At 34.9% G+C, this 60,948-nt stretch overlaps 1 protein-coding gene across 1 annotated transcript; it reads right to left on the bottom strand.

Moving 5' to 3' along the window:
* Positions 1-1,523: 1,523 nt before the first annotated feature.
* On the bottom strand, positions 1,524-27,269 carry LOC111502277 (retinol-binding protein pinta). Its single transcript, XM_074183393.1, has 7 exons — positions 27,064-27,269; positions 23,667-23,827; positions 20,662-20,815; positions 13,937-14,180; positions 11,914-12,024; positions 4,674-4,776; positions 1,524-1,766 (listed from the first exon to the last, which is right to left on the bottom strand). Exons 1-7 carry the CDS (start codon positions 27,093-27,095, stop codon positions 1,618-1,620), a joined length of 954 nt encoding a protein of 317 aa, XP_074039494.1. The 5' UTR covers positions 27,096-27,269; the 3' UTR covers positions 1,524-1,617.
* Between the last annotated feature and the right edge of the window lie 33,679 nt (positions 27,270-60,948).

Here is a 60,948-nt window from a genome sequence, read left to right as displayed (position 1 = left end):
ATATTTTTTCCTTAACTCAAAACTTCAGGTTTTCAACTTTAAAATTGGCGAATTCCATAAAATCTTCAAACCCCTTTTTTTCCCTCTTGAATGAGAAAATTCTTGATCATCTTTCTTGATGATTATTTACGCCATACAAAAAACCTACCTGCATATTTGAAGAATCTAGGTTCATTAGCTTCGGCTATACGTTAATTTAAGATTGCCAGTCAATCAATAAGTACCCAATACTTATCGTTATATCATGATCAAATTAACACAACATTTTTTTTTACTTGTAACATGTATGTTATTCTTATTGATAAGCTGCAATTCTGTAAAGTTTTATCAAAATCCGTTCAGTCGTTTAGGCGTCAAAGAGCCACAAAGATACACACATACATACATTTTTCCATCCTCACAAACTCTCACATTTATAATATTAGTATAGAAGATTTTAAAATTTCATGGGCGTTACTGTGAGTCAAAATGAGGTTGTTTGATCAATTTATTTGTAACTACGTTTGAACTGAAATTTTTTGTTACACGACTTAAATTAGTCGCTCTGGTCATTTTCAATATGTCTCACCAATTGTTTCAGTTTCAATAGCATATGTCGTGAATATATTTGCTATTTTGAAATATTAAATAATATTTTCATCTGTGAAGCTGATTGTCTATATAGTAGAACCATTGTTGGTCTTTCGAAATAATAACTTTGATTCCAAGTTTTTTGAGTATAGATGTGAAAACCCTGCATTTCTTTCTCATTTCATTCTGGAAAAAGTTGCTGCACCTTACCGGCGGTACTCGAAAGATTGTATAAAAATGAGGAACTAGAAATCCCAGGAGGAATCAATGTCCCCTAAAAATATACCACTTTCAGTTCAAACGAGATTCCTTTGGCTGGGATTAAACAAATCAACGAAACTACATAACGTTGTTCCATCGATGGGTAAGTTTAACTCATTCATGACGTAAAGTCGTAATTTTATGAATGAATTCAGTCTTCATCTTGGTATGTTATCCAGATTAGTGCTGAAGAAGCAACAAGGCAAGTGTCTCACTACGAAACATCAGATATCCGCCATTGAGGAAAACAGTGTTCCCTTTGAGTGAAATGCTACCTCCTTCATATACTGTATCGTGTAGCAAGCTTGTAAATAATATCTGAGTCAGAAACATTACAGATTACAGAGTATAAACTGAATAGGAAATCATGTGTTTTTGTATAATTCAATGTTTATTTGAAAGTAGTTCTTTCCAAAGTATTTTTCTTTCATATTCAATGTTTATATGAAAGTAATTGTTTCGAAAGGTCTTTTTCCAGTTTGTGTTTGTAAGGTACTTCTATTCATGATTCCCACATTTTTGTATGGAGTTCATTCTGGAATTATCCACTTTCTTTCTTTCTCTGAATGAAGTCCATGATTTTTGAATGAAAAAATTAATCTGAGTTGTAGTGAGAAATGTTAATGCAATCTAATGAGTTGAAAGAGTTGATCCGTTTCAAGATCATTCGAGTCAAATAAACGTAGACAGAATCGATATTTTTTTAAATTTATACAATTCTATATCAGAATGAACAAAAGCAAAAAAACGTCAAACCAAAATATCATCCTCATGAATGACTGATCATTAGTCCATTTCCAGTTTTTTGAAGTTCCCATGGAAACCAAGGATTTCGTCATTGACAAGTGGTGAAGGTCTCAGTTTTTCATTGGTTTTCATTTGTGATAGGGAGTCGAATCGATTTCCAAATTCTATCAATTTCTTCTTCCATAATTCTGAAAATGTAATTACGAAGAATGCAGTGTGAGCAAGTACAGTCCGTATCAAATGAGATTTTCTTCCAAATCTTCAATTAAATAATATCCTACTGAGTACTTCAGTTTTGACAACGTTTGGGAAAAGAGTGACAAAATGTGAATCATGTGATTACTATTTTCTTGTCCTTTCCATCTCTATCGAAACAGAAAATAACGGCGAAGTCATACTTTGAAAAGTCATCAATGAAATCTTATATGATGTGGACGTTACTGGTCATATTGTCTATCCATTCCAATAATCCAGTTCGAGAAGGCAGTAATAGTAAATTGAAAATCATTTCAGTAGAAAAATGTTTGAGATTATAATTCAAAACATACCATTTTTTAATTCTTATATAGTTCAAGAAAATAGAAATTCAATCACAACTCATAAATATATGGAACGCATTTACAGAAAAAAAATACTAAATTGAAATAATATGTAATGGACATATTTCAATTCCAAATATCAAATAACCATCATGATGCATGTTATAACTCACTATGGGCATATAACATGCATATAATTTGTCAACTTTACCTCTTGCAGATAATAATCAGTATTCCAACTATTTCAATGATAACAAAATATCTATGTCTATGTAAGAATGTGATTTGAGAAAGAACTTTTTGAGTTATCTCAACTATCAATTAGTTTAACATGGAAAATAAACTTGTGATGTACTGTTTGGAACCTCTGGTGTAGTAATGAATATCACTGAAGTTTTTTCCCATCACCAAATCATTATTTTTTTTTACACCTCGACACGTGTTTCGATCACCAAGTGATCACCTTCAAGAAGAAGTTCAACCTTCCTCTTGAAGATGATCACTTGGTGATCGAAACACGTGTCGGGGTGTTAAAAATAACGATTTGGTGTTGGGAAAAACTCCAGTTATATTCATGAAAAAGAAAGTTTTTGAATTTCTACTACTTCATCTCGATACAGAAAAATGTGGGAATCTTCCAAAAAAAGGAAAGGAGTAATCAATTTTAAAAGAAGTAACTGTATACATAGATGTGTAGATCATGCAAAGTAGTAACTTTCATGTTCCAGAACTCTTGTTTAAATTTTCCTACAACTATTTCCAACATACTGAGCAGAACAATTTGGTTGTGAATGAGAAATATTATAAACGCCTGATTTATGGGAAATTGGTACTTTATCTTCAGTATTGACTATCATTATGAAAATAGGATCCATATGATCGGGACTATCCTGTTTCGAAGAATAATACCAAATATTATATGACTCTGACTTTGGTGTTCCCACTGATGATATAGCTCGTTTTTAAAAAGCAACGAATTGGACGTAGTCTGAAGAATAATAATTTGAGTAAATTCATTGAAAACAATTAGGATAAAACCCCAGTGTTAGAAAGATCAGGAGTATATAAGTTGACTCATCGTTCTTATTCTGAATTTTGCATTGGCCGAACTGGAAGAACTTTCTCCAAGAGGATAAAAGACCATAGATAGAGTTTTTTGAATGAAAAGATCAATTCAACATTTGTGAACCATCTTTTCATAGAGTGACACGCCTTCAATATGTATCATGACGTATTGCATTTGAAAGAGGAAGTTCCAAAACTGAATCTATTGGAATGCTTAGTAATCGATAGATTTTTAAATCGGGATAATTTCCCAATGCTCAAATAGATTTGAATTGTACTCCTTCATTGAATTCAGTTTGCAATGAGGAAATTTGTTATTAGGAACATCTTAAAAGTGTGTGATATGATGTCTCAGGTGAAAATTGTATTCATTATCCTTCAGTTTCATGAGTTGTTCCTAGAAAGGTAAATAATTCAGTTAATAAATTTATCATGTAAAAATGTATCTGGTAGGTATAATCACTATGATTCAAATGACTATAAAAGCCACATAAAAACACATAATTTGCTGAACAGTACACGTATTGTGCGCCCGAAGATGCTATTGTATAGAGAAACACGTGTCACTATTTTGTAAACTTCCAAGTGAAAATCTCACATTGAAGTGTTTTTTGAAATGTTTTAACGAATTATTACATTTCCACACTGCAAGTGCGTTTGGAAATCAACGTCTGTGATAACAATTTATACCCACAATCATTTTCCTCTGATTACTAACTGTATTGATTTCTTTCATTAATTTGCGAAGTGATTGATTTTACAAACAACTCCACGAATTAGCTCTAACTGTAGCTATTGATCAGAAAGTAGAAATGATTTGAATCCGAATAAAGTAACGAGTACATGAGGTACACTACACGTATAACGAAGTGAATATTTCAGAATATCTAATAACTATCTGATGTACTTTCTGATAAAATAGATCCTCATTTGAGGACGCAAGGTTCTTATTGGGAAGGTGAAAACCTCTCGATTGAAGCAAGAAAATATCGAACGTCGAATTTGAGTGACGACCACCGGACAATGAAATGAAACTGATGAACAGGTGACTGTTTCGAATGTTTTTGAATATATCAGTTTAAAGTCAAGACAACAATATATTTTCATCAGGAATAAGTCTGTGCAAATTAATAGAACTGAAATTTAACAGACAAGTGTGAGTAGATTTTCAAAAATGTTATTCAGTTGATCAACTTGATTTCACTCATATCTACTTTGAATTTTTTCAATGTATAAACATCTACCTAACCTTTTCGATTTTTCACCTCAGTTCTGAATTAACTCCAGCGGAAACTTTGAAGACAAGTCCTTTCGAATATAGTGAATTTATATACATATATGATCTCAAAATTTTGTTATCTTCATTTGGAAATGTACTAACCGTATCTGCAATTTCTATTACGGAAGTGTAACACTCTTCAAAATCACAAAAAAGAAAGATTCAAATATTAGGAGATGATTCAAATATCAAGTTTTCATTTTCATACCCACCATTTAATTCGAAGAGTGACAGTTCCAAACCACCAAAATCCTTGGGTAGCGATTGAACCGGTATGATTTCTTTAATGATGGAACAGTCTTCATGGAAAAATAACTGAAAAATAATAATCGGAAATAGTACAACTGTAATATTAGAAAATTTTTTGAAACATATCTTCATTTCTTATATGATTTCGAAAATGAATCACAAACTCATACTCAAATGGTGCGATATTGAAATTCGATAGAAGTTTGATTTGTAAGGAAGATCCAAATGATTCAATAGTATGATTTTGGAAAAGATCAGTTTTTGTATCAAAATGAAGAAGTGAAAACCAGAATTTTTTTTACTAATATCCGAATAATATTGTAGATAATGGTAGTCATTATCTAGCATTTCTCTATATACAACTGTGAAAATTGTGAATATAGTTTTTTTTTCTCAGTGTTTTGGCTCACATTATAATACAGTTATTGCTAATTGAAGCTCTCTACAATAATCATTCGATTTATTTATCATTTTATTTATCAAGGATCTTATAACATTATATAAAAATCTAGTGGCACCTCATTTTCAAAGTGATTCTGCGTGAACCTATTCATCTGAGAAACGTATATATTCATCATCTATACATGAGACAAACTTACTTTTTCAGTGTAGGTGTTTTATGTGTTCAAACATCATACATCAATCAATTTTTTTTTAAGACGATATAACACCAGAACTAATGAATTATGTTATGTTCTTCACCTGAAGATAACAATAGACAATGAAGTCAACTTATCTGGGACCAGTTATCAAAAATACATTACCACTATATATTATAACTCTCTAATCTGTGAAAAAATTTAAACTTTCACATACAAACATAACCACTGTTAAAAATGTAATTATTACAAAAATAATGTATCTATTTATTCATTTATTCAACGGGTAACCCCCAATTTCAATACAATATACTTAACTATTCTAGTACCTATATATCTGATTATTCGACCTATATAGAAAAATTAAAATGAATTGTGATTAAGAATAGTCTTATAAATCTCTACCACCTGGAGTATAACGTATCTGAGAGTGCTCTGAGAGATGTGAAACATATCTGTTTCGGACTCATTAGCATTTGATTTGTTCTCTAGGGAACATGCTGACATGCTGGCAGCATGTTCCCATGCTGACAAAGGAGAGTTGGGCAATTACTTACGTTGTCCAATAATATAATTTATGAAGAAATATTATATCTGCATGTGCCCATCTTGTACTGAGTTTGAGCAAGCTAATAGTAGAGCGAATTTCAAAGAGCGAATGAATCCTAGATGGCATATCCATTTTGAAGGCAACATATTTGAGAAATTTGTCCTGAACTTACTCAGTATTATAACTGTAGTTGAAGAAAGTTGAAGACCAGATAGAAGTGCAATACCCAATCATTGATCTTACCAATGGAAAGTATGGTATTTCAATAAAAGAAATGTTGGTGGAATCTTTTGTTGATCTGCATATGAATCCTAACGTTTTCATCGCTTTGTTGGATATGTGTTCATACTGTGAATGAATCCATCATAACACTCAGATCTCGTATATAGGGTGTTCCTTAAACACATGCTAATATTTGAGGAGGTAACTCTTAGACCCATTTTAAGAAAAAAACTTACTATGGACGTATGTCCTAAACGCCTTAACTTTTGAGATACAGGGTGGCAAAGTTTTCAAAAGTAATCAGTTTTTTAATAATAACTGAGATAATTTTGTAGACATCTTTGGTATATTTGCTAGATATGTTCCATGCCTTAAGGCGCATTTTCTGATGTACACAAATTTGTATTTTTTCAAACAGTGGCATCCCTACGGGTTTCGCATTGAATATTTTTCGGGAAAAAGTACTACGCCAATGCTTTCTTTTCAAAATAAAATCATTTTCAAAATCCTCATTTATTTTTGAGAAAATTTGATGTCCTGGTATTTCTTTGTCCGACGCATGATTTTCACTCAAAAAAATAAAAATCGACAGAAAGCAAATTAAGAAATTAGATCAATTCTAAAATGAATGAGAATCTGAAAATTGCTTCATAGCGCATTACCAATTCCCTAATAATATTTGAAAACATATTCTGCAAAAAAATAAATTTTTCACAAAAACGAGTTTTATTTTATTTTGTGACAGTAAGTCTAAACGAATAGCACAAATTTGTTAATTAGTAATAATACCAAAACTGATTATAAAAATTGTTGGAAGTGACCACCTGCACTTAGTATGCAAGCTTCCGCCCTTCTACGCATGGAATTACGCACCCGTTCAAATATTCCCGGCGTATTTCGTATAGTTTCACACGAGGCAACTATTCGCTCTCTTAAATCTTCTAAAGTATTAACGGGAGTTTTATACACAAGAGTTTTAAGGTGACCCCATAAAAAAAATCTAAACTGTTGAGATCGGGGGATCTTGCTGGCCATTGCTGAGGTCCTCCGCGACCTATCCAACGATTAGGATAAACTGTATTTAAATGGTTTCGGACAATTACACTGAAATGAGCAGGGGCGCCATCGTGCATGTACCATATTCGATTCCTTAACGCAAGTGACACATCATCCAATAACCCAGGTAAGTCTTCTTCGAGAAAGTGTAAATAAGAACGACCATCAAGGCGCCCTGGTAGAAAAAATGGGCCTATTAGATGATCACCTATAATTCCTGCCCATACATTACTGGAATTGAAAATGGGTTTCGGTTATTGCATGGGGATTTTCTTCAGCCCACACATGATTGTTATGGAAATTTTGAATGGTATTCCGAGAAAAATTTGCTTCATCTGTGAACAAAATTTGTGTCTCAAACTGCGGATTTAGTGCAATACTTTGTAGATACCACTGACTGAAGTTCACACGCTATGGAAAATCTCTGGGGAGTAATGCCTGCACTTTTGAAATATGGTGAACACCAAACCAAAATACGCCAAACAATTTGATGACAAATATCCAGAGTTCTAGCGATCTTCCTCGTACTCGTCTCAGGATGTTCCTCAATTTCTTGCAGCATCGCTTCCTCAATTTCAGGAGTTCTTACTACACGAGGTCTACCTTCCGGAGTCCCTTTCTTGAAACTACCAGTTTCCCCAAGTCGATAGGTTCGGCTATCTGGAAAGGCACGATTAGGATGTCTTTCCTGATAAATGCGCCTGGCTTCTGTTGCATTACCATCGGCAAGGCCAAATACGTAATGCATTTGCGCCATTTCCAATAACACTTCAAAATCAATCAAAACGCGCTGTGACAGTTTTTAACACCAACACCTTACTTTAAACCAACATCAATATTAGCTACTGACGTTTGTACATACAGAGAATTCATTTTTTATTGCTATGGTGGCTACGCTGTTTTTTCTGCTTTCAATCTTTAAAAGAAATCACATATCGACAAACTCCATATTTCCAAGAGGTGCAGTAAATAAATTCTGCTACACGTCATTTATTCCAGGATAACTAAATTTATGTTATCAAAAATTATTAAGCGCTGCTGCGTTATGACATAATTTTACTTGAGAACAAACAAATACCTTTTAGATCCTCAATTATTTTGCAACAAATCTGATCTCTTAGTTTGCTTTCAGTCGATGCACGATACCGCATCAGATTTTTAAGGAATTTATCCTTTAGTAAAGCGATTTTTAATTTGTTGGCGAAGAAAACCCAACAAATCAAATGTGTTCATAAATATATGGAGATTTTAGAAATAATTTTTAATTCAAGATAAAGCAGTGGCGTAGTATTTTTTTCGCCAAAAATATACATTTCAAAACTCGTACGTACGCCACTGGCAGAGAAAATTAAGAAAATTGTACATCAGAAAATGCGCCTTGAGGCATGGAACATATGTACTAAATATGCCAAAGAAGTCTACAAAATTATCTCAGTTATTATTAAAAAACTGATTATTTTTGAAAACTTTGCCACCCTGTATCTCAAAAGTTAAGGCGTTTAGGACATACGTCCATAGGACATTTTTTCCTTAAAATGGGTCTAAGAATTACCTCCTTAAATATTAGCATGTGTAGATTGTATACGTTCCAACTTTTTCTCTGCAATAGCAATACCAGCCGTATGGAAGTTGAATGACTTTGAAAAGGAAATACTTCTACATTTCGTTACACTGACATCCATGTGATTCATTTAACACCAATCTGAGAAAGATTTAAGGTCCAATTGAATTTCCGCCCAATCCTGCTATCACCCTGAACATTTTTAGATCGTCAGCAAACATCAGTATTACGAATGAATAATTCTTTCTTTGATATTATCAACTTAGGTATTGAAGACCAAAGATCCTAAGTGACTGCCTTGTGGTATTCCTGGGGTAACAGATATCTCATGAGAAATAAATCCTTTAATTTTAAAAAACTGTGATCTATCACAAAGATAACTCAAGAACCAGTCCAACAAACTCACAAAAAAGCCAGTTGGCTTTAATTTTCACAAAGAAGTTCATGGTTCACGATGTCAAATGTTTTTAAGAAATTGGTATGAATTACGTACACTCGATCATTTTTAGAACATTAAAAAAAAAAATAGGTATACAACAGGAGATTTTCGTTGGTAGATATGCCACTAAATCTATGCTGTTCGTTGTTAATCACTTGTTTTGAAGGAATCTTCATATTATCACAAACGATGTGTTCAAGTAATTTAGGTATTGTACTCAATATGCTGAGCGATCAAATATTATTCCTGTCTGCTTTGTTACCAGACTTCAAAATTGGCGTTATATAACTTGATTTCCAAATGAGAGGGAATTTTGCGGAACTAAGTGAAGGTGTAAATAATAAGAACAGTGATTCAGCTAGTGTTAATCTACAGGTTTTCAGTAGCATCGGTGAAAAGCCATGTGGTTCTGGACCCTTGTATGGATCTAATTCTGATGATTTCCATAGGATAATTTCTACGGAATCTGTACATTTATTGATATCGAATGTTTTCCCATAACCTAATAATGGTATTCCATTGTCTATATGTGGTCTGTAAACTGATTTGAACTGGACTGCAAATGCATTAACAATGTCATTTCTATTCCATGTTAGGAATCACTCGTTAAAAGGTAAGACCTCGCTAGTCCTCAGCTCGCACAAGTTTCTCAACTTCTGAGAGTTGTCGTTCATATAGGGGCGACAGCTGATTACCGAAAAAACATATTTTAAACAGATTTAAAGAGATTCATCCCCACAGTACATAGTATCAGGAAAGACATAAATTTCCCGTTTGAGAATTCCAAAAGTATTTAATGTTTAATGTCACCTCATCATCAATTATTTTAATGTAATTATCATTGCAAATTTTTGACGCCAGTTTGCATCGGGCTCTGAGATATGAAAATATTTGCTAGTCATCGCAAAAATTATAAAAAATGTTTGTGGCCGCATTTATATCTGTTATGTTTCTCATATGATATTCCCAATCAATATTAGCTGAATAATAATCCAATCCAATATAAATGACTTTCTCAAAATCAAAAGTAGAACTATTTATACTCTAATTCCTCAAGATTGTACACTGTGGATGAAGTAATTGTAACTGCTATGTGATGAGCATCGCATGGCAACAAGTAGTCATTACACGAATCTACAATACATATGAGTGGGCCCTTCACAAAAATCAGATCTACCATTACACCCGTTATCGTTATTCTGTTGTACTATAATATGTCTGTTCATTGATATTTTGGTCATTATATTCTTATAGTCTGCTTGATGCCCTCGACAGAAGAAAATTGAATCTGCTAGCAGATGACCTTGTTCATTTGACAAGGTCCACGTCGGAAGGGGCAGCTTGTAATATCCTCCAAAGTACGATGAACGTTGTTCACAGTTGGTGCCTGAGGGAGCAGATGTCTGTCAACCACAGTTAAATTCTGGTAATCCCCTTCAACAGGTGCAACTGTAATAAAACTAGAGCTTTGTGATTTTGAACATGTTGACTACTTTTACAATCAACCAAAATTCCCTTTTATTGATAAGAAGAGAAACACTGAAAAAAAAATTTCTGATGAAGAATTCAAAACACTAAACGTCATGAGTCTATTCAAAATCCAATTCAATTGCCGGATGAATTACCTAGTCTTCGCAGTAAATTGACAGGAATAACAAAGAAAAAGCATGATTATTTGATGAAAAGTTTGGAATTGGTCCCTAAATAATTTCTTTCTTTTTATAATAACCTTCCGATTTGCAAAAAGAAAGATGGAGTTAGTTCTGATGAGGAGGATTCTCAATAAATTTTCTTCAATACAGTTCCTATTTTTTTAATTTTCCAAAAATAATGTATTCTTGTAGAATTTTTCACGTATTAATAATGTTACTGATATAAAATTAAACTGGTTTTGCATTATAAGAGGTCTGTTTTTATATTTACCTGTGTTTATAAACAGAGGTGAGAAGTAGTAAGTCCAAAAGTAGATTGCATGTAAATGTAATAAATAATGATTTTTTTAATATGTAATTTCACAAAAAGGATTTGAAGCTGTATATTAAATCTATTTTGTAAAATTTAATATTAAAATACTGAAAATAAAGGAGAATTAGTTGCATCGTTCAAAATAATTAATGATTATATTGAATTAATGATAAGAATTTTCAAAAAGGCCCATCAATTTAATTGATATACCATAAGAACACCGTGACACATTGTGAAAAAAGTATTCAAAAGTGAAAGTGAATTGTCATTTGCAGTTGTTTTCTCCATTATTCAATATTTTCATTTATGGACATACAATCATTCACCTGTCTGCTACAGATATAGACTTGGGAACTATGCGACTGTATGTCAAGCGAAAATTCACGCTATTTAATTGTGTGCGGAGACAATGGAAGAATCCAACCTCATACACATGTCAATGAAAATATTCTCGGACAGTCAAGCGGCGTCTAAAATGGTAGCGAATTGCCAAGAGCGACTCTCCTCAATAGAAAGATTCAACAAATTGTCTCTGTTCAAGATTCCTGGTCATACTGGTTCGGAAGTCAATGAGCCTGCTGACTCCCTTGCGAAGAAGGGTGCTGCAAGCAGCATTATCAAGATGGCAAGAAGATTTATGGACTTCTGGCAGAATCTTCCAGGATTGGCCCACTCCAAGGCATTTATTCACCCTAGAAGCTTGATAACAAACAGCTGGTGGACTACATTCTCATCAGTCTTTGAATAAAACTCATGTTGATATTTTATTATTTGTACATTGATCAATTTCATCAATACAATTTCTACTTACCCTAGAAGCAAGCTTTATCTTCACAAGTGATTTGAGCAAATTCAATATCCTGTATGCAAATGGAGGACAATTTACGAAATGAAACTGTTTTATTCTGCTGCTGTAGACTTTCTGAAAAAATTATAGTTTACATGATTTGTTAAAAACCTAAAGGGGATTAAAATGCGATAAGAGTCTTAAGAGGATATTTGTCACAGTTTTAACTATTTTCTCGATCTCTAAATTACATAAGATGTTTGAAAACTATAATATATTTCATCTGCAAAGTTCAATGGGTTACTTTTTGTAACAGGAATGATAACTTCATATTTTCGAAAGCACAATATGAGGGATACCAAGGAGTACAGTGAGTAGAAAGTAGGATCAAAATAAATTAAGTCGAATAGAAAACACTAATAATGCAGTCATATTGTTACTATTCATTTGAAGTGAAAAACATTTGAGAACTAAGGATTGAATTTGAACCTTATGTTTATTGGAAGAAAAATATGGTCATTCATAAATGCTTTTTTATTATTTTGTTTTGTTCTCAGAGGTTTGATTATAGAATTACTTGCTGTTCCCAAAACAGAAATAGGATAGTGAAATGTGAATGAATGAGACTGAAATATATATTTTTTGAAGATTTTGAAAGTATGAAATTTCAAATTTTGTGGAAAATTCCAATGTGAAAAGATATGTTTCCCTAATTTTTTCAATGTGTTAATTTCATGACAATTCCTAATCAATTCATGAACCCGAAAATTTTGTTGTTTTTGTATATTCAATAGAATTTTCATCAAACATCATCGAGTCATTTTAATTATCAATTAGTCTCAAGAAAATATACATATATGACCATTAATGGATATTAAGTCTCAATTTATGTTCATTAAGCCAAATGAGAATTTCATCCAAATCATCAGTAGCAGTACTATCAGGAAATGATTCAATGAGACCATTCAATTTCGAATTGGGTAGTGGATTGATACAAATGAGAGAGAAACAGGACCAAGAATGGATTCTTGGAGTACATCAAAATTTATATTTTGAAGAGAGCTTTTTTGATCACTTATAAAAACATGTTATTTTCTACCATGCAAATAATTTTGAAACCATTCAAAAAGATTATCTCTGATTCCAGTATTGAATAATTTTTTCAACAATATGCTATGGTCAACTGAATCAAGAGCTCTCCACAAATCGAGGAATAAGAGACAACATTTTCTATTTTCATCTCTGTGTCGCTAGATCTGCGAAAACCGTATTGACCTTTAGGCATATCAAAAGTCATTATTTTCCATATATTCATAAGCACCGTATGTATCAGTTTCTTTAAGATTTTTGCTAAAAGTGGAAGCACAGAAATTGGTCGATAATTGTTCATTTTTTGACACTTTTATATATGGGAAATGATATAGAGTAATTTTGGCGATACTTCAGTTTTGACTGCTTTTACAATTTTTACAGAAATTTCAACAAATCCACATGCTCGGTTAGAAATGAGTTTATCGATAATATATTGTATTTCAGATATATAAATAGGTTCAAAAAACATAGATGAAACAATTAAAAAGTCATTAGATATTTTTGTTTTTCAAAAGTTAGTATTTGTTGGTTCAATACCTATTTTAACGAAGTGATGGTTACCTGTTTCACAGATTTCAAGCGGATTGTCAATATTCATACCGTACATATTCAATTACATAATTTTCCCATTCTTATTAGTTGAATTATTCATGAAATTCAAGAAATTTTGATGATTCACCCAAGGTGAACGATGTGTAACACACAAAATAGAGTTGGGTGACTTGATTTTTGAAGTTATGAATGTCAGTAGATCTTCTTTATTTCGATTTGAAATTCAAATCTGTTCGTTATGAAAATGTTCACATCACCTCCTCTTCGCTTTCTACTGGAGAATACTGACGAAAATCTTTGAAAATTCTAGAACTCCTCTTTTTTTTATGGTCAGCCAAGTTTCTGATATTTATAGATCTTGAATATACTTACAATACAGAACTCTTTCATCATTATCACGCACCTCTAAGATCGTAACAAATTTCTTCACATGAATTGGAGTAATTTTTGCAAATTGTGTAAAACTCATCTTCTGCATGTCGCTAATAATAATATCCGTGGTACAAATATCTTCATTTATCCTGACTTCCAAAACGTTGAAACAATACCCCATCCAAGAATAAAAGTCGTTGTTGCTTGTATCTATTACTTTTACAAATGTTATTCTCTCTTCCTTAATTGTCCTCTTTGGTAGGGGAAGAAAGTACCTGGAAGATGTCAGTAACCATCAAAATTACTGATCTGACACTCATGTGAGTAGATGGTATACCAAAATATGAACCACCAATAGATAATTCAGAAATCTGAGATAGAAATATATCCTGAAAACATCACGTATACAAAACTGATGATAACCATATGTAGCATACATACCAGCATGACATACTCGAAATACATATAGTTTAGAAAACTAAAAAATACGCTTTTGAAGAACATCGAACTAAAACGGTAAATTTTTTTAATAAGCTTAAAAGAATGACTACCGAAAAATACTAGTATTATTGTGACAAAAAGCGACGGGCGCTTGTTATACAAAAAATATGGCATAAAGCGCACACGCTTTTTTCTTAATAAAACTAGTATTTTTCGTTCGTTATTGTTTTAAGCTTATTATAAAAATATTTTTATCTTTTTAACTCGATGTTCTTTAAAAGCGTGTTTTTTAGTTTTTTAAACTATATTTATTTTTCGTTGTTTACTTTCATATGCTATAAAAGCGTGTTTATAGTCTATACAGGGTGTAACTGAATAAGTGTGAAACATTTGAGGAGGTGATTCCTCATTGTAAAAAAGATAGGATCTTTCATATAAAGAATATTCATAGGATACATTCCCTTAAAGGCACTGCAAAGCACTGAAAAAGTTACGATATTGAATTCAACCTGACGTTTTATACTACTAGAAAGACACTTAGCCAGTAATTTATTTGGTTTGCCCCTTGGTTGTAAGGGGTGGAAAACGCAACCCCTAAAATTTATTTCCAATGTAACTTTTTGTCTTATCATTTGTTTACGATTCAAAAATTTATTTTCCATATCCTGTTTCATTAGAAACAAAAAATTTCTCTTGGATTTTTTGCCCAAAATAAACCGGTTCGCAGCAAAAAATTATTTTACGAACAACTACAGACATACATCGTCTTAAATTCGAACTGGATTTATTGTTATTTTGTAGTTAGTACCTGCATTAAACGATTGAAGGGTAATAAACAAAACTAATTTATTAATAACAGAACACACGAAATATAGAAATCATAGTAAATGTTCGATATATCTACCTTCAGATATTACGCATGCGTCTAGACGTCAGCACATTGAGCCACGTATTCGCTCAAATATTCCTGGAGTCTCTCTGATTATCCTGCACCCATAGATGATGCGGTTTCTTAGGTCCTCTACATCGCGAACAGAAGTACGATAAATCAAATGCTGTAAATGGACCCAAATAAATAGATATATGATGGAATCGGCCGATACTTGATGAAAATCCATAACTAACGTATTCCAAAAACACTTTATTGTGAGATTTTCACTAAATTGTTTTACAAAAACGCAACACGTGTTTCGCCATACAATGGCTTCATCTGGCGTGTCTTTCAACTAATTCTACACATTCAATACTAAATATATATATAGTTTATGGAGAGTACCTGAAATCAAAGTACCTGTAAACGAAGTACCTGAATTTTAAGTAGCTGATATTTTACCTGAGTTTCTAACGAATTAAATTACCTGCACTTATGTTCCATTTTCACATTTGAAAAAATATATTCAGTAACGGAGAGTTATTGAGTTCTAATTGATCATTCAGTAAATTACCCGAATTCCTGAATCTATTGATTTCTAAACATTCTAGATGATTAAGTTTCAAACTCTTCTCTTCTAAATGTAACACCTCGTACTCATGATTGAACTCGTGTCCTTCTGCTAAAAGATGGTTTGCTAATGTGGAATTGGTCTTTCTATTTACAAAGCTACTCCTATGTTCTTTAATTCGTTGGAAAAATGTTCTTCCTGTTTGTCCAAAACTGTATATTGGGCAAACAGGAAGAGTTGTTCCTTTAAAATTCGAAATACCGTCATATGGTCAACATTTAGCTGGAAAGCAATCTTTCTAGTACTTGTAGAAGGTTGTTCTCCAATCAAATTAAGTACTGCTTCCTCAAGCTGTGCTGTTCGTACTTCTCGATGGCGACCACAATTCTGCGTTATTTTGTCGAATGAACCATATTCTCGTAATCGTTGATGAAGTCGAGCAAATATTCTATGTGAAGGATGCTGCCGTTGAGGCCGTTCAGCATATCTTCTAGAAGCTTCTAACCCATTCCCCTGCGACAGACTGTAAACATAATGCATATCAGCCATTTCCTCATTTGTGTATGCCATTATAATAACAAGTGAATTACTAAAGTAACAAATTAAGGACCGAACAACAAGACACAATTTGTATTAATTTATTTTCGAAAATTCACAAACTCACAGTGTCATACCAATTCAATTGTCACTATCGCTAATAACGACCTACTAGATAGATTAGTTTCTTATTTCCGCATTTATGATGATGTATCTCTGTAGTTGTTCATAAAATAATTTTTTGCTGCGAACTGGTTCATTTTGGGCAAAAAACCCACAAGACATTTTTTGTTAAGATGAAACAGGCTATTGAAAATAAATGTTTGAATGGTAAACAAATAATAATACAAATAATAATATAAGCGTGGTAATTAAAATACACATACATAGAAATTTGGGAATTTAGGAATATTCAAATGTACCATTCGTTTAATATATACAAATTATTTTCGAAACAAATATCCTGCAAAAAATTTCGATTGTATTATTTTTTAGATATTTTCTTATGATTCAGACTCGCTTTTCAATTCCTCATGAATTTTTTCCTACCATTTATCAGGAAGAAATTCCAAATATTGACGGCCTTCGAACCCGAATAAAAACAGTGACACTGAAATCCTTGGTCGCGAAAGCTTTAACCATTTTCACACGCTTTATATTAGCTTCACCTGTATGAATGTTTGTTCGTCAGTTTGCTTGTAACTCCCAAGCTCGGGATCTATATTTGACAGAATTATCGACATTATTATTTGATATTCGCGGGCAGATGGCGCTGAACGTAACCGAAAATATCAATGGTCATTTTTCACAACAATATACGGCTGATTGATCCCAAAGTTTGAATGAAATAAATATAGTTTGAAGAGACTGAAAAACACACTCTTATAGCATACGAAACTGAAAAATGAAAAATAAATATAATTCAACAAACTACAAAACATGCTTTCAAAGAACATAGAACTGAAAAGTGAAAAATATTTTTTCAAATAAGCCTAAAACAATAACGAACGGAAAATACTAGTATTATTGTGGAAAAAGCGTGGGCGCTTTGTTCGATATTTTTTGGGCAGTTGGAGTATTTCTGGTTCTACATCAAAATTTGGCGAATTTTTCAATATTCTAGAGTTAACTCTATCAGAAATCGTTCCTGACTCTGATGAAATAATATGTGGAGGCGACGTTAATATCGATCTCTTGTGTATTACTGGAAATAATACAGAAACCTTTTTAGACTGCATTGATAGCTTCAATTTAAAACAATCAGTTGATACGTCAACAAGAATCACTGATGTTACTTCAACTTTACTTGACGTTATTATAGTATCCAATGAAGCAACAGTTAATCACTACGGCTGCGAACTGGTTCATTTTGGGCAAAAAACCCACGAGACATTTTTTGTTAAAATGAAACAGGCTATTGAAAATAAATGTTTGAATGGTAAACAAATAATAATACAAATAATAATATAAGCGTGTTAATTAAAATACACATACATAGAAATTTGGGAATTTAGGAATATTCAAATGTACCATTCGTTTAATATATACAAATTATTTTCGAAACAAATATCCTGCAAAAAATTTCGATTGTATTATTTTTTAGATATTTTCTTATGATTTAGACTCGCTTTTCAATTCCTCATGATTTTTTTCCTACCATTTATCAGGAAGGCAAATTTTCTTTATTTATAGCGTGTAGGAATCACCGGTAAGACCTCAAGTTAAGACCTCGTTAATCCTTAGCTCGCACAAGTTTCTCAACTTCTGAGAGTTGTCGTTCGTATGGGGGCGACAGCTGATTAACGGAAAAACAGATTTTTTTAAACAGATTTATCTATTGAATGAACACGGGTTTCGCATTTTTCTCGATATGAGTACGAATTATTTTGTTTATTCATCTGAATGATGAATAAACACTTTTTTCCCGAATTTTTTTGTAAATCTGCGCAGTCATCGGAAATAAACTCATGAATAATGAATATCTGAAGAAGTAAGCCACTCGCGCCGGCGAAACGTCAGGAAGAAATTCCAAATATTGACGGCCTTCGAACCCGAATAAAAACAGTGACACTGAAATCCTTGGCCGCGAAAGCTTTAACCATTTTCACACGCTTTATATTAGCTTCACCTGTATGAATGTTTGTTCGTCAGTTTGCTTGTAACTCCCAAGCTCGGGATCTATATTTGACAGAATTATCGACATTATTATTTGATATTCGCGGGCAGATGGCGCTGAACGTAACCGAAAATATCAATGGTCATTTTTCTCAACAATATACGGCTGATTGATCCCAAAGTTTAAATGAAATAAATATAGTTTGAAGAGACTGAAAAACACACTCTTATAGCATACGAAACTGAAAAATGAAAAATGAATATAGTTCAACAAACTAGAAAACATGCTTTCAAAGAACATAGAACTGAAAAGTGAAAAATATTTTTTCAAATAAGCTTAAAACAATAACGAACGGAAAATACTAGTATTATTGTAAAAAAAGCGTGGGCGCTTTGTGCGATATTTTTTGGGCAGTTGGAGTATTTCTGGTTCTACATCAAAATTTGGCGAATTTTTCAATATTCTAGAGTTAACTCTATCAGAAATCGTTCCTGACTCTGATGAAATAATATGTGGAGGCGACGTTAATATCGATCTCTTGTGTATTACTGGAAATAATACAGAAACCTTTTTAGACTGCATTGATAGCTTCAATTTAAAACAATCAGTTGATACGTCAACAAGAATCACTGATGTTACTTCAACTTTACTTGACGTTATTATAGTATCCAATGAAGCAACAGTTAATCTCTACGGCACTCAGGACACATCTCATATTTCTGATCATAATTTAGTGTTCGGTGCAATTCATCATGAAAATTATAGAAATGACGAACAGTTTTTTACATATAGAAATTTTAAGCGAATCGACAGAAATCATTTGCTGCAGCTGCTGTTAGTATCACCCTTTGATGACATTTTGTTTTTTCAGGATGTTAATGACAAGATTAAATATTTTACTGATTTGATGCTACTCATATTTGATACTGTTGCGCCAGTAAAAAAAGTAAAAGTGAGGAAGGTTCAACAACCATAGCTCTCTGATAATGTAAAACTGTAGGTCTGAGGGATAAAGCTCATAAAAAATTCAAAAAAAACTAAGAACGTTACTGATTGGAACTATTATAAATTGCTAAGAAACCAAACCAATATCATGATAAGAAATGAGAAAAAAACATATCTCAATCAGGTTATAAGTGATACCCATAATAGTAAATTATTATGGAATAAACTTAAAAAAACATATATTCTCTTAAAAAAAATAACTCGCCAGAATCAATAAATGTTTTTTGACTAATTCCGACGAACATTTTATATCAAGTAATAAGTTATTGAATTATTATAACAGTAATTCAAAAAATAATATATCTACTGACGAATTTCGCTTTGAGCCGGTAACAGAAAATGTTGTTTACAAAAGAAGAGCCATAGTTTCAGATGAAATTAATATAGATATGCTACTTCTTTGCTGTCCTATAATACTACCATATCTCACTAATATAATAAATTCATGTTTGCAAAATAATATATTTCCTGAAATGTGGGAGATTTCTAAAATACTGACTCTTCCTAAAATATTAAAATCCAAATAGTCTTAACGATCTGCGCCCCATTAGTCTGCTACCTACTTGTTCAAAAGATTTCGTAGCGATGTTCACACTTTAAATTTGAGGTTTGAAGGGTTACTTTTTCCTCCCCCTCTTCGAACTACTCTATATCGATGATCCTTCAGTTACGATATATATAGTTTGTATAACAATATTCTACAAAAATATAAAGTTAGTAAAGTTTCTTAATTTTAGTGCTGTAACAAAAAATATCTCATCGCTGCTCAATCAGAAAGCCATTGATTTCATAGATTTTATACTTCTGAAAATTTTCAGTAATAACATTCAACATGTTTTCTCTCCCTCTTCCCTCTCTCTTCTTTTTTTTTTTTTTTCTCTTCTTCTTTCTTTGTTTTTTCTCTTGTTTAGTTTTCTTTTCTCCAAGGCTAGAACTAAGATCAACAGTACCCTTCCGGTACATTTTGTTTCTAGCCTTATTTGCGTTTTTTTTATCTTTTTTATAGATTGAATATGTAATTTATATGTAATAAGGAACTACAAATAAATATTATTATCATTATTATTATTACTTACTCATGTGAGATAATTATAAAAATAAATGGAAAATACCAAATAAATATTCCCAATGTACTCATGCACTTCTCAATGAAATCAATTGAAATAGATCATACCACCAATTATTATAATTGTTGATTTTCAAAAGTGTACTTACAAAATATCTGCGTATTTCAATGTATTCTTGGAGTCCATTATTCCGTAAATTTCCGGAACCAAAGTTCTCATAGTGTAGTGCATGTCGATTCGTTCCTTACAAATTTCGATACTGAATTTATTCAATAAGACAATATTCATCAGCTGATGTTCACCTGAAAATCGATCATTATGAACTGATGAATAGATCAACCAATTGTTGATATTTAATTGAATCTCAAACAAAGCCTGTGCCAAATATATCTTGAATCAGCTTCGTTCAAGGAGTTCATATGAGATTCTGTGGTAGTTGAAAAAATGTTGATTATTGATCACTATAATAATAATAATAATAATAATAATAATAATAGCCTTTATTATCCAACAGTTTTCCATTTACAGGACAATATTAAAGAATAACAAAACATAAAATGGTGTGTATGAGTAAATTAATAATAATATTTAGTAGATTAAAGAAAAGAAGACCAAGCTATTAGGAGATCATAATTCTCAAACAGTGAAACAGAAATTCGCGAAACAAAACTAAAGATTTACTGCAAAAACAGTTGACCTGGCAATACTGAAGTCAACGCTCTTAGCTTGTGATTTTTTTTCAGCTGCAGGGAATTGATTAGCAATATTTCAAAAATATGATTTTCTTGCCCAAAACACTGTAGCAACAAATAATCATTCTCGTACTATGATAATTATCATTACGTAACAAGCCAACCGTCGCCATTTTTTTGAATGTTTAATTTTTCTCTGATTTTTCAAATATAGCCACCCACTAAGAATTTTGGAGTAGATGAGATATTGTTTTGATCAGTGACAAATTGTGGTAATTTTCATCTAAAGGCACGTCTTTATTAACCATGTTGGCATTCAAATAATTGCATATCTTTAAAAAAAGAATGATTAAGAAAGAAAGTGAACTTTCTGATTTTTCGAAAAATATAAAATTTTCAAAATCCTGCAAAGGGAAAGCAACAATCCTGCTAGTAACTTGAAAAATCATTGAAAATATTTTTGAGTTTTCAACGGTAGTTTTCGTAACATATTAGCTATTTATAATATGAGTGTCAAAAGTAAGGTTTCATTTTGTGAGTGAAAAAGTTTGCGAAACGAGCCTAGCAAGTTGAACAATTTCAGGAACAAAATAAAACTTTGTATAGCTGTCCTGTTTTCATAATAAAATAGATACATTTATTATTTCTATTAAAACACATTTTTACATCTCATGTTATCGCAATTGCTGTGAAGTGGCCGTGTCAGGTAACGCCGAATCACCTGGTTACCAAAAAACAGTATTGTTTTCGATTCACGCGTTTGATTTAAAGTCACATTTGAAGTTCTTGCTGGTGTTTAATATCTTGCATAATGAAGAACAATAGTGAGGAATTATGTGTTCTTGATGATATTGAAGAGGATGCGAAAAGAGCTTCATTTGAATTGTTACAAAAATATTCAGCTCAGCAGTACAAATTCGCATATTCTAATTTTCATAGCTGGTGTAGACTGGAAAACGTCGAAGAAAATTTCAGCGAAATCGTCTTCTTAGGCTATCTAGAAGAGAAATAAAAAAAATGGAACTCTTCAACTTTGTGGAGCAAGTTTTCAATGATAAAGTCGAGTGCGCTCGCTGAAAATGGTGTTAATACAAGCAAATATTTCAAGGTAATATCATGAAAGTTATGAGCCCATAAAATCAAAAACTCTTACGTTTGAACAAGTCCAGAGGTTTATGAATGAAGCACCGGATAAAAAATAATTGATGATTGAAGATGCTACTATTTTTGGAATATATGGAGCCTGTCAGCGTGAAGAGCTATACCATTTATCAATAGAAGATATTAAATTATTGAATAAATCAGTAATTGTTCAAAATCCAAATACAAAAACGAAAATAGGTCGTTCTTTCTGCATTGTCGAAAAAACTTTGACTATTTTCATAAATACGTTGCATTACGCCTTCCTGTTATCAATCATCAAGGTTTTTTTCTAGAATACTCAAGTTATAAATGCAGTGTCAACCATATTTCTATAAACACGTTTGGGAAAATGCCCTCTACCATTGCTGAATTTCTGAACCTCCCGGAACCACAAGAATATACAGGTCACTTTTTCAGAAGGTGTTTTACTTCTTTGTTAGCAGAATTAGGAGCGAATACAACGCATATTAAGAAGCACGGAGAATGTAAGTCTACAACAGCAGCTGAGGGTTCCGTCGATCAATCTATTTCTTATAAAGAGGCTATTGCTGAAATAATTATCCCAGCAGCTGGCTCCAGCGTTACAGCATCGTTACATAATCAAATGTTAATGTCTATGAAATTGTCAACTCAGCTAGTTCAAATACAATTTAAGAATCTTCAACATCGCAAGATATCGATATCAGGAGTTGTTCTAATTGTACTTTTTATATTAATGTTCATAAATAATAAATATAATGTAATTGATGTATATTCCTAACACGGTTACAGAAGCTGGGATGATTCTGCAACCGTGTTAGGAATCACACGTTAAAAGGTAAGACCTCGTTAGTCCTTAGCTTGCACAAGTTTCTCAACTTCTGAGAGTTGCCATTCATATGGGAGCGACAGCTGATTAACGGAAAAACAGATTTTAATACATTTTTAACAGAATTTGATTTTATCTATATCTGTTGTTCATGATGAAACTTTCTTGAAAACTGTATAATTATGTTTTGTTTATTGCTATTCGGTCAAAAACAATCGTGTTAAAATACTTTTAACAATAATAGTGTTAAAGATATTTTCAACACGCTACTTTGTAAATATTATTTTGTAATACTCTTAACAACCATTGAAAATGCCACTTTCCATGACAGTCGTACAAAAGCAATGTTTTTCATCAGAGATACCGCTTGTGTTGTTTTCTGTTATCCTTACACTTCGCCACTCCGTACTGATTACTGCATGTGAGTCGGAAACAAGTAAATGCGGTTTACCGCTTTTGAGTGCTTCTATCGCAACCTTTTTCTGTTTCGATTCATATCAAACTACTCACCAGGAAGCTCAGGTAGGTGTGGTTGTGATTTCAACCAATCCTTCAATATCCCAACATATTCTACGAGTTCTTTCTTCGTTCTTCCCAAAGAATCTAACGCAACTTTCAGTGCGGCCTCCCTATCTGCTTTTAGCCAGTTCTCCAAATCAACCATCATGTCACTGGAAGAGAAATGTACGCCATATATACAGTAAATGTAACTAGAAATCACATATCATTCAGAGTATGTAAAGTTTAAGTAAACGATATAGTGCCCCTTACCTTCCAGCAGTTCCCCTTTAATGAAATGGTTAGGGAGCTAACTAATTTTGTTATTCAATAATCATTTCTGCTTATATACGAATCACAATAACTATATTATATATATATATATATATATATATATATATATATATATATATATATATATATATATATATATATATATATATATATATATATATATATATATATATATATATATATATAACAGAATAATTAGTGACTGGATTAACTGTTAACTGTAACTGGGCTGTTACAAAGAAAACTCTAAGTAGTCGCATCACTTCCCATAAGAGCGACTGTAGACGGAATGTTAATTCTTGTGCATTAACAGAACATGTTAATTCGGAGGATCATAAAATGAATTTTGAAAATCCAAATATTTTAGATAGAGAAACCAATACAACGAAAAGAATATTTTTGGAAATGATACATATTAATAACGAAGAACATTCAATGAATAAACGAACTGATATTGATAGTCTTAGCAAAATTTACACGTACCTACTGAAATATGATAAAGAAAATAAAAAATCTAGTAATTCGAGTATCATTCAGAATTTTCCCACTTGACATTGTCAGCCAAAATTTTTATCAACTGTCATTTATTAATGTTTTTCTATCTGTTTTTGAACCATTTTATATTTTATTCTCACGTTAGTAAGTTCTCCATATTTATATATTTTTTAAAAGATATATAATCTTATTATTGTAGTTGTCCTGACGAAGGTGTGAAATATACCGAAAGCTTGACATATATATATATATATATATATATATATATATATATATATATATATATATATATATATATATATATATATATATATATATATATATATATATATATATATATATATTATATATATATATATATATATATATATACATATATAAATATTTCTTTTATATAGATGAGTGGGAAAGAAGGGATTCAAATAACAGAGTGATGATATTTTTGAATACTACTTACTCGCACCTGAATAGGTGTGAACCACCTATTCAGGTGGTTCACACCTATTGGAGGGTCGGTGGAGGGTCGAATAGATCCACTCACTTGTGACCTAACCTAACCTAACTACTTACTCACATATCTATACAATCGATCGCTTCAAAAACACTTCACTAACTTTCTTCGAAGGCTTCTGATATTTCCTTTTCCATATTCTCCGTTTCACTATTACTGTCGCCATTTAAATCAATAATGAATTCATTTTCACCATTGATATGGAAGTGTCCAATAGTCTTTTTCAACTAAAATTACTTAATTAATCCTTTTCTGTCAGTATTCTTCGGTAATATTGAATACTTCTTCAACTAGCTCTATCACTTTCTTATCAAATTTTGGAAAATTATTTATACACCTGATGCTTTGTTTCAATTTTCCCCAAATCAGCTCGATGGGATAGAAAACACAGAAATAGGGGGGACGTCTCAATATGATGTGTCCATACTTTTCAGCAATACTCTTGAGGGCATACACTTTTTCAAATGTTTTTGTCTTTAAAACTTCAAGTAGTTGGTTTTTGGTAAAGTTATCTTCAGAATACAAATTGTTATCCATTAAAAAACTTTGCATTTTAACTTTCCTCGAATTTTTATTCGGTACTTTGATGAGCTGTCGCGAATGATAGGAAGCGTTGTCCAAATTTGGGATCAATGTGTTTTCAAACCATTCCTCAAAAATATTAGCTTCCATGTTCTTATGATAGTCAACATTGCAGCCCTCAAGTTTTTCTCCACATAATTTCAAAGAATTCGGAACCAATCCTTCACTTCCTCCGCAATGCACAATGATTAGTCGCGATCCTTTGTTTGCAAGCATGTTAGGCGTACACATTCTCAAACCATCAGTCCACCCTTTCGTAACTGTGTCGTGAGTGACATACCAAGTTTCGTCCAAATAGAAAATTTGCCGTTGTTCTTGTCTATATTTAGTTATTTGTTCTAAGTATTTGTTACGCATTTCCACTATTCTTCTGCTTTCCATAACTGCTTGACGTTTGTTTATTATTTTGAATCTAAATCTCAGTTTCTTCATCCAATTCTGAAGAGTTTTGTCACAGCAGCTCCCATTATGGCCGGAAGTATTCAATTTCTTCCTTATGATTTCAATTGTAGGAAGCTCATTGCTTTTGTAACAGTCGTATATTGTTTTTTTAATAATTTTATTAGATGAATATCTGAAGGTTTTGGTAATCCCGCATCAAATCGCGTCTTGCGTTCATAGGATTTATTTTTGACTATTTTACGTACAGTAGAGAAGGGATTTTCGGTCAAATCTGTTGTTGCTTGTAATAGTTTTATTTTTCGAAACCAAAGTTGATATGTAGATTCTTATATACATTGAAAAATACTCTCTGTGTTTCAATATTCAAATGCATCCGAATCTTATTCACTGGTATCTCTTTCTCGCATTGTTCACTAGCGCTATTGGAATCACTTCACAGGAAAAAGTCTGCGTTGTTATCACACTCGTTATTACTATTAGCACTTGTCCAAGGAGGGCACATTTTAAACAAATAACAAAAAATTTTGAATAATCATAACTTCACCAATATCGAATTTCAACACTCAAATCGCGATTAGTTCCTGAACTGAACATTGACAACACGACTCTTCCAACCATCCTCACATTCTATTGGTCACTGTAACATGACTTCAGATTTAATTTCATGACTTTTCAGCCAATCATAAAACTCGGTTAGTAAAAATTATTCAATACGAACCGCCAATTCTTCAGTCCACGTGGACTAATTCGTAGCGGCATTAGTTCTTTGTATTGGTTTTTTGGCCTTTGAGTTCGCCGGAGCTTTAAAAATTACTATATCGGTTACTTCGACTATACCTGAGCAGTCAGTTCTCACTAGTGATTACATAAGGTACAATAAAGTTAAAGTTGAAGTTTTCATTATGTTATTCACTACGAAAAAGCCAGTTGATAGTTTTGGAAATGAAGTTTGTGAAGTTTTTGTGTAGTTTTTGAAATTACTATAGATTTTAATCAAGTAACAGTCAATCAGAAAATTACTCTTGTTCGATATTTGAAAAATATCGTTTTCTTTCAATGTAATCTCCTCCACTTCACAAAGACATCCCAATACTTTTATAATACATGTGTTTGTTTCCCACTTACACTGCAGCTAAATATGAAACTTCACTAAGCATACGCTGCCAATGATTTTCCGCACATAACTGCTTTTATTTTCTATATACTTGAAAAAGTAATCTTAAACCAATATGTTCTGGAGATAAACTCGATGAACTTGACCACCTGGTACAAATTTCACGTTAATGAAACATTGAATAGTAGTGAACAAGTGATTCAAGTTCATATGATAAATAAACTGGAATGAAATAAGAGTTATTATAAACAACCTCGTCTTGTTTATTATTTTCGGAGATAACAAACTGCAGTTTATTTTAATGTTACACTTAATTGTGTTATTTCTACTTGAAAGATAAGAAAACTGCGACAAGCGTTCCACCATACAATAGTTTCTTTAGATTTATTCATACTCAACCATAGTACTGAAGATTTCCGAAACAGACAGATTCTTCATTCTGATTTATATTTTCCAAAATGATTAGTGAATGTACAGGGTGACCTAGCTTCGAGCTGCTCATCGTTTTGAGGTTCAACTGAATACACCTCGAACTTCAATGTTAAAGAACTCTTTCATTCAGAGAACTGCGTGGAATAAATTTTCTGGGGCCTTTTCCCAAATAGATTAATTCTCCAGCGATTATTCTCCGATATGAATCGTTACTTTGCATAGGCATCGCTATGAGAGCGGCTTGAATATTTCTCTGTATTGCTTGTGTTTTGTCCTTGAGAAAAAAAATTACGTCACTACATAGCACATTTGTGGATCATCCCATTTTCCAAATTGCTGGGTGGATGAAAATAACAAAAATATAACACGAACTGCACATCCAAAGCACTTTATCAACCTGCAATTCAACATTGAATTTTCGATTCAATAAGAGTGAAGTAGGTTCAAGATCCTCAGATGATGCGTTGAATTTGAATGATTTGCTCCTGAGAGTACTCACAGTATTCTTTGTTGGGCGGGTTGGCTGTTCACTGTTCATCTTCCACTGCAGGGAACCACTGTGCATGCTGTTTTTGGCGAGTGCATTGGCTTGGGATGTGGGGGTTGAGCACACTGGTCATCGGATGCCTGCTTCCACGTTGTCCCGCTGGATACGGGAATGACAGAATCACTTGTGGTTCTGTTTTTCCCTAACTGAATGGCATCCCAACGATGACTCAATCCTAAGGTAAGTATATTCGTGCCAGGAGGATCAATGACACTGAGCCTATCAGCTGTCTCTACGGAACCTTCAAAATACAGGGCGCCCTTTCGTCGTAGCATCGCCTTGTCACGGTAATGCGAGATTCTGCCGTGATTGACCTTCTTTCCCTAGCTACTCGTGGGACTTTTATGAACAGAGTAAACTTAACAATTATTCTCAACGCTGAGTCTACAGAGGAGATGTGTCGAGCTTACGACTCCAACTGACCTCCCTGTAAATTTAGTTCAGGAGCAAGTCTACAGAGGAGATGGATGTCGAGCTTACGATTTCAACTGACCTCCCTGTAAATTTAGATCAGAAGCGAGAGCTTCTCAACTCTCCAACTCCTGATCCAATAACTGAATTTAAAAAAAGGTTTGCTGGTGCAGCCAGAAAGCGACTGAGTCATCACCCCAAGAGCGGGGTACCTTATGAAGCCGCCTTACACCAAATTTTTGAGCGGCATATGCAGAATCTGTGTCAGATGGAGGAACAAACCACCCAGCAAACGTTTCCGCTCAAATGATATTCACCAAAACCAGAGGCGAAACAGCACTGTACGGTTGAATCTAAGGCATCGTCAGGTGTAGCTGACGTACAAAAACCCTCATATGAGGAAGTTGTCGCGGCTATCAAGGTGGGAATCTTGTACCTTGACTATCCGACTACCCCATTAACGATGAAACAGCAGATGATATACTTCGTGCCTGCCCCGCTGGGGCTGAATCAGGTTTTTAGAGTTCGGCAGAGTCGTACTCTTACCACCCACTATAAAACTAATCGGCTTCGTTAAGAAGCTATGTTAATTTGGACGAGTGTAAACAGGTGTGAGCCACAATAAACCATTGCGAGTTGCGGTGGAGGGTCAAATAGACCCACTCACTTTATATCTAACCCAACTCACATTATTTCCTTTCAGTGCATTCCAGGTAAAAGGGGCCAGCCCAAATGAGATATTGAGACAATGAAAAAAATCTAGAAACACGTCAACTTCAGTTTTCAGGAGGACACATTTTGAACTGAAAATCAACTTTTCGTCAGTCACGTGAGGTTAATTTTTCACCTGTTTCGAGAACAAAGAGTTTGTTTGAGTACTTGAGATCGGAAGGAGCACTGTACCCTAAAGAACTTCACACATTACTAAATGTGCCACGGACTGGTACAGTTCATCTTCTGTCCAGAATGTGAGTTGAGAACAACCTTTGAGTAGCTTTCTGCAGCAGCTAGCCGAAAGCACTGTTTCAAAAGTACCGTTTTGGAAGTATTTGTGAGACCAAGGAGTAAGCACAGCGGTACAGGCACTGGACCGCTTCTGCTTCAAAATTCTTTTTGGGTACATTCTGGTCATTTTGAGACCTTCGAGTGGAATCTGTTCGAGGTAGTGTGAGAGTGAGACAAAGTGCAGTATATGACTGTTCAGGGAAAGGCGATGATTGAAGAAAAACAAACATGGCGGCATACCAAAATGGCAAAATGGCCGTATCTTTGTTGATGAAATAGTTGAATCATGATCAGCAGCACATCAAATGAAAGAGGCAGTCATACTGAATATATTTACAAAGAGAAAACAAACATGCCGATAAGTGGAAAGGGCAGGAGTGGAAAGAACGACTATGTGTGTGTATATGAGTGAGTGAGTGAGTGGGGGAGAGAGAACAAACATGGCAGAATGCTAACAGGAAGCGAGTCATATCTTCTCAGACAATTGTTGGATAGTAACGGGCAACACATCAAATGAAAGACAGAGAGAGGCTGAATTCATTGAGAGAGAAAATAGAAATGGCGATATGCCGAAAGGGTGCCAGCGCGTGCGACGGCAGGGGAACTTTGAAATTTATATGAGAGGCATATTTGGAGTTGTGAACAGATGTCAAAGAAAATATGAAAAACTCGATTTTTTACTTTTGACATATCTTTACGTTTCATGCGCAAATGAGTGCTTTTGAGTACAAATACAATATTATTTCCTATTGATAATGTTGTACAAATTATGTCTGTTGTATTCATTCCAAAATGATCAATTTCACATTCAATTTTTGAATTTTTGACATTTCTCTCCCTTTGTCACGTGATTTCCGCTTAGAGAACTGCTCTTCTGCTCATGTACAATGTAATCAAAAGGTGTCCCTTTTGAGCAGTTTCCTGCTCATTCCAAGAGCCACGGGTAGACAGCTGTTTCAGCCTGTTGGGCATCGTCAGTACCGGGCAGGCGGTCCTTCCTGTCTTTCAGGAAAGACTCAATCCACCGGATCAGGCCCCAAGACAGGTCGAATGCGATTAATTTGTGCAGAAGACCTTCGTGCCATATACGGCCTTCGAGATGTCTAGCAGAACAATGTGCACCTTTTTGTTGGTGTTCAGTTCATGGTGTTCAGTGGATGGTGTTTTCGACCAGCCTTAGAGCCTGTAACTCAGTGGAATGTTCTCTCCTGGAGCCAAGTTGTTTATCAGGCAGAACATTTCGGTTCTCAACTTCTTCGTTGAGTCTTTGGAGAACGACTCCTTCAGCCAGCTTAGCCGCCGACGAGAGTAGACTGATCAGGCGATAATTCTGTGGGAACAGCAGGTTCTGACCCTGTTTTGGGATCATGACTACGATCGCATGCTTCCACCTTCTGGGGAAGTGTCTGAGGGCCAACAAACTGTTTTTAATGTTCGGAAAGTTCTCAACGCAGTTGTCCAGACTCACGTCGCGCCAACAAACCCCTTTTATATCGATAAGAAAGGTTTTACTCTAGACTCGAAGGGTGGAGAAGATTCTATTGTTCTCAAAAAAAAAATCATAGGGTATTCCCGCTTGTTGTTGAGAGATAGCGTTACTGTCTATGATTGAGTTGTTTATTAGGACTAAATAGGTATCTGTACATTCTCTCGCTTGTCTTGACATGCACTTTTTTCTGAGTGACATTGTGATCGCGGATCCGTATTGATACGGCCCGCAGGCCGTATCTTTGACACGACTGATCTACACTATCATTCAGAAAGTTGCATCTAGTACAGTCCAACCAGTCACCAAACCATTCGTAACTTTGAGGAGTAGTGACTCAAAACACTACTCGAATAAAGAAAAAGAGTATTCTAATCTTACACATGGATCAATTCAAAAACTTCAGAATGAAATATGGTTACTCAGAAATGATAATTCTCAATTAGGAATGGCGAGTACATCGGATACATTGTATCGTTCACTCTCGTTAGGAAAAAATGTTTTGTTTTTTATCCTTTTCAAATCCGTCAAGAAGGAATTAAAACAAGTTTGTTTTTTGGGGACTGATGTATCTCCAGATTTAATTCTCGGAACAAAACTATGAACGGAATTCCACCAGTGAGTGTCAACTCGAATTCGTATTTTCATTTCGGAGTTGCACCAGTAGTACGCTATCACCGAAGCCTCGATACTTTTTATAGGGTGCGTCAGTAGCATCAAAGATTACTCCCCATACCGTGAGGTGAGTGATCCAAGAATCATGTGCTCCAAGCAAACGCAATGATCTGAGAGTAGCAACCTTCTGCATTTTTTCCGGCCAAGAATTCCGCTATACAGCGGCAAGCTGGTCTCTGATATAGCCAATTTACAACTGTAATGCCAAAGGCAGTTCTTTGTTAATTTTTGGTCCCTAAATGCGAAATTGATAGTAAAAATTTCCTAATACGTAAGATTTTTGAATTATGATTCTTTCACAAAAATTTAATGAACACGACATTCCAAATTTGCTTTTTTCCTAAATTGAGGAAATTTTTTAAAATCTGGCAACACAGCGACTCTGCCCAGTATTCGAATCTGCTTCCACTGTATATGAGACTTGTAACGACGCTTCTCGAACTTCCGATACTCCAAGTTTCCAGAAAATACCAGAAATACGTAACCGCTATAAAAGTAGCAGGTTGACAATCGGATTATCAATATTGGTTTAACCCGAATAGTGGTTAGTTAGTATTAAAAAAGCGAGGTGAGCAAACACGCGGATATTAAGAGAATTATATTAGTGTTATATTTGTGAATAAAATAAGCTGACTCCTGTAAACGCAGTATCACAAATTTGAACTCGACGTACGCAACAGTATAAAAATGTCCAAAGTACAGAGACGTGGCTGCGTTAATCCTGCAGATAATTTCTGCTATATATGTGATCAGTTCACTCCTAAATCGTAGAAACGGACAATCAATCAAATGACCATAGTAGCTTACCATAAGTATTTTGAATGTGTTGTTGGTGATCAAGATCGGGATTGGACTCGTCACTTATGTTGCCAAACCTTTGCAGCAAATCTAAGTAACTGGTTGAATGGCAAACATTCTTCTATGCCTTATGCAGTTAGGTATACCAAATGATCAGATTTCAAAAAGACTGACCTTCGTGCGACCGGCACGAACCCTACAGCCTGTTCGGAATTGCCTGACTTCCAAATTTTGATGTGAATAAATCTGCATCTGGTGACAGCAGCTGCCAAAATTAATTTAAAAAGAATAAATAAATCAGAAAGGAGCATTTATTACAGGGAGTACAATTGTGCCATTTTTCAGGTGAGCACAATATGCATTTTTCTGGTTCCAAAAATCACAACATACATAGATATTATATAGAAAATTTCAACTCACGCAACGGTGCCATTAATATTTGCCAATGCACAGTAGTTGTTTTCAGAGAAAATAAAATCCTGATATTGTTACAATTGTACCCACTCTCCCCTACACAATTCTTTATTGAAATTGATATTCATTAAGATATGGAGTTACAAAATCACATGACATACAAATGAACAAAATTTTTGTTCATTAAATTCAATAGTTCATTGAGAGTATTTGTCCCTCATTTTGAGAAATAATGAAGTAAGTGAATTCAAGCCTTTTTGTCGGGAAGAAAGACAAGAAATTCTCTAGAGCAGAGGGATACAGTTCAGTCATGGGATCTGAGGGCTTTATCTTTCATCTAACGGTGTGGCTAGCAAACGACCCAGTTGGTAAATGAACGCGACAAGTTTTAGGTCTTGATTTTCATCACGGGAGATGTAAATGGGAACAACGGGGATGTTAATATAAGTAAACGACACAAATGTTGAAAGCAGCTCTGAATAAACTTGCCAGAGCCAAAGTTAATCATAAGACTTTGGCACTGAAACTGAAATAATGAGATAAGCCTACTATATTTTGGGGTGAACTCTTCATCCAGATAACGGCCTTCAATTACTATGAGAAGGTCGAATTCTCAGAAAGAGGGATTACACAAAATTATACAATTTGAAGGAACGAAAATGTGCCAGAAGAATAAATTCCAAATTATTGAATCTCGTAGGGCGACAGGTATAGTTTCCTCATTTGTGAATTCGCAATTTTTATGTTTGTTTGAAGGTGATTGACAATGTTTCATGATGAACTTCATTAGTTCGGACTTCCATTGTCTAATATATAAAATGATTTGAAAACCCTGAGATACCTAAAAGAAAAGAAATAAAAAATGAATAGCTGAAAATAAAAATTATATTAAGCAAAAACCTGAAATGAAATAACAGTGAAATGAAATACAAGTAAAAATAGAACAATTGAACAAAAATAAAATAAAAATAAAGAAATGAAAAAGAAAATAAAAATACAAAGTTAAGAGATTCCAAGCCAAGTAAGTTCACGACGTTTCGATTGTTGGTATCTACAATTGTCTTCGGACTGGACTGGACTGATTCCTCCGAGAGATTACTATTTATGGGTCGTTCGAGTACTTTCACTTATCCCCGCTTTCCATTTTCCGCTTCACTGGTTCAGTGGGAGATGACCGTTTGGCGGGAGTTGGCCATTTTTCGCTTGATGATGGGTTTCCATACGTTGCGTATCTCTACGCTAGCTTGGCTGAATACCTTGTTGGACAATATGTATGCAGCTTCCTTGAATTTTCTCCTAAACCAATGTTCCTCTCTGTGTATGATCTCAGCTTGGGACCACTCGATGTTGTGTTGATGGGTCCAAACGTGGTCTGCTCTTCCTGATTTGCTGGTTTCCCCTCGCTGTGTGTGTTTCTTGTGTGTTCGCATTGCCGCGCAGATCCCATTGATATGTTTTTCAGAAACTACAAATACAATTTTTGATTGAAAATTGAAAAAAAAATCACAAAAAAAGAAAAAAATACAGTACAAAAATGATATCTATACTGAAAATAATGTCAATACAAAAAATCTAGTGAACTGAACTATAGGAGTACGTTGACACTTACAGCAGAATCAGGAATTGATAATCTCTCCTAGGTTAGATTTAGATTTTTAATGTGATTCCTCAAAGATACCAAACCTAAGGATCTTCGTGAATTTATTATACATCGAAGAATTTCATCAGTTCGGACTTCCATTATCTACTATGATATAGATTGATTTGAAATACCTGAAATAATCTGTGGAAAATTTAAAAAAATTAGCTGAAAAAATAAAATTATGTTAGGCAAAAAACTGAAATTAAAATAAAATACAAGCAACAACTAAAAAATCAAAAATTTAACTATTAACTCGAGATGAAAATTAAAAAAAAAATATTAACAAGAAATGAAAATTAAAAAATTCGCAACCAAGTTACTTCATGACATTTCGATTATTAGTATCTGCGGGTGATAACTGGACTTATTCAACTAATCATCTTCGTTTCGTTCATGTTGGAGCCTGGCTCCCTTACCCTTTCAACTGATATTTGTCAGAGGAACAAATGAGTCATGACTGATGGTAAGATGGCGACATAAATGTTCTCAGAACATCAGTGCCCTTCACGGTGTACCGCTACCTGGCTGAGGTGAGATGGATGAAAAAATTGTTCATATTTTGACGGAGGACATAGAAGCCTCATTAGACAGAGTGTCGGGGACTCCTGTATCGCCAGCGGTCGTCTACAGCATAATCCATAGCTTCCCTAACTAACGGATTATCATGAGTTTCTACGCAATCAAAAACTCGCTGATTCCTTGCCTGAATGGACTGCCGAATGGAAGGTAGCTGCAATTCTTTCCAGATGGTTTCATTCCGCACAAACCAAGGAGCATTCACAATCATCCTCATTATCTCATTCTGCAATCTCTTCAGATCGGAGATAATGGACGGGGTCGCTTGTCCCCAGACGCCTGAAGAATAAATGATGACATGATGAACATCGTAATGTAGATGGTAATTTCGTTCTTCAAACTCGTTTGAGATTTTCTATTGATCAGAGAGTACAGACTAGCTATTTGATGCTCGATCTTTGATTTAACGCATATAATGTGCGGGTTCCAAGGAAGACTACGGTCTATCAGAAGGCCAAGGTACTTTACCCGCGCTTGTCAGTCGATCTCCTTTCCAGAGGTCCTCAACTTTCTGGCCGGAGAAAATAGGAATTTTCCCATGGTTATTGCCTGAGTATTGTTCGAGGTCGTCCAAGGCACGTTGCATGTAGACGACGCCGAGCTCCCGACCTATGGAAGATGAGAAAAAAGCCGTGTCATCGGCGTATAGGGATATCTTCACACGCTCAGGCCTCGGAATGTCGCTGGTGTGAAGTGAGTACAGCGTGAGAGAGCACGGCCGCCTGTGGCACTCCGGCGAGGATCTCTCTGTAGTCAGACATAGAGCCCTCTAGTCTTACCTCAAAAGATCCTTCTTCCAGGAAAGACTTAATCCACCGGATCAGGCCCCGAGGTAGGTCGAACGCGAATAATTTGTGCAGAAGACCTTCGTGCCATACACGGACTTATTCTTCAGAGATCTGACTATTTATAGGTCATTCGAGTTCTTTCACCTATCCCCTCTTCCCTCTCTTCGCTCCATCGGTTTTAGGGGAAGCTGACCGTTTGGTCATGTTCCGCTTAATGAGAGGTTTCCATATGTTGCGTATCTCTACGTTAGCTTGGCTACATGCATTGTTGGACAACATATATGCGGCTTCTTTGAATTTTTTCCTAAACCAGTGTTCTTCCTTGTAGGTGATTTCAGCTTGAGCCCACTAGATGTTATGTTGATGAGTCCAAACGTGCTCTGCTATTCCTGATTTGCTGGTTTCTCCTCGCTGTGTGTGTTTTTTATCCTCTGCAATGCGAACTTCCAATGGCCTCTTAGTTTCACCGATGTATGATTCTCCGCACTCGCAGGGTATTCGGTAAATGCAATTTTTGGGATCGCAGTCCGCGCAGAAAAGTTTACTTTTCACCTCTCCATAATTGCAAAATAACTTTCCCTTTATGAAGGGTTCATTGGAACATTTTCTTTATTCCTGTTTGATTATGGAGAGGTAGAAAGTCTGAAAGTTTTTTTCCACAAAATCTATGTTCGTGCACTGACTCATTGTTCGTATTTGAAATGAGCATTGTTTTTCAAGGAGATGAAATAGTTCGCCGATTTGTTTGGAGTTTTTTTCTGTTATTTGGTCTAGTTCAGTTCTTGAAGACCTCCAACTTATTCAGAACAACAACAAACGATTTCTCTAGTATAAGGCGACTAATACCTATTCAAAATCCTCTTTGAATTGAAGACATTCCAATTACCTGAAAGTATTTGTTTTGTTTTCGTCATTCCGAATACAAAGACCCGTTATTTGCAACATAAAATACTTCAGTGTCTGAAACATTTGCCTAATTACTAATAAAACTGAAACAATTTCTAACTAACGACGGCCAAGTAAATAAAGTGGGTTGATTTCAATCTGAATTAAATTCTCCAGAATTTTACACTAAGTCTTTCTTCGAGATTCCACTCTGGGAGTTATGTATAAAGTTTCGTGTAAACTTTCCACGACGTTATTTGAATGAATTTTCCCGCTACTTTACTTGAAAGAAGTGTTTGTTAAATTGATATTTGGAATGTACCGAATACAATCAAAGACTTTTCAAGCAAAATTTTGTGATTTATGGTTGGTGACTCTGATAGTTTGAAAGTTGTAATGTTATGAAGATCATTCAAATTAAATATTATGCCACATAAAGAATCCCAGTTAGTAGTAATGTCTTTATCCAAATTAAATTTTTTTATTTCACATGATGGAGACAGTCGAAAACTGAAGAAAATTTCATCAGTTCGGATTTCCATTGTCTAATATAATATAAATTGATTTGAAAACCCTGAAAAAAAATGGAAAAAATTAATTAGATTTATCGAAAATAAAATTTTATCAAACAAAAACTGAAATAACAGAGAAACAACATACCAGAAACAACCAAACAAATGAAAAAAAATAAAAATTGAAATATTAATAAAAGCTGAAGAATAAAAATTAAAAAATATTATTAACTTATTAACAAAATATGAAAAATAAAAATTATAAGATTTTAAACAAAGTTATGTCACGACGTTTCGATTATTGGTATCCAGAATCGTCTTCGGGTGGTAACTGGACATATTCCTCCGAGATCTGACTATTTATAGGTCATTCGAGTGCTTTCACCTATACCCACTCTTTCCGCTTCATTGGTTTTAGCGAGAGATGACCGTTTCGCAGGAATTGGTCATTTTTTGCTTGATTAGAGGTTTCCATATGTCACGTATCTCTACGCTGGCTTAACTAAATGCGTTATTGGACAACATATACGCGGCTTCTTTGAATTTTCTCCTAAACCAGTGTTCCTCTTTGTGGATGATTTCAGCTTGAGCCCACTTGATGTTATGTTGATGAGTCCAAACATGTTCTGCTAATCCGGATTTCTTGTGCTGAGCAATGCAAACTTTCGATAGCCTCTTAGTTTCACCGATGTATGATTCTCCGCACTCGCAGGGTATTCGGTAAATGCAATTCTTGGAATCGCAGTCCGTGTTTGTTGGCCTGGTTTTTGTGAGGCTGCTACTGACAGTGTTCCCAGATCTGAAGCAGGTCCTGATGTTATACTTGGACCAAATCTTTCTTATCCTTTCCGATAATCCTCTGATGTAGGGAAGTACAAGTACTGGTTGTGGCGGCTTCTCTTCCTTGTTGAGTTCTTGCTGTCTTCTAGCTAAGGCCTGTTCTACCATCACTCTGGAGTAACCATTCCGTTAAAGGTCAGTTTTGATGATGCCTAGTTCCTTTTCGAGACCTTCCTTTGTATTACAGAGCCCAAAAGCACGGTCTAGTAGAGTCTTATTGATTTCTGTCTTAGTCGATTGATGATGGTTGGATCTCCGATCTCCCGCTGAAATCAATGAAGCGGGAAGATTGAAGGGGTTATAGGTGAAAGCACTCGAATGACCTATAAATAGTCAGATCTCGGAGGAATAAGTCCAGTTATCACCCTAAGACGATTGTGGATACTAACAATCGAAACGGCGTGACATCACTTGGTTTGAATTTTTTAATTCTTATTTTTTATTTTATGTTAATAATATTTTTTAATTTTTATTTTTTAGCTTTTAATAATATTCCAATTTATATTTTTTTATTTGTTTGGTTGTTGCTTGTATGTTATTTCTTTGTAATTTCAGTTTTTGTTCAATAAAATTATTATTTTCGATTAATCTCATTAATTTTCATATTTTTTTTTCAGGGTTTTCAAATCAATTTATATTATATTAAACAATGGAAGTCCGAACTGATTGAATACAACACAAAACATTGTCAACCACCTCAAACAAACAAACTGATGATAATTTATAATGACGTATATAACCATCCAGGAGAAATAAACGGGCAGAAAGTCACAAATAAAAACATATTACCATTCTTTTCCTTTCTGCGGGGTAGCGAAAGCATGTATGAAGACATACATTAATCAATAGATGCAAGCTGAATCGTAAGATTCGTGGAATGAGGCAGGCGAAAAAGTTCATAAAGAAACCATCGCCTAGATTCACGAAAGACCTGCTGAACCACAACCGTAAGGTTATAAGGGTAGTGGGGGGGTCTTCTAACGGAGCAGAGACGACTCAGGAAACATATGAGCGACATGGATCTGACAGAAGAAATCTAATGCAGGTTCTGTCAAGATAAGGAAAAAACCACTCTGCATGTGCTCTGTGAATGCGAAGCGATAGCAAGGCTGAGACTCGTAAGATGCAAGGAAGAGAAACCAGAGACTGTCAGCTATATGAAGGAGTCAGTATCAAGGCTATCGAGCCTTATCAAAGAGATCAAGCTAGACGATGAGCTCTAACTACCAAGGAGCATCACAATAAATCTGAAAAGGTCGCAGTGAGTCAGGCCAAGGGGTAGCTCCCAGACAATCTTATCTAATCTAACCCTCCGGTACTAACATAATTTCAACATCAGTACTAACATCGGTCTGTGATACCGAATTCGAGAAATGCTATTTTTATTTGTCTTGTCGTACTGAGTCTAATCAACAAGTTCAAAAACATGAAAAATAGAGATAAAGATCCTGAAAATATGAGCGATAGCTCATTCGATTCGGAATCACCTCTAGAAAAATGTTTTTGAAGGATTTTGGTGCAGGTGAAAAATTGCAATTGTTATAAACAAAATAAGATGGTATTTAGTTTTCCGTTAATAACTCAAAAAATATTATTATTTAAGCAATTTCGAAAAGAGGTTGTTGAAGACGAGGAAATTTTCGATGGAAAATTTTCGACTCACGAAACTCTATCTCAATTAATTATAATTTTAATTTGACGTTGAAAATAGGTTTCCGCGCGGCTGTTAACGGCATGCGCGCGCTGCCGCTGAAGAGAGTTCAAAAGGAATAACTTTTTTATAACATAAAATGTCATTTTGAAAATTTGAGAATCTAGTATCTTCTTAACACTTGAATGAATCGAGTCCGGTAGAAAAAAGTTTTATTACCACTTTTCAAAAAGTTTTTCAATTGTTGACTAACAAATTTTTTTCCCAATCTCCGTTGGCATAAATAGTGGGATAAAAGGTATAAATGATTGGCCTGTGAATTTTAAACTCCGTGGAGCCCTTTTAATATATATACTTCATACGATCCTGCGATAAAAGTTCATAAAAATTTATTAATTATGATTTTTTATTACTATTGCAAAAATATAACTTTGGTCAATATTTGTTTATAACAAATTGTTAAACTGATAAACAATTAAATAATAAATGAAAAAAATTTTTTTTTGTCAAACTATTTTAAAGTGTAAATTATGATTTTTAAAAGCAAAATTATTTCCTAACTAATTATTTAAACAATTGAAATTTGAAAATATCGATTTTGAACAATTTAAAATTGAAATTAGGAAATTTTTTTTTAATCATAATTATCTCTAGACAACAAACTAGCGGAAAAAATGCATCAAAAATATTGAATTTCTCTATTTGTTCGAAACAATTTAATAAACAAATTACGTGAAAAATTCATATCCTATGTTAATAACTGCCATTGTTCAATGTGAAAACAGACATAGCTGAATATCAATATCTGAAGGTGTGATAAAAATTTTACGTATCAAAAATATTATGTTTATATAATGAAACAATATAATATTCCACTATTATTGAATGGTATTACTATAAAGTCATTATAATCTACTTTTTAGTACATCGTGCTTGTATCTGAACAGATTCTCACTCAATGGTAATGATGGTATTGGTTAATTTGAACATACATATTTTTCTCATTGTTAGTTGAAATACAATATTCAAAACGAAGCAATGGTTTTCATTTTTATTTCAGATGTTTGTTTCTGAATGCATACTACCGAAAACGATGGAAAACCTCTTGGAATTAGTGGAGGAATGGAGGAATGGAGGGGTTATACACCCCATACTCACAGTTTTAAACTGAGCACCCCTCAAAATGATTTTCTAGATCTGCTACTGAGTGTGTTAGGCATATTTAGTGTCTACATATCAATATCAAGAGCAGATAGTTGTTGGTTCACAGATGTTGGTTCACAGAACCTTCTGGTGCAGGTGTTTTCAGTCGCTGACACAGGACAGAGATACTAACCTGCCTAGGAACCTATGCAACTGTATTTCAAGCGGAAGTTCACGGTATTGAATTGTGTGCGGGGAGATTGGGAGAATTCAACCTCATACACAAGTCAATACAAATATTCTCGGACAATCAGGTGTCATTGAAAGCTTTTGGCTCCTACCAAGTAACGTCTAAAATGGTAGCAAATTGCCTGAAACGATAGAAAGACTTAACAGATTGTCTAGTCTGGATTCCTGGCCTTCTGGCCTGGAACGCACTGAGGCTGCTGACTCCCTTGCAGAGGAGGGTGCTGCAAGCAGCTTCATCAAAGCAGAACCTGTCATTGGTATCGCTTAAGGCTTTGCCAAACAAAGATTGAACATCTCGATGCAAGAAGATTTATGAACTTCTTGCAGAATCTTCCAGAATTGGCTGACTCTAAGGCGTCTATTCACTCTTAGAAGCTTGATACCAAACAGTTGTTGGACTACAGTAGGGATGAACTACGATATCTAAAAGACCTTCTCACAGGTCACTGTCATTTCAATCATCATATGCACTGTCGGAAGACAGTGTGTCTACTCTGTTTGGGAAGTGATGGAACAGCAGAGCACATACTATGTGGCTGCCCTGCTGGGGACCGAATCGAGTTTTTTAGAGATCGGCAGAGCCGTTCTCTCACCATCTGACCTGAAAGATCACTCACCATACGAGCTAGTCGATTTCGTTAAGAAGCTGGGTTTATTCAATCGGGTGTGAATAAGTATGAGCCACAATATACCCATATGGGTTGCGGTAGAGGGTCAAATAGACCCACTCGCTTTGGACCTAACCTAACCTAATTTGAATATACATATTTTCCTTATTGTTACTGTAATATAATATTAAAAACTAAGCACTAGTTTCACTTTTTTTTTCAAATAATTGTTCCTGAATGTATACCACCGAACATCAATATAAAACCTCCATGGTCGCGGATCATGCAGAGAAGGGGATCCATTACCATCCAGTACTATTATTATCATTCTGAGTTCACGCTGGTCAGATCCTATCCCCCACAGCCCTAACACTTTCAGGAGGGCGTGCCAGTATAAACAAACAACGACCAGTCTTCACTTCGTGGGGTGAGTGATTAGTGGGTCCAAGGAGCTAGATAACTCTGTCGAGATCGTTGTTCTGATTATTGGAGTCTTTGGTGGGGTGATGCCCTCTCCACTCTCGAATCTCAAAATCATGCCGGCTGTCCGCACTGAGGCAGACATCTTAGTCGAACATATGCAGAGGACTGTCATTCTCGGCTCACTATGCATACTCAGGGCTCATTAGCTTGTAGGAGTCTGAGGGTGGTGAACGAATAGTTCCAATGAATTTGGCACCTCCAGTTCCGCACAACGGATTCAAAATATCACCCGGAGCGTAGCGCAACACCGATGTCTCGTCAAGTTCCATTATTAAAATCATTATTATTATTATTTTTATTATTATTATCATTCAACATATAAAATGACGCACCGCCAAGATGCCAGAGTACATTTTCATACATTTCCATGATATAGATATGAATGTATAATATAATAATTTGAAGTGTTTGGTTGAATTGAAAGTTAATTTCTTTTTTTAGGATATGTATATGGAAGATCTTCTCGAAAATGTTTTTTACTGTGAGTTCATCATTATGAATGTTCAAAGCAAATTGAATCCTCTTAAAATTTCTTTTATTTCAAGCAGAATCTGTCGAGGACAGAGCCCAAATATGTCTTTGTTGGATGATTACTTCGTTATAATCAAAGTTTCAGGGGAGTGAAGGCGAGTTCTCGTTATTTACTTTGTATTTTCGGTGGACTCTTTGAGTATTTTTCCGCCTCACACTTTGTTTCGAGCTTCTGTGACTTCTTTCTGAGCCAATTCTGGAGAGATATATGCCAGTACAAGCACTAAGGAGAGAAGAAAAATCGTATTGTTTTCGTGCCATATCTAACGATTTCCTTCTTTGAGACTGTCGAGAAAACCAAACATTTTGTATGCGACTGCGAGATTATATTTCAGGATAACGAGTGTATTGTGTGGAGTTGCTTTTGAGAAAATGGAATACGGAAAATAATGATATTGGTGATGTCGTGTTTGCTTTTGATAGTGTCTGAGAGAAATTCAACTTTCTCATTGCGAATACATAGAGTCAATCTGAGAGGTATTTTGACAACGTGTTCACATTGCAGTACTTTTTTGATGAGAATCATTTGGACCGAAATTTGAGATATCAATGTCTATCGGATTTTTTACATGAATTCATGGAAACTTATAACAACATTGTTTATGAACAACATGCCCTGTTCGTGAATAATCAATAACTGAATGTTACAGTTACATAGTATTTACAGTTACACAGTCTTTGACCAAGTATTTCTGAACATCAGAAGTGAGTCATATGAATGTTTTTATAATATTTCATCGAAACAATCCAACTCTAACAAAATGGAAATGAGTTTTCGATCGAACAAACCGTAATGCAGCTTTGTTTTTCGAATTAATATACCTCTTAGCTGGATGGGCAAATGAATCGTTGAAATTCACAATATTGAAGTGATTCAAATCCTAATATGGAACTCCAAAATCATTTCCAATACCCCAAAATGCAAAATGTTCGAGGTACCATATCGCTAAATAATTTTTTTCGGAAGCAAACGTTAATCGCAAAAAAAATAATTTTATTGATTATTCGAGTTATGCCAAGCAATAAAATTACACACTTTCAAGTTAGATCCTCTGATATACTGGGTTGATTTTTCAAAAAAGTAGAACATTTTCTCATCGCGTAAAACTACAGAATGGCCATTTTTTTTCTCCGACTTGGCTTCACTGGACTTTTTACATAGTCTACAACCACTTTTGATAATGTAAGAAAAAAATTACTTGGTGCTGTAGGCTACTAACATCTGATATTCTTCTGAGAATAAAATATTGTAATGAATCTAATGCCGCCCCTGACCGATATGTCGGCCAGCGAAAAAACACAACACTTGGGACTTTTCGTCACAAGAGGGCAGTTGAGTTCAGACAAGTGAATCGAGGGGTTAAACAAGTTATTCAAATACTGAAAATAAATTTAGTGCTGAGTGTTGTGAATAAATCAGTTTGTGATAGTGAAATATTGTTGGAAATAATTTTTTTTAATACAATACTTTGTTACAATATGTTTTGAATATTTATAAGGTTTCCATGGTAATGAGGCTGGGTGGTGGAATACACCTCATCTTTTCTGACGAACGACTTTCTAAGCTTCAAAAATAATTGTATGATGCTGTAATGTTGAAAACAGCTGATCTCAGCTGAGTATCCGACGAATATTTCACCGCATACTCCCAATTTTCATACTTTTCAGAGGTGCGTTTATTAACTTTATAATTGCCAAATGCCTGGTTGATTTTTCAGACTGCTGTTTCGGCGACGCTTTGGTTCGATTTGAATTCATAAAGAAATATTGGCCAAAGAATCGCTCAACGACATCATATTGGTAATAAGCTGGAAAGAGGCAAAAAATGAAACTTTATAAAATAAATTAACAGCATCAATGTACAAAATTCTCTATCGATTAGTGTACACCACGGTACAGTGAAATGAATATCATTTGAGATAGGGAGCTACAAGTCATAGGTAGCAGACTCAGGACAAAGATATTAACCTGCCTAAGGACCTATGCGACTGTATTTTGAGCGGAAATTTACGCTTTTGACCACTCACCATACAAACTAATCGGCTTCGTTGAGAAGCTGGGTTTATTTGTTCGAGTGTGAATAGGTTTGAACCACAGTGAAACATTGCGGGTCGCGGTGAAGGGTCGAATAGTCCCACTCTCTTCCTAACGTAACATAACCTACAAGTCATAGAGAATGACCACAGAATAAGTGAAAAATACTTGAAATTGTTGAGACCGGTACATGTCAACAACATTAAGATACCTGTTGAAAGTAGTTTCAGTCATCTCCGGATGATGCTGAGTTGGTCAGCGAAACGTGTCTCAAAAGACAGTATTTTTTGGCTGACACTGAAACTCATAATATTCTGGAATTGTCCTTCGACCCAATCCATCACGAAGTCCCTTACACTAGGGTTTTTTGCAGGTGTATACAGTCGCAGGACCAAGACAGAGATATAAATCTGTCTGTAGACCTATGCTACCGTAAATCTTAGCCAATGATTTTTGTGTGGAGAAATTGACAAAAACCAACCTCAGACAAGGATTAATAGAAATAATATGGAATAGTCAAGTGGTTTTGAAAGCAACAAGTTACCAAGTTGGTAACGAACGGTCATTGCTTCCTGCTTTGACAAACAAATAGCGAACACCTGGATTGCAAGAAGAATTCAAGTTTTACGGCAAAACATAGCAGGATTGTCCCATTTCCAGGCATTCATACATCCTCTGAAGTATGTTATGATAAACTTGTTGGAAAACGTATTCCAAAAACACTTTATTGTGAGATTTTCACTAAATTGTTTTACAAAAACGCAACACGTGTTTCGCCATACAATGGCTTCATCTGGCGTGTCTTTCAACTATTGAAAGTTGAAAGACACAGCAGTTGAAAGACACAGCAACAACAGTTGAAAGACACGCCAGATGAAGCCATTGTATGGCGAAACACGTGTTCGTTTTTGTAAAACAATTTAGTGAAAATCTCACAATAAAGTGTTTTTGGAATACGTTAGTTATGGATTTTCATCAAGTATCGGCCGATTCCATCATAAAACTTGTTGGACTACACCTACATTATCTAGCAGACCTACTCACAGGTCACTGACATCTGACAGACACTTGAACTGCCGGAAGACAGAGCGCGTTGTCTCTGTTTGAAAGATGATGAAGCAGTAGAAAACATACTTCATGCCTGCGGTTCGAATCAGGTTTTCAAAATTTGTCAATGTGTTACTCTTTCCATTCCATCTGACAGATCACTGCGATATGAGTTTGCCAGCTTCGAAAAGGAACTGGATTTTCTTCCGAGTTTGAATACATGTGAACCACAATAAACCGTTGAGGTTGCAGTGTCGGATTGCATAGACCAATTTACTTTGTACTCACCCACCATCTATTGATATTGACATGTCAAATTCAAATTTTAATTAAAACTTTTCATTGGTGCTATGACACAAGAGTGTTCACATAAGTCATTTCAAGTCGTACATAAATAATTACAAAAATAATAGGTACAAAAAGCTTGCAAAAGGAGATGAAATGTCCCATTAAAAGTCTGACAGTCATTAAAATCAAGGAGTAATTTGTGTAACTGAGTGGTTCTGAAATGTGAGAGTAGGTACCTTTGAAAATACATTGACATCATGAAAGGTATATTGAAAAAGAAAATGCTTGCGTTTTGATTTGAAATTATTGAGTTCTAGTTCCTTGGCTTCCGCAAAGAGGGCGTTGTATAGCTTGAAGCCCAATAGCAGATTCCTTCGCGTGTTCATGTTCCTACAGTCGTCTTCATATTTCAAACCAGAAACAACTCTCAATGCTCTTCTGTGTATGTTGAAAATTCGCGAGAAGTGGCTAGAATGTTCCTATGCCAAAATAGCATAGGATATGAAGGACTGTATGAGGTCATCATAGGCTGTAAGGTACTCAGGTTCACGATTTTCGAAAGACTTCGTAGTAAGGAAGTGAAGGTCGACAGTCTCTTACCTAGAAATCCACAGAGTTTTTGCCCGGTCAGTTTTTCGTCAATGTAAACTCCTTAAAATTTGGTACACTTGGATGTGGGTTTTATTTCGCCAGTATTTCTCATACTGAAAACCATATGTTTTGTTTTCGATTCAGTGATTTTAGTTTGATAGCCATCACTTCATTTGTTCTTTTTCAGTTTGCACTGTGGAAATCAGGTTACCTAAATTTTTTCCTAAATGTATGAACGTGCTGTCAGCACGTTCATACATTTCAGCAAATAGGGGATGAATAGGGCAGGTCATCCATAAACACATTGTCATTGTCATCACAAGAGAAACGGAGAATACGAGTATATGATCGTATTGTTATTTTCAAGTTGGGTAATTTGCATCAATTTTACACGATTTACGACCAATTTCACTTGGATATTCAACTATGTTTGATTATTATTCAACATAATGATATGTTGGCTTTTTCAATCAACCTTTGACGGTGAACAATGGAATGTAAACTCCTTCTCATGAGGAAAGCTACTATTCTCATTAAAATGATTTCCAACCCTCTTTCGTCTGTACAGCCAATTACAAAAATGGTAACGCTTTCATAACAGTTACGTTCCCCTAAACATCTTAATCGCAGGAGAAGGTAATAAAAAACGATGAAAGTAGTCACCTCGTTTTGTTTCTTTTGTTGTTTTGTGAGCTTTGAGTGAGCTTGCCTTGATTCCAAAAATGAGAAAATACACGATAAAGGAGAAAGTCTCTACCGGAGCGATACGAAGTGATTATTTCCGTTAACGAGAAAACCAACATATATTTTTGTTTTTTTACGACTTTCGCGTTTTTTTTATCGGATTCGTATCTGACAGATGCGTTGATATGAACTGGAGGTATTTCCGTGTTGTGAATGGAAAATCTGATTTGCTTTCCACCATGACGCCACCAAAGGTACAGTGGCAATATTGGAATAGGCAATAATTCATAACTGAATAAAATATTCAGTAGAAATTATTGGAATGGAAGAGATGGAGATTTTGATAAAAATCAAATGGAATCATGCGAATGATTTTGAAGATTTCACAAAATGGCGACTGGTTCAAATATTGGAATATTTTTAGTTCAACATTGATGGACTTACTTTAGAATTTCAAAGAAATCAAATGTTTGATCTGTTTCCCTGATTCAAGAAGAATATATTTCACTAATTTTTTTCAACTGCACAATACAGACATAGAGCCTGATTACATGATGATTCTCATTCTTCACTATATGTGAGGGTTGCATTTTATGTTTCAGGATTTGGCAACCTTAGTATTGCAATCTGGCAACTGACAGCTCCATCGTAAAGTTGGACATTTATGAGCTCATATGTACTCAGAACGTTTCGACATAGGCGCGCTATTTGTGTTGTTTACAGTAACTTAAAATGTTCATCTAGGGCCAGAAATGGATTTGGACAACCTTAGGCATCAGTGGGACCAGCATATATTCAATATTACATAAACATTTAACTGTCCAAAAAATTTGTTCGCGTTGGATCCCTCACAATTTGCCAATCGCTCGAAAAAGGCTCGTGTCGATTGCTCGGAGGACATGCTCAAAAAATACGATCGCGGTGCTTCGAAACACGTCTATGTTATTGTGACAGGTGATGAATTGTGGATTTACGCGTATGAGCCTGAAAGTTAACAGCAGTCGACTGTATGGGTGTTTTAAGATGAGCCAAATCCAACAAAAGTTGTTCGCGCATGAAGCACTTTCAAGCAAATGGTCATCTGTATTTTCGGAAAAACTGGACATATCGCAACCCAACCACTAGAATAACTCAGAACAGTCAATTTTGAGTGGTACACAACCATTCGTTTGTCAGTTTTCTTCCAAGAAATCAGGAAAACCAACCGCCGAAGACGGATCACATCGGCTCAAATAACTGCATTTTCGAGCACCCCAAAACATCGATTTGATGAGTCATCCACCGTATAGTCCTGACTTGGCACCGAATGACTTATTTTTATTCCCGCACGTAAAAAACAAACTGAGAGGTCAACGTTTTTCGACACCTGAAGAAGCGGTTGCTGCATTCAGAATGCATGTTTTGAAGATACCTCAATCAGAGTGGGAAAAGTGCTTCGATAATTGGTTCAAACGCATGCAAAAGTGTATAGATCTTCATGAGAAATATTTTGAAAAACAATGAAGTGATTTTTGATGATTGATATTTGTTTTTGTTCTCTAATCCCGAAATATAAAAGGCAACACTCGTAACAGTGATATTTCTAATAAGTTATTTGTGATGTCATACCTGAAGACAGAATTACTTTTCACATCATTATTTTTCTTCACCGCTCAAAGCATGGTCGAGAGAAGACTCAGAGTAGTTATTTTTTGTAATGCTGGATTACTTTTGGTATATGATCAGTATATGAAAGAATATTCAAATCTATGAGTTGAAGTTGAAGTTCCTATCAGCAATCGGCTTCTGGTGATACTTGCTCATTCTCCTTATAGTGATTATTTATGGGTCAATACGGCATGCTTTCATTTTTGGGTATTGGAAAGTTTTTCATTCACATGCCGCTTGAGTATGAAAATATATTGTAATTGTCCAACAGATTATTTCATTCACAGGATAGTACAGTTCATTGTTACAACTGTCATCTCAAAAACTTGTACACATTTTCATGTTTCTGGACAAATGAATCGACTTGAAATGTTACTGAAAATCACAGTCAATGGTGTTTTCGGAATATTCTGAAACAGTCTCTCATCAAAATGGGGTCAAAACCACTTGTATTTCATTTGAAATTCAGAACAGAACTGATTCAGTTTCCCTAAATGAATTTGGTGTTTCAGAAAAAGAAGGAAAAGGAGATATTTGCTGAAATATTCAGCAGATCCATCAGAAATATCTTGGGGGTTAATCATACAGAGACTCAGCTAAACGCATTCCACTTGAAATTCTGTTTGTTTTTTTCTCACTCTGTACAAGAAAAAGGTTCATTATACACGTTTTTTCGGAAACGAGATCGATAATTATCATTTATTTTCCTCTAGCCGAATTGTCTCTCTGTGCTCGCCAGTTCGAACACTCAATAGCGTTTTGGCTTCATCTATGTGGCGCCGTATCTACAGGATATCCGTAAAACGTAATATGTCCGGTCATCTTCAGCATTTGGTGACTTGATTCCATGAGATGACGAATAATGGTGTGCTTCAATAAGAAGAGGTTTGAATCATCTAAAGGAACGATTCGTTCAGACCAGTCTTAATTCCCTACACTGTACGTTGATGGTCTGATACCTATCAGAAAACAACTACTCCTCTGGCTAATACCACGAAGAGCGTTGGATTATATCCGACAAATGTCAGTACAGGATTCTTCACTGAAGTTATTCCTGCATATGCTGTTGGTGATACAACTGCCGCAATAGATTTTCAATTATTGAAACACACTTGAAAAACGGTTTCGGGCTGTTTGGCTACTCATCAGTGCAACGTAGTATCTATCATCAACATGAAGTCGATGATTTTCGATTATTGCAAATCGAATACCTTCAGAGTATCATTCTTCGAACCAGACTGAAGCGGAAAAACAAACGACAGGTTTATCATTGCCTCATCTGCGTATTGAGGAGGTAACCAACCGCATATCCGAAATTTGCACAATTACTCGTATAAGGAAAGAAACCTTCCTACATACAGTGTGGTCCATATGTATGGAATAAATTCATTTTTAGCGTTATTATGTACTACTGGAAAAAAACCTGAAACAAGTCGATTTTTATTCTTGAATTGACAATTTTCAGTATGAAAATATTATCCCCTCCAGCACCCCTTCTGAATTATAAGCACCTCCTCGAAAATTTTAAATAGCAAAGGGGTTCGTGTGGCACCTTGTTGGAAAGGGATTTTAGTCTTCTGTTCAGCAATATAGAGTTCTTTAAGTTTGGTGCAATCATAACTGAGGAAATGGATTTTTAGGATGTAAAATTTTGATAATGTCTCTAGGTATCACAGAACTTTACGTAGAATGAAGATAATAATGCCACATCATGTTAAGAATATATTTCTCAATGTACTTTACAATCAAATTGAATGTTCAAAATGACCACCATTCATTTCTTGACAATAACCGAGGCAATTTTGATTTCTCGTACAACATTTTGTATGACTTCGGAGGTTATTTTGTTAATTTCTTCCATTATCCTAATTTTTAAATCAGGAATATTGTTTGGTCTATTAAAATATACTTCAGATTTCAAATAACCCCATAAGAAGTGATCGAGAGGAGTTAAGTCAGAGGATCTAGCTGGCCATTCGATCGTTCCACGTCTTCCAATCCACCTATTGGGAAAAACCTCGTTTAAATAATTGCACGTGTACGTGAAAAATGCCGTGGAGCTCCGTCTTTTTGGTAGTGAATAGTTCGATCTATCTCATTTGGATGATTAATATCAGGAAAATGTATTTGTAATGTAGGTACTGAAACTAACAACTATCTGTTCCATCCAGTAGCGGTTGAAACTTTTGGTGTTTATGGCCCGGAGTCTCTGTTATTCATTCTTGAACTCGGAAGTTGAATAAGCCAATCAACAAAAGATCAACATTTTACTTCTTTTTTGATGAAAATAATTAGTACTGCTATTCAACGTGGTAATGCTGCTTCGGTCCTTGGAACTATTCCTCTTCCACATGATTTTGATGAGATCATGCATTACCCTTATTTCAGTACGGCGCTAAAATCTCTTCGAAACAAGATATGTGAATATTCATCAGTCTCCTATCAAGGTTGATTCGCAAGTGATTGATCCACCTTCTTCTTTTTCAGTGCGGCCAATGGACTTAGGTCATTCTTGCCCCCCAAATATGAGTTGCAGTCCTCGTGGTTCTGGTTCCTTTTCAGTGAAATAGCTTCATGAAGCAAGAGCCGAATCGATCCCTCTAAGAAACCCTTCATCACTTGGAAGGATCGATTGCAGCTGATTCTGATACAGATTCTGTGGAACATGTTCTTCCTCACGAATCAGTAGACAGTTGTCCTGAAAATCTTGAGAAAAAAATTGGGTTAGATAATTTAGGAAACACTCGCTACATGAAGAGCATTTTAGAAGTGTTGTTCGTGACGAAGAATACCAAGAACGAGGTTCAAATGATGAACGAGAACGAGAATGTTTCCTAGTTATTCATCAAACTCAAATACCTGTCCGTGCAGCTGCAGTTTCGTAAGACTATATCATCTTTCCCCCCAACCGATTTCCTGGAGTCTTTGAAATCCACTAGTTACTCGTTAGGACAAGAGGATTGTTCCGAATTCTTGGGGTTCCTTCGTGAGCAGGAAAATAGCAGAATCAATACTCCTGACCGCTCTGGATTGAATGATTTCGTACAGTCTATATCGTCTTTTGTTTGTGAATCTTTTGTTTACCACGTAGTAAATGTTCAAGAGATAGCAAAAACATATGTGAATTTCTGGAACTTTAACTAGCGTTTCCTGATATGACTAATAACTAGTCCGAGCAAATTTTATTGTTAAATTATCTGAAAATGGAACTTTCAACAGGTGATGATCGTCTAATAACACTGATGATCTTCAAACATGACTCAACCTCGGACGGAAGCACCAAACTATAAGGCTCGAAGTAGATGAATACTTCAATCTTGCAGACCACTATTATAATTTTCATGCAGTCATTTTTCACAGTGGTACTGGCGTTGAATCTTGTCATCATTACGCCTTGGTCAAAGACGAAACGGACTGGTTTAAGTTTGACGATAGTCATGTCACTAAATGTTCTGGCGAAGTATTGAATTTATTGGTGTCTCTGGGGACATCCTATATTTTGTTTTACGAGAGAGAGAGAACATTGGCAAATTAGGATCTTCAGATGAAATGGTGCTGCAGGTTTTTCCAGGTTTTTCTGCAGCTGAAAAAGCAAATGCGCCACTGGAATCGATGAAGTCGCCCCGGAGCACCAATTAATTTTTGTTGTTGTTTCATGATTTCACGATTAGTATTTCAGAAAGTGATAATAAATCGAATATATTATTTTGGTATCTTCAAACATTCGACAACCTCATTTTCTACCAATCGACATCCATCAGTATGCTATTATGGTTATTGTAGAGTATACTTCAGAGAGTATACTCCATGTACGATTTCAGAGGAGCTGCATATTTTGGCGTTGTAGGCTTCAGGTAACCTCAGAAGATTGGAAAATCATCTACTTGTTGGTTAAAGCAGCTAATACCCTACAGCCATCCAAGCTACCATACGAGTTGCTTACCTTCCTGATGAAAGTAGTCACAGACTGATCGCTGATTAGGTCCTTACTGGGTTGAGAATACTTTTCGTTGGTATTGTAACTTTCTAATCATATTGGATTTTTCTACACATGAGAATCTAGGCCATGCTAGCAGAATACAATACATGCTATGTGTCTTCCCGCAGCGAAGTGGATCAGATTTTCAGCATTTGGTAGAGTCCTACTCTTAACAGTTGACCTGAATAAAGTAATCGGCATCGTCAATAAGCTGAATTCATTTGGTTATGTTTGAAATCGTGTGAATCATAATGAAACCTCACACCAACTACATGCATTCAATTCTACAATGAAAATTTTTCTATAACGTCTTGGAACAAAAATTTGCTGACCGAAAAGATGACGTAAGCGTGCCACGTGCCTAGGTGGTCTGTCTTGTTGAGGGATATGCCTGATCCTGGTTGTCTGTCTGCCTAAATTATTTATGTCCACAGAAAATTCAAATCTCCCGCCACGATGTTCTGACATACAGAAGCGTGCGCTCTGATTAGCTGATGAGCTGGATGATAGTTTGGGGACGCTACGTGACAATTTGGTACACACTGATTGGCTCACCACCTAGCCAGCTGGGTGACAGGACAAAACGTGACAATTTGGTGCACTCTGGTTAACTGGGATAGCTGAGACTGGTGTGATGACGGCACTGTTTTGCTGAAGTGACGTAACTCTTACTATTTAACTATTTAGAAGTTACGTCACTTCAGTGAGACAGTGATTTCACCACACCTGTCAAGTTGTCTCTCAGCTCGCCCAGTCAACCAGAGTGCACCAAATTGTCACGTGGGGTCCTCAAACTGTCACCCAGCTCGCCAGCCAATCAGAGCGCACGCTTCTGCATTTCAGAACATCGTGATGGGGGATTTGCATTTTCTGTAGGCAAAAATAATTCAGGCAGACAGACAACCAGGATCAGGCGTATCCCTCAACTAGACAGACCACCCAGTCACGTGACGCCCTTACGTCAGCCCATATTTTCGCTCAACACATTTTTGTTTCATAACTTCATAAAAAAAGTTTTTATTGGAGAATTGAACGCAGGTCATCGATGTGACAAATTGATCTTTAGTCTCGACACTACCTTTAGATATTTCTACACCAAAATCCGTTGATTCGTTCTTGAGGTTCGTACGTACAAAGGCACAAACAAACATATGTACAGGCAAACAGACAAACAGATGAAAACGTTATCAATCATCGTTTTTATTTCGTTAACAGAGGCTTAGAACGATAGTTTTCCCCTAGCATTTTTCATGTACAAGAACGAATCAATCTTTTGAGAATTCACTTATATCACGAATTAGTTTCTTCATAGACTTCTAGAAATGAATACCAGGAATAAATACCAGGAATAAAGGAAGACATTAACTACGGAAAATGAAAAAATGTGGGTGTAAAAGCGTCTCTGCTGGCTGTTACATATTCATAAAAATAAAAAGTCTTCAATTACATCGTTACATCAAATTAAGAGAATTATAAATGCTAATACCATCAACGGAATTTTTTCGTTAGCAATTTGCATGAGAAATTACGAGAAGAATGAACAGATGTTCAGTAATCGTCACAATCTCTTTTGTTACGTGTTTTCAGAGTGAAATAATTTGAAATATTTTCTTTGGAATACTGACATGCCTTTTACAAATAAGTACGGAATTATAAGAAAATTGGTTAACAGAAAATCAAAAGGTGAATGTGATTCATCACATTGTATATTTTCACAATTTGAATGTATTGAGAATACTCATGATTTTCGATTGGTTATAACAAAATTTTCGAATGCACTTGGCAATTTTCTTGAAACAGGTATTCATTGTGCTACAGACCAATAAGCAATCAAACCATACCATTCTACAGTTTCAGAAACAGACTCCTGATTTTTCTAGAAAAAATGATTATTTTCAAAAATCAATTTAGATTTTTTTAATGCGAAAGGGTTATATTTTAAGGAGTGACTAATTTTTGGGAAAGAAAGTTTTTGGCTCTCTAGCACTCCATCTTGATACAGAAAAATATTTGAATCTTCCAAATCAGTCACTCCTTAAAATATAACCCTTCCAAATTCAACAAGATTTCTCTCGGCTGGGATTCAATCAAATAGGTGAATGAATGTCATAACGATATCATCGATGACATAAGTAGATCAATCTTATTCCGTGACATGAAAAATTGAAATCAATGAATGAAATGTGTGTTTTTTTATTATGTTATTCAGATTGGTACTCTCAAGAGCCCTAAGGCAAGAGAGACATCGATGTCTACCAGTGAGCATGACAGTGTTCCATACTGTCATGCTCTAGTAGACAAGTGAAACTTTATACCTTTTATTAGTATATTGTGTAGAAATCCAGTGAATGATATCTGATTCAACTCAATAATGAATGATTGGAATACAAACTGAGTGGGGAAAATTGTTTTCTGTATAATTCAGTGTTCATATAAAAGTATTTGTTTCGAAAGGATTTTCCTTTCGTGTAATTCAATGTTTATATAAAATCAGCTGTTTCAGGAAGGCTTTTTCTTCCAATTTCTGAAAGTTACTTCTTTGTAAGAAATATATATCTATGTATAAAGTTACTTCTTTTAAAATTGATTACTTTCTCAGTTTCTTTGAAAGATTCCTACATTTTTCTGTATCAAGATGGAGTAGTAGAAAACTAAAAACTGTCTTCCCCATCAATTTGTAGTTATGTATCCTGTTGATTATTGTTCTGTTCTTCTATTTAATGTAACGACAGTAAATAGCGTTTCGCTCACTGAGTCAACATCATCAGGAGATGATGAAAATCTATCAAGGAATGAAAAAGTTACCAAATATATACTCACATACAGTATTGTTCAGATAGTATTTGGGATAACCGAATAATATATATCCTTCAAACGAGATTTTTTTGTGGAGGACTCAATATTTTATAGTGTTTTTGGATTTGTAACCTCCACAATCTGAAACAATGAAAGGTGAATCGATAGAGAATCTGCTAAAATGTATCAAAGGGCAAACTGAAAAGTTCACCCCCGCAGGTTATTGCGTAATATAAACTACTGTTTTGTCTACGAATTGAAAAAACTAATCGCAAAAATTGAATATTGGTAATTAGTCCAGTTCCCAGAGGATTTCACCTTACAAGAAGTGGAGTAGAAGATTTAATTTTTTCATTTTGTTTCAATGGGTATAAAGAGTAAAATATAAAAAATGTGACTGAATCTGGGCTCGGCAGAACTTTTGGTAGCCGAAAAACCTCGAAATTTTCGGACATTTTTCGGTTTTTTCACAATATCTCGAAAAGGAGTGATTCTAGCGAAAAACAGTAGTTCAAAAAGTTGTAGAACATTGGATTCCCTACAAATGTTATGCATAATTTTTTATTCTACGACCAATACGGAGCGAGCTACAGCATCTCAAAAATAGACAATTTTTCTCAAAATGGTAAAAAAGCCAAATAGCGCTTTCTATTGTGTGTGTTATTGTGACCCATGCATTTTTGGCTTGTATTTTTGGATTACATTTTGGTCCGATAAGGTCCTACAGACCCCTCACCAACCCCCCCCCACCCTCCATGCCAAATTGATAACTCACGAGGAATGAGTAGACCCTCACAGTCCAATGCAACGTGAGGAAAAGCACGTCATCCTAATCGCCGAGCTTTCGCATTGTTTTAAAGCTTCATCACGGCCTAAAGTCAATACAGTGAAACAAAACTATGGTGAATGAAATGAAAAGAGTTTTCTTCTTTCCACAAAATAGTGCTTAGCAGATAATTCGAAATTGTTATGAAAATTAAGTAGAATGATCTAGAACTTTTCTGTGAGCCTCTCCATTACAAAATTAATCACCAACTAAACGAATAAAGGAGACAAGATAGTGAGAAAACTTGTGAATGGATAAAAGTTTTATCAAACAAGTGAAGTATTTAATTACAATTAAATCATTGAAAAATTGACCAATGAAAAGAGAAGTTAACCTTTCACTGCATTTCTGCATTTCGACGATCCTGGTTCCTCACTAACAGGTGCCTCATCCACGGTTGATGAGGTGGATGTATCTTCCTCTTCCTCACCATCTGTGCATCTGTGTCCAGATCGGAGGAGTATAGTGAGACATTGTCGCAGTCGGTACCTCTGCATTTCTTGCAGATGCTGGAGCATTCAAACCCGACTTTGACGCATGAGCAGGCTCGCTGACATTCAGATCTGCAAGTGCTCGAGACACTTTCGAGTAGGCTTTTGGGTGCTAGGTCCTTCGTTGCATGCTGTGGAATCAGGCCCTGCAGACTGCTGGTCCACCCATAATGTTTGAGGTTCAAGTGTGTGGCACCCAGTCAATTCTGAATTTAATAAAACGATCTTAGTGAGTGCAGAGCAGCAGCATCAGAAGTGGGTGGCAACCGAGCAAGATTAACTTCACCTGCAGACACGGACTTTTTAAAAATATTGTATCGTATGTCATCCAAGGTTTCGAGTCCACTGAATGTCCCCTGTTGGTACAATGCTTTGAACACAAGCTCTTCAGCTTCAATAATCATTTCAACAAATACCTACTCATTCCTCACGAGTTATCAAATTGGGGGGTGGGGGGTTGGTGATGTGGTGGAGGTCCTGGAAAACCTTATCAGACCAGAATATAATTAGAAAATTCAACCAAAGAATGCATGGGTCGCAATAACGCACACAAAAGAAGGCGCTATTTGGCTTTTTTACCATTTTGAGGAAAATGGTCCATCTTTGAGATGCTGTAGCTCGATTTTATGTAATTTGTAGGGAATTTAATGCTCTACAACTTTGTATGAAAACTGTTTTTCGCTAGAACCACTCTTTTTCGAGATATTGCAAAAAAAAACAAAAGTTGTGCCGAGCCCAGATTCAGTCACATTTTTCATATTTTTCACTTTATACCGATTGAAACGAAATGAAAAAATTAAATCTTCTACCCTACCTTTTGTAAGATGAAGCCCTTTTTTGGTCTCTGGGAACTGGATTAAATCAGTTTCCTTAAGTGATAAACGTTCCGGAAAACAACCTTTTTTCGTTTCCAAAACCCTTATTCACTATGAAAAGCTTGCCTCTAATTGTGATATTTCCAATTTCCCTTAACACAAGTCAGAAGATCAAACTGATTAGTTTGATCTATCTCTTGAAGATGAAACACCTGTCGAGGTGTTGAAATAACGATTTGCTAATGGGAAAAAACTCCAGTTATATTCATTACTACACCAAAGGTTCCATAGAGTGCATCACAAGAATATTATGACTCTTTATCCAGCGCATATCCTAAAGCTGCTGGATTCCATCCGTCTGATTGGAGACACGAACATCACTTGTAACTTTGATCTGTTTTTCCGTTTTTTCGTCAAACAGCTGTCGTATCCCTACGAACGACAATCCTTAGAAGTCGAAACTTGTGCGAGCTAAGGACTAACGAGGTCTCATATTTTAACGTGTTATTCCTAACACGGTCTGGAAGATGAAAGAAAGGTTGGAAATTTACCATTTCTTATAGATACTTTCACGGAAGGTGTTCAAGTGACTTGGCATATTTGATTTCACCAAGAGCGGTACATATCAGAGATATGTGACACAATACACCTCAAACTTCACTGTTCAGGAATGCTTTTATTTGGAGAACTGCGTTTGTTTGAAATTAACTTCCCAAGAACACTTTTCCAAATAAATTCAATCTCCAGCGATTCATCGCTGAATCGCTACTTTCGCACAGGCACCACTTTTCCGTAGTGCTTGAGTTTTGTTTAAAAAAAAAACATATGGTGAGTCTGTGTTTGGTCCCTTTTGAAATTTATGAATCAGTATATTTTGTCTGAGAAAATATACTAAAAAGTTTTCACAAAGTTCTCGAATGGAAACTGTTCTGAACAATATCCGTGAGCATTTATAGCGTGCTAGCTACTCCACTAAATTATTTCATTCACAATCTTCAATTCGTATAGTCATGAGAAAACAATCCTGATGATGAACATTCATTCAGAATTACAGGTCAACTCAACAGATACCTTTTGATGCATATGATAACGCATAGTTTCGTCTCCAAACTTTTTCGTTTGAGGCAAACTGATCATTTTCTCTCTTCTAATTGTACCGCCTACTGATGGGTAACGGATGTCTTCTACAAATTCTTCTGGAAAATCTATACATTTCGAAATGGAGGTGAATCATAGGGTTCTTGGTCTGGGATAGATGTCAATGGCTGATTTGTTGAACCTCAATAATATTTTTCACTCGAACTTTGAAAAATTTGCTGTGTTTTTAGTTCATGTTGTCATTTCAGGAATGCTGTGAAAAGAGTCTTCGAAAACCTAATATCTTAACTTAAGTTGAGACTATCGAAGCTTCAATGGTTTCATCATTTTCAGAAATGATATCTATTGAAACCCCAACGAGTTTTATGAGAATCAGAACCTAACGAAAATCCCCATTTTGTTTCTAATGATTCGAACTTGAATTCAAGTGTTCAAAAAAAGTCCAATGTTAACACAAAATTGTGAAAAATATGTTTCCTTGGTGCTTGTGCGACTGATGTAAAATGAATGAAAATCTTCAAGAGCCGTTTTATGATCAGACAGAATGCTGAAATTCAAAATTTTAATGGAGATCAGAATCAACTGAACAGCTAAGAGAGAACGTGGACCCTCGAGTTTCTGATAAATCGTTTCGTTATTCCAGAAACAACGGTCCCGTAAGAGTTTATTCGAGCCAATTCGGTTCAGTTGCTAAATTGTCTAAACTGACTCTTTGTTACGATCTGCACGTTGGGACTATTAAGAAAATGATAAGAATAAGACTTGGTATCTGTGCTCGCGATCGATTCGAATTTCTCAGCGAATTTCTTCTCGATAACAATTGGATTGGAAAATTGGACCCTATCATCCATACGTGGAATATACAGAGAGTTTCTTCATAACACGCTAATATTTCCAAATCCATTTTTGAGAAGAAATCATATAAAAATGTCTTCACTTCTGAACTAATTCTAAGTCGTGAGGAATTTCTGGTTTGTATACTTTATATAACTCTGAAAGTACAAGAGTATTCTCTTTAATGAAAAAGTTATTCACATATTCATTTTCACTGTTGGAGATGAAAAATTACAAGAATTGATAGAACTTCTGAAAAATATTTCATAACTAATTCATGATTTTCATTTTTACTCGACATGGTTGAGAAATTATTGAGAGAATGTAAACATTTTGCTGTTATACGTTCTAATTCAAACGTGAATACCCAAAAAAAATTTCAATGACAGCCGACTCAAACTATGAATATATTCCAAAGTTGCCTGCCCGATTGTCAAATTAAAACTCGAATATTACTGGAGTTTTTTCCTAACACCAAACCGTTATTTTCAACACATCGACACGTGTTTCGATCACCAAGTGGTCATATACAAAGAGGAAGATTAAACTAGAAACTAACGCGAAGCTAACGCTATTTATGCTATATAGATATCCCATACAGGTAAACCATCCAGGTATACCAGACATACAGGGTGCCACACCTAAATTAATTCTAAAATTTTGCCTTATCTATTATTTTACAATATATGTTTAACTGTTATAGCTGTATATAAAACAATTTTCAGCTATATAAAAATTAATTTCACAATATTGCCTTTCTAAATTTATTTTTGCTATGTGTCCTTATGTAGTAATCAGTAAACTCAACAACATTATATTAACAAGCTATATAGTATGCTCTTTGGTATAGGTCCGTCATCGTTATTAATAATATTATTGTGTTCACTTATTTCTACACTCTCATAGGCATCTAGTTGCCTGTTGTTGTTAACTTGTCTAACTAATTTTAATGAACTGAAGTCTATGGAATGGTTTTTTTTACAAAATATGATGGGCGACTGCTGATTTTTAAGGTCTTCCATATTTTAAGTGTGCTATGTGTTCCTTATATCTTACTTTGATAGATCTTTTTGTCTGTCCGTAATATTTT

The sequence above is a fragment of the Leptinotarsa decemlineata genome, unplaced genomic scaffold, assembly GCF_025532065.1.
Source record: "Leptinotarsa decemlineata unplaced genomic scaffold, Ldec_3_MD MMD2_tig00026340_RagTag_RagTag, whole genome shotgun sequence".
Classification (NCBI taxonomy): domain Eukaryota; kingdom Metazoa; phylum Arthropoda; class Insecta; order Coleoptera; family Chrysomelidae; genus Leptinotarsa; species Leptinotarsa decemlineata.
This window is presented reverse-complemented; position numbering and strand designations above follow the sequence as displayed.

Coding starts and splice junctions, on each gene's coding strand:
- LOC111502277 (XM_074183393.1), bottom strand. CDS start 27,095: ATGCTTAGTGAAGTTTCATATTTAGCTGCAGT. Junction 23,828..27,063: donor GTTTCATATTTAGCTGCAGT/GTAAGTGGGAAA, acceptor TTTCTCTTCCAG/TGACATGATGGTTGATTTGG. Junction 1,767..4,673: donor GTCACTCTTCGAATTAAATG/GTGGGTATGAAA, acceptor TTACATTTTCAG/AATTATGGAAGAAGAAATTG.